This window comes from Lissotriton vulgaris, chromosome 3_1 (genome assembly GCF_964263255.1).
Source record: "Lissotriton vulgaris chromosome 3_1, aLisVul1.2, whole genome shotgun sequence".
NCBI lineage: Eukaryota > Metazoa > Chordata > Amphibia > Caudata > Salamandridae > Lissotriton > Lissotriton vulgaris.
The window spans coordinates 1,014,168,550-1,014,240,638 of record NC_141689.1 but is presented as its reverse complement, the minus strand read 5'-3'; positions in this window follow the sequence as shown (position 1 = coordinate 1,014,240,638).

The following is a 72,089-nucleotide window of genomic DNA, read 5'->3' as shown; positions in this document are numbered from 1 at the left end:
TGTTTTTGCCACCTCTTGTGTCTCGATCCTACGGAGACACAAGATGGTGGCCGCTCCGGACTGTTTGGAATGTTGACAGACACCCGAGAGCCAATCAGCTTTCCGCTCGCGAATTCGCGTTGTGCGCTGGAGCGCGTCCCGGTGCGCGTACCGGGGCGCGCTTATAGATATATATATTTTTTGGAACCTAAATTACTCAAAATCCACTGGAGCACATATCTTGAGACATAGCAAAGGCACATTGGGTTACCAGTCCCTACAATTTTGCCAAGTTTGGTGGAAATCCATTCAGCCGTTCGGGCTAAAAATGAGTTCAACCGCCCTATGGAAATTAACATAGGGAAAACACGTTTTGGGACCCCCCTTTTAACTCGCCCCCCTCTTGACGAATCCCCCCCCCCCCAAACTTTCAGGGAAGGAGCGGAGCATAGCGTGGCAAATTTAAGGAAACTTGCAGGCAGATCCCTCAATCAGCGCCAAAGATATTCCCAATAGAATGTTGCGGATTTCCTATGGAAAACGATCCTAACTATAACTACCTACTGGCGACCGCCAGTATATATATATACGAATATATTGGGAGCACCAAGCTCCCTGTACATCAACGTATTCTCCAGCATATTCGCGCAATCATCAACAGTGATAACAACTATCCTGTAGCTAGGCATTTTCAGGCGGTGCAGGATAAAAAACTCAAAGATTTTGAGTACACTGTTTTGTGTTCGGCACCTCAGCCCGGCCGGGGTGGGGACCGTATGAAGCTATTCAGGCAGAAAGAATCACATTTCATACTGTCCTTAGATACTAAGGCTCCCAATGGCCTTAATTTGACAGAAGACCTCAGTAATTTTCTATAAACTTGCCTTTCTAATTGTCTAATTTACTTAGTCCCTTAGTATCCTGAGTGTGTTTGGCCTGCTGATATACTCTTTTTCACATCTTAGCCTGCAGCTTGGGTACAATTTTTCACATGAGATGTCATCAGTGATGTCCTCAGTGATGTCACTGACCATGTCATGAATGATGTAATATGTGACATGATCAGCAGTGGATTGCGGGTGCGCGATATATAGTTAGTGCAACTAACTATATATGCGAATTTCAATGGTTTTGTGTGAGTAAAATAAGGTTTTGTAAATGCTAATTCCTAACTATATATGGTCTATAACCTATGGTTTTTTCAGTGAATATATATATACACACACACAGAAAAAAACATAGGTTTCAGGGGCGTTATAGTTAGCTGGACATTTCACTCATCAAAACCATTGAAATTCCCCCATTATAGTTAGTTCAGCTAACTATAACTCGCGTGCCCGCAATGCACTGCTGATGACGTCACATATTACATCGCTCATGACATGGTCCGTGACATCACTCATGACATCACTGATGACATCTCAAATGACATTACTGATGACATCACTCATGGCATCATCCAGTTAATGTGTGTCCTTCTAAAATTTTTATATTTATATCTCAATGTTGATGGAAGAATAAATGGATAAATAAGAGTTTAAAAGGATATTTTTTTTTGTAAAATTGATTGTATAACTGACTGATCAAGTGTATCTTAGTGAATACATGGTTCAGTGAGTAATGTTTAAACATGTACATATCTGAATCAGTCTCTCACTTTGTGTATAAGTGGCTGCATGGGTTGGTGAGCAGCTACATGAGTGTCTATATGGGTTATTAGATTTTTTTTTGAGTATCAGTGTGAGTGTCTGAGTGTCTTTATGGTACGGTGGGGGTATTACTTAGCGCATAGATGCATGAATGAGTAACTCACTGTCTGCATGCATGCTCTGAAAAGTAGACCCAGAAACCAGGAGGAAGTTAAGGAATGGCGGGCTTAATACAAACTTAATAGAAGAAATAGAGAGAAGGCATTAAAAGAAACTATATGAGAGGACCTTAGAGAGGCTTTAAAAATGGGAAACAGCTGAGACTTCTGGAGGATAAAAATTGCACTGCATTTTAAAAATCCTGCAGACCCTACAGTAGACAACAATGTAGATGAGGAAGCATGGGTTGCCCATTTTGAGAGTATCTGCGCCTCTACACCCCAAATCCCGGTTCTAAATATGGAAGATGGTCAACAGGCCTCTTCTTATTTTTTCTTCTCACTCAGTGAAGTAAGGAAGAACTTGTTGTCGTGTAGTTCAGGCAGGGCACCAGATCCGAACGGTGTACCAATAGATCTTTTTTAGGGAATACCAGACCTATGGGCACCGTTATTGACGAACGTGATGAACAGCATAATTCGAGCCGGCCCCCCTCAATCTTGGTCTGTTGGGGTTATAGTCCCTATATTTAAAATAGGGGACCGGTCTGACCCTAAAATCTACAGGCCAGTTTCCCTGCTGGACACGACAGCGAAGCTAATGGGACGGCTCCTCCTCTTTAAGCTGAAGGATTGGGCTAAAGAAAAGAATATCGTAATGCAGGCCCAATATGATTTCCAGCAGGGAAGATGCACAGTAGAACAGTGTCTAAATCTGTCACTCATTATAAAAAACAAACCAGGATGAAGGAGGGGAAGATGTACAGGGCTTTGACTGTGTGACCCATGAAAAGCTGTGGACTATCATGAGGGAGATGGGAGTCGATCAATTAATTTTACATTTTTTTAGACAGATGTATTCCAACGCTATGGCCTCGGTGCGTTACACAAAAAATGGAGGTTGTACACGCCCATTTAAAATCGCCAGAGGAGTTAGGCAGGGCTGTGTTCTTGCGTCATTTCTCTTCTCCATTTATACAAATGGAGCCCTTATCAAGTCCAAAAGAGATGTTCCAATATTTAATTCACAACCTCTACCCATCTTGGCATACGCAGACGATGCAGTGTTGATGGCCAGGACTGGGTCAAGCCTTCAGCACCTCATATCTTCGAATGTATTGTTTATGGACTCACTTGATTTGAGGGTGAACCGTACTAAATCCTTTGCTGTGATAGTGGGGGCAAGGAAAAGAGAGAGAACACAGTACCTCCATGTGGAGAATGAGAGGATTGAGGTGGTGGATTCCTTCCTGTATTTGGGGGTTCATATTGATAAGGATTTGGCATGGACAAAATTAGTACAAGGACGCAGAGGGGTAATGGAAAGAACCATGTCGGCAGTAAAGACCTTTGGTAAAAAACTGGGCGATAGGCCATTATTACCAATAAAACATATTTATCAGGTTAAGGTTACAGCAGCAGTGACGTATAGGTCGGGGGTATGGGGCACTGTTGAAACGGGTGCACTGCAGACTATAGAAAACAAGTTTTTCAAATCTATAGCTGGCCTCTCCACCTCGACCCCTAACTACATTTTGCACTTAGAACTGGGACTCCCTTACATCACTGACTCAATACAATTGGCCCCTGTCCATCTGTGATTCAGAAAAGGGGGTGGTGATGAACAGAGTGTCTGAATTAAGCAGACCACTCTTACCCAGTCCAAAGATCAGGGCTTGATCCATCACCGTTATTTATCTCACTGCCCCATCCCAGCTCAGAACCTGGCTATATGCAAATCAGTCTGTCCCTGGCCCAGTGCATCATGGGAACAGGGCAGACTAAACTACCAAGCCAATTCTTTACCAGAAAGGAGACAAGCTACCGGGGACCGGTTTCTGGCATTCCAGCCGTCTTCGGCCCGGCTTGCTTGAATCCTGATGGAGCAGTGAGAAAGGGACTCATGTCTGAGTATACCCTGCCACACCTATAGTGGCCAAAAACGATTCCGAAAAGGGGGTGGTGATGAACAGAGTGTCTGAATTAAGCAGACCACTCTTACCCAGTCCAAAGATCAGGGCTTGATCCATCACCGTTATTTATCTCACTGCCCCATCCCAGCTCAGAACCTGGCTATATGCAAATCAGTCTGTCCCTGGCCCAGTGCATCATGGGAACAGGGCAGACTAAACTACCAAGCCAATTCTTTACCAGAAAGGAGACAAGCTACCGGGGACCGGTTTCTGGCATTCCAACCGTCTTCGGCCCGGCTTGCTTGAATCCTGATGGAGCAGTGAGAAAAGGACTCATGTCTGAGTATACCCTGCCACACCTATAGTGGCCAAAAACGATTCAGAAAAGGGGGTGGTGATGAACAGAGTGTCTGAATTAAGCAGACCACTCTTACCCAGTCCAAAGATCAGGGCTTGATCCATCACCGTTATTTATCTCACTGCCCCATCCCAGCTCAGAACCTGGCTATATGCAAATCAGTCTGTCCCTGGCCCAGTGCATCATGGGAGCAGGGCAGACTAAACTACCAAGCCAATTCTTTACCAGAAAGGAGACAAGCTACCGGGGACCGGTTTCTGGCATTCCAGCCGTCTTCGGCCCGGCTTGCTTGAATCCTGATGGAGCAGTGAGAAAGGGACTCATGTCTGAGTATACTCTGCCACACCTATAGTGGCCAAAAACGATTCAGAAAAGGGGGTGGTGATGAACAGAGTGTCTGAATTAAGCAGACCACTCTTACCCAGTCCAAAGATCAGGGCTTGATCCATCACCGTTATTTATCTCACTGCCCCATCCCAGCTCAGAACCTGGCTATATGCAAATCAGTCTGTCCCTGGCCCAGTGCATCATGGGAACAGGGCAGACTAAACTACCAAGCCAATTCTTTACCAGAAAGGAGACAAGCTACCGGGGACCAGTTTCTGGCATTCCAGCCGTCTTCGGCCCGGCTTGCTTGAATCCTGATGGAGCAGTGAGAAAGGGACTCATGTCTGAGTATACCCTGCCACACCTATAGTGGCCAAAAACGATTCAGAAAAGGGGGTGGTGATGAACAGAGTGTCTGAATTAAGCAGACCACTCTTACCCAGTCCAAAGATCAGGGCTTGATCCATCACCGTTATTTATCTCACTGCCCCATCCCAGCTCAGAACCTGGCTATATGCAAATCAGTCTGTCCCTGGCCCAGTGCATCATGGGAACAGGGCAGACTAAACTACCAAGCCAATTCTTTACCAGAAAGGAGACAAGCTACCGGGGACCGGTTTCTGGCATTCCAGCCGTCTTCGGCCCGGCTTGCTTGAATCCTGATGGAGCAGTGAGAAAGGGACTCATGTCTGAGTATACCCTGCCACACCTATAGTGGCCAAAAACGATTCAGAAAAGGGGGTGGTGATGAACAGAGTGTCTGAATTAAGCAGACCACTCTTACCCAGTCCAAAGATCAGGGCTTGATCCATCACCGTTATTTATCTCACTGCCCCATCCCAGCTCAGAACCTGGCTATATGCAAATCAGTCTGTCCCTGGGCCAGTGCATCATGGGAACAGGGCAGACTAAACTACCAAGCCAATTCTTTACCAGAAAGGAGACAAGCTACCGGGGACCGGTTTCTGGCATTCCAGCCGTCTTCGGCCCGGCTTGCTTGAATCCTGATGGAGCAGTGAGAAAAGGACTCATGTCTGAGTATACCCTGCCACACCTATAGTGGCCAAAAACGATTCAGAAAAGGAGGTGGTGATGAACAGAGTGTCTGAATTAAGCAGACCACTCTTACCCAGTCCAAAGATCAGGGCTTGATCCATCACCGTTATTTATCTCACTGCCCCATCCCAGCTCAGAACCTGGCTATATGCAAATCAGTCTGTCCCTGGCCCAGTGCATCATGGGAACAGGGCAGACTAAACTACCAAGCCAATTCTTTACCAGAAAGGAGACAAGCTACCGGGGACCGGTTTCTGGCATTCCAGCCGTCTTCGGCCCGGCTTGCTTGAATCCTGATGGAGCAGTGAGAAAGGGACTCATGTCTGAGTATACCCTGCCACACCTATAGTGGCCAAAAACGATTCAGAAAAGGGGGTGGTGATGAACAGAGTGTCTGAATTAAGCAGACCACTCTTACCCAGTCCAAAGATCAGGGCTTGATCCATCACCGTTATTTATCTCACTGCCCCATCCCAGCTCAGAACCTGGCTATATGGAAATCAGTCTGTCCCTGGCCCAGTGCATCATGGGAACAGGGCAGACTAAACTACCAAGCCAATTCTTTACCAGAAAGGAGACAAGCTACCGGGGACCAGTTTCTGGCATTCCAGCCGTCTTCGGCCCGGCTTGCTTGAATCCTGATGGAGCAGTGAGAAAGGGACTCATGTCTGAGTATACCCTGCCACACCTATAGTGGCCAAAAACGATTCAGAAAAGGGGGTGGTGATGAACAGAGTGTCTGAATTAAGCAGACCACTCTTACCCAGTCCAAAGATCAGGGCTTGATCCATCACCGTTATTTATCTCACTGCCCCATCCCAGCTCAGAACCTGGCTATATGCAAATCAGTCTGTCCCTGGCCCAGTGCATCATGGGAACAGGGCAGACTAAACTACCAAGCCAATTCTTTACCAGAAAGGAGACAAGCTACCGGGGACCGGTTTCTGGCATTCCAGCCGTCTTCGGCCCGGCTTGCTTGAATCCTGATGGAGCAGTGAGAAAGGGACTCATGTCTGAGTATACCCTGCCACACCTACAGTGGCCAAAAACGATTCAGAAAAGGGGGTGGTGATGAACAGAGTGTCTGAATTAGGCAGACCACTCTTACCCAGTCCAAAGATCAGGGCTTGATCCATCACCGTTATTTATCTCACTGCCCCATCCCAGCTCAGAACCTGGCTATATGCAAATCAGTCTGTCCCTGGCCCAGTGCATCATGGGAACAGGGCAGACTAAACTACCAAGCCAATTCTTTACCAGAAAGGAGACAAGCTACCGGGGACCGGTTTCTGGCATTCCAGCCGTCTTCGGCCCGGCTTGCTTGAATCCTGATGGAGCAGTGAGAAAGGGACTCATGTCTGAGTATACCCTGCCACACCTATAGTGGCCAAAAACGATTCAGAAAAGGGGGTGGTGATGAACAGAGTGTCTGAATTAAGCAGACCACTCTTACCCAGTCCAAAGATCAGGGCTTGATCCATCACCGTTATTTATCTCACTGCCCCATCCCAGCTCAGAACCTGGCTATATGCAAATCAGTCTGTCCCTGGCCCAGTGCATCATGGGAACAGGGCAGACTAAACTACCAAGCCAATTCTTTACCAGAAAGGAGACAAGCTACCGGGGACCGGTTTCTGGCATTCCAGCCGTCTTCGGCCCGGCTTGCTTGAATCCTGATGGAGCAGTGAGAAAGGGACTCATGTCTGAGTATACCCTGCCACACCTATAGTGGCCAAAAACGATTCAGAAAAGGGGGTGGTGATGAACAGAGTGTCTGAATTAAGCAGACCACTCTTACCCAGTCCAAAGATCAGGGCTTGATCCATCACCGTTATTTATCTCACTGCCCCATCCCAGCTCAGAACCTGGCTATATGCAAATCAGTCTGTCCCTGGCCCAGTGCATCATGGGAACAGGGCAGACTAAACTACCAAGCCAATTCTTTACCAGAAAGGAGACAAGCTACCGGGGACCGGTTTCTGGCATTCCAGCCGTCTTCGGCCCGGCTTGCTTGAATCCTGATGGAGCAGTGAGAAAGGGACTCATGTCTGAGTATACCCTGCCACACCTATAGTGGCCAAAAACGATTCAGAAAAGGGGGTGGTGATGAACAGAGTGTCTGAATTAAGCAGACCACTCTTACCCAGTCCAAAGATCAGGGCTTGATCCATCACCGTTATTTATCTCACTGCCCCATCCCAGCTCAGAACCTGGCTATATGCAAATCAGTCTGTCCCTGGCCCAGTGCATCATGGGAACAGGGCAGACTAAACTACCAAGCCAATTCTTTACCAGAAAGGAGACAAGCTACCGGGGACCGGTTTCTGGCATTCCAGCCGTCTTCGGCCCGGTTTGCTTGAATCCTGATGGTGCAATGAGCAAGGGTCTCACATCTGAGAATACCCTGCCACGCTTAGGGTGGACAAAAATATTGACAACAAGGGGTGGTGAGGGACAGAGTCTCTGAATTAAGCCGAAGACGGCTGGAATGCGAGAAACCGGTCCCCGGTAGCTTGTCTCCTTTCTGGTAAAGAATTGGCTTGGTAGTTTAGTCTGCCAGTTCCCATGATGCACTGGGCCAGGGACAGACTGATTTGTATATAGCCAGGTTCTGAGCTGGGATGGGGCAGTGAGATAAATAACGGTGATGGATCAAGCCCTGATCTTTGGACTGGGTAAGAGTGGTCTGCTTAATTCAGACACTCGGTTCATCACCACCCCCTTTTCTGAATCGTTTTTGGCCGCTATAGGTGTGGCAGGGTATACTCAGACATGAGTCCCTTTCTCACTGCTCCATCAGGATTCAAGCAAGCCGGGCCGAAGACGGCTGGAATGCCAGAAACCGGTCCCCGGTAGCTTGTCTCCTTTCTGGTAAAGAATTGGCTTGGTAGTTTAGTCTGCCCTGTTCCCATGATGCACTGGGCCAGGGACAGACTGATTTGCATATAGCCAGGTTCTGAGCTGGGATGGGGCAGTGAGATAAATAACGGTGATGGATCAAGCCCTGATCTTTGGACTGGGTAAGAGTGGTCTGCTTAATTCAGACACTCTGTTCATCACCACCCCCTTTTCTGAATCGTTTTTGGCCACTATAGGTGTGGCAGGGTATACTCAGACATGAGTCCCTTTCCCACTGCTCCATCAGGATTCAAGCAAGCCGGGCCGAAGACGGCTGGAATGCCAGAAACCGGTCCCCGGTAGCTTGTCTCCTTTCTGGTAAAGAATTGGCTTGGTAGTTTATTCTGCCCTGTTCCCATGATGCACTGGGCCAGGGACAGACTGATTTGCATATAGCCAGGTTCTGAGCTGGGATGGGGCAGTGAGATAAATAACGGTGATGGATCAAGCCCTGATGTTTGGACTGGGTAAGAGTGGTCTGCTTAATTCAGACACTCTGTTCATCACCACCCCCTTTTCTGAATCGTTTTATAGGACTGTTGGTGAATGAGTGGATGTGTATGTAGATTTTGGAATTACTGAATAGGTTGTTGTAACTGGTATTGCTATGTCAATTTTTTTGAAAATGTTTGTTCCTATTTTTGAATGTATGTATCAATGCTTATATTAGGGTGAGAGGAAGTCTGCCATTCTATCACAAGGATGATGTCATCAGTGATATCATCAGTGATGTCATTTGAGATGTCATCAGTGATGTCATGAGTGATGTCACTGACCATGTCATAAGTGATGCAATATGTGACGTCATCAGCAGTGCATTGCAGGCGTGCGAGTTATAGTTAGCTGAACTAAATATAACAGGGGAATATCAATGGTTTTGTATGAGTGAAATGTCCAGCTAACCATAACGCCCCTGAAACCTATGTTTTTTTCTGTGAATTCCTAAGATTTTTTTAAATGCTAATTCCTAACTATAACGTGCCTGAATCCTATGTTTTTTTCAGTGAATTTCAAAGGTTTTTTAAATGCTCATTTCTAACTGTAACGTATCTGAAACCTATGGTTTTGTGTGTGAATTTCAAAGCTTTTTTAAATGCTAGTATATATCTAACTATGCCTACAGAGGTAGGACATGTGAGGAAATAAGAAAAAAACACAGAAAGAAGAAAAAGAAATGCAGAAAGAAGCAACAGAAGTCCTCAAAGACAAAGAAAAGTGCAGGAAGAAGGAAGAAGTGCAGAAAGAGCAAACAGAGGAGCAGAAAAAGGCCTTGTTGCAAAATCATCCTGTACTTTTTCAGATGGGTACTGGTGGTAACTGACGATGACTAACCAGTCCTAGAGCCAGTGCTATGCTAAAACACACTTAGAATACAGTTAAAACACCTACATACACTAGGGAACACTATGCGTTGGGGTACCCCTGTTATTAGCATGATTTCCTCTGTAAGCCCCTAGTATATAATAGGGCAGGGAGATTAAAACTACCTCTTAAATCGCGCCAAAGGGTGCATTTGCACACTGGTGAAGGGAGGGGATGGCTGAGCTGAGGTGTGCAAACAAGCCTTGTGGCCATTTCAATTTGGGGGATAAAGTCCCCTTGAATCCTGAGTGTCCCTTGGGTACAACTAGCCCATCAGGTATCTCTAGTTAGCACCACAGAGCTGCGTTGCAGAGAAAATGGGCACGGCCTGGAAAACCTCTCTGCAACGCAGTGCAGTGGCACTTATTGGAAGCACCTGGTGGACTATTTGGCCCCCATGGGCCCTCAGGATTGAGGGGAAATTATTTCCCCATCTTAAAACGTGCCATAGGGCATTTTTGCACACGTCACTGCAGGCCCCGTCTTCTCCCTTCCCTACTGTGTAAACACTCCCTGTGGCCATTTTAAATTGGGAGATTAACTCCCTTTGAATCCTGAGGGTCCCTAGGTGCAAATTAGCCCACTAGGTACATCCAGTAAGCACCATTGCAGAGAGGTGTAAAAAGGGGCACAGCCTGCACCATGTCTTTGCAACACAGCGCAATGGTGCTTGCTGGAAGCAACTGGTGGGCTAGTTGGCCCCCAGGGTCCCTCAGGATTGAAGGAGAATTATTTCCCCAACTTAAAACGTGCCACAGGGCGTTTCTCACCTCAGGCCCCGTCCCCTACCTTCCCCGCTGTGTAAACGCATCCTGTGGCCAATCTAAATTGAGAGATTAAGTCCCCTTGAATCCTAGGGGTCCCTAGGGTCAAACTAGCCCACTAGGTACCTCCAGTAAGCGCCACAGAGCTCTGTTCCAGAGAGGTGTAACAAGGGGCGTGGCCTCTGAACACCTGTCTGCAACGCAGCTCCCTGGCGCATACTTCAGATATCTGTTGGGCTAGTTGGCCCTCAGGGACCCTCAGTATTCAAAGAGTATTAATTCCCCAACTTAAAACGCGCTACGGGACGCGTTTGCACAGTAGTGAAGGAAGGGGGCGTGGCCTGAGGTGCCATGTTTGCAAACACGCCCTGTGGCGCATTTTAAGTTAGAGAATTCCTCCTCAATCCTGCGGGTCCCTGGGGGCCAACTAGCCCACCAGGTACCTCCAGTATGAGCCAGGGGGCTGCATTGCAGAGAGGTGTTCAGAGGCCATGCCCCTTTTCACAACACTCTGCAACGCAGCTTCATGGCGCTTTATGGAGGTACCTGGTGGGCTAGTTGGCCCCCAGAGACCATCAGGATTGAAGAGGAATTAATTTCCCAACTTAAACTGTGCTACAGGATGTGTTTACACACACATGTGAACTCAGGCCACACCCCTCCCTTCACCACTGTGCAAACGCACCCTGTGGCGCATTTTAAGTTGGGGGATTAACTCCCCTTGAATCCTGAGGGTGCCTGGGGTGTAACTAGCCCACCAGCCACCTCCACTAAGCGGCAGAGAGCTGCATTGCAGAGAGGTGTAAAAAGGGGCATGGCCTCAGAACATCTCTCTGCAACGCAGCCCTGTGGCACATACTGGAGGTTCCTGGTGGGCAGGCCCTGGGGGACCCCATCCCCCAGGGCCTGCCTCCTAATTTTTTTTGTTTGAAATTTAAAAAGTGGGAAGGGGGTCACGTGCCCCCCTCCCGAGGCCTTAATCAGCCCCGGGGACCTTATCCCCTGGGACATGGCCTTTTTTTAATGGTTTTTTTTTGGAGGAGGGGGGCAACGCAGCCACTTATGTCCCCCGGGACACCAGCCCCCAGGGCCGGCCTCTCTATTTTTATTGTAATTTTTTGGGGAGGGGGGCCATGTGGCCCCCCTCGCGGGCCACTTGTAGCCCTGGGGACCCCATCCCCCGGGCTGGCCCTCTCTGTTGGGGACCATGGGGGGGTCCCCAATCCCCCACGGTCCCGCCGGCTCCCCGAGTCCCTCGGGAGCTGGCATTGCTTTTCCACATGGGCAGCTCCCCGTGTTGAAAAGCTATTTGGTTTTCCTGCTCTCTCTTTCAAAATTCAAACCAAGTTTGCTATGGCAGGGCGAGAGCCGCGAGGCTCCTGCCATAGCAAACTACAGTGTCCCGGGAGTGGGCATCCCGGTACACTGCAGGAGCCGGCCCTGGAGGGTGGTAGTCCCCAGGGCCATCATTGGCTCCGGGGGGCGCGCTTCCCCCTCCCACCATTTTCCAAAGCCCCGTGGGTGGTGGTCCCCAGGGCTGAGGGGTCGTCACAGACCCCCCAATTTAAATATTTAGAGCCTCGGGGAGGTGGCGGTCCCCGGGGCATGTGGGGGGGCTTGAGCCCCCCCACACAGGTTATTTTTTCTTTTAAAAAAAGCCCCGGGGTGGCTGTCTTCGGGGCTGCGGGAGGCACTGTGCCCCCTGCAATGTCAATTAAGTCGAACCCCGGGGGGTGGCAGTCCCCGGGGCTCGGGGGAACCATGTGCCCCCCGCAAATATTCATACTTTGCCCTGGGGTGGCGGTCTCCAGGGCAGTGTGAGGGGGGATTGGGCCCCCCACACTTTATTGTCAACAAAGTGACTTGGTCCCCCGGGGGCTAATTAGCATCGAAGCGCGGCAGCCCGCGCTTTGTTTTTTTTTTTCATCGGCAGGATCTGCGCACTCTGCGCAGATTTTGCCGATTTAAAAAAACTAAATAATAATTTTTCGCCCTGGGGGTCCTTATGGGACCCTCTAAGCAGGCCTAGCGGGTCAGGGTTTCTACTCTGCCCCCTTTTTGCGTTTTTTGCGTTTTTTTCTGCTTTCTTGTGCCTTGGTTCTACGGAGGAACAAGATGGCTGCCAACACTTCCTGGTTTGGAGTGTTGACAGCCATTTAGCATACACCTCGTGCTCGGTAGGGTGCGTGGATCCTGGGCGGCCATAGATATATATGTGATTTTAATTTAAATTTTCTCAGGAACTACTGAACGGATTTACACTATTTAATCAAAAGGCACAACTCTGAACCAAGGTCTACCTTTCTGCCAAATTTGGTGTAATTCTGTTCAACGGTTCGGGCTGTAGCTGCGACTAAAGGTTCCTATTGGAAATTGCAAGGGGAGAACACATTTGGGACCCCCTTTTTTCTCGGCCCGTACTTGATGAATCACCCCGAGACTTTCAGGATAGGAGCATACCAGAGAGCCCCACCAACTTTGAACATTTCGCGAAGATTCGTAAACCGGCGCCAAAGTTATTGCAAATAGAATGTTGCGGATATCCTATGGATAATAGGTCCTAACTATAACTACCTACTGGCAACCTGCAGTGTCCCGAGGTGCCCATCCCGCCCTCCCATAGCAAGGAAATCTGTTCTCTCTTTCAAAATCTAAACCAGAATGCTTTTCCACATGGGGAGCTGCATGTTAGTAGCTCCCATGTGGAAAAGCAATGCTGGCTCCCAAACGCGTAGAAGTTGTGCATTAAAGAGGAGCTGGAGTCGGGCACCCGACAGATTATGAGTCATGCATCCGGCGCATGCACACCAGGGGGCCGCACTGAGAGCCACGCTGGGTGCGCAACTTTTAATTTTACAGTAAAAAATAGCCCCTATCAGTAATTTCTAATATTCCCTGGGGCCCCATCCCCCGGGTCTTATAAAAAATGTTGGGAAGCGTGGGGGGAGCCAAAATGCCCCCATGGTCCCGCCCGGCTCCCCGCGTGCTTCGGGAGTCAGCATTGCTTTTCCACATGGGGAGATGCTAACTTGCATGTGGAAAAGCAATCTGGTTTGGATTTTGAAAGTGAGAACAGATTTTACTTCTCTGTCTTTCAAAATTCAAACCAATTTTGCTATGGGAGGGCGGAAGCCGCGAGACTCCCAACCTCTCATAGCAAACAGCAGTGTCCCGGGAGTAGGCACCCCGGGACACTGCAGGAGCTGGCCGTGGAGTGTGGAGGTCCCCAGGGCCCTCAAGGGCTCCAGGCGGATCCAGGCGGAGGGCCATGCAGCTTCCCACCCACAATACACAAAGCCCCGGGGGTAGTGGTTCCCGGGGCTTGAGGAGGGTCGTTGCGGCCCCCCCACTTTTAATTTTGCTGGGGGGGGGCCTTGGAGCCCCCCCCAACCATTTATTTTATAGCCCAGGGGGTTGGCTCTCACTCTTGCATAGCAAACAACAATGTTGAGAAAATCTTCCGGTAAGATAACGAAGGATTTTGAAGTCCATTTTCGGTGTTTTTGTTGTAGTTTGCAGCCGTTAAAGCGGCGACAATTTTAACTCCATCTTTGTAAATATGCCACTAAGTTTTGTAATTTCGACAATCTCATCTCCCATTTAAATAGGCACAAAGTACTTATTGAAGCGCATTGTGAATCGTGAAGCAACACTGTCTAATTGTGATCAATAAAGAATTGAATGAGTTGTGTACTTCTTTTGCTCGTAATGTGCATAGGGGCAGATTTACAAGTTCATTCTGTTGTTATTGCATCACTTTTAAGATGGAAAAGTGATGCAAAAGTGGCGCAAGGGGGCTGACATCTGGTACACAGTGTTCTGTTTTACTTTGCTTTCCTTTCTGTCAAGTAGAGGATTCTGGGTAAATATAACGGTTTCTGTACAGCCAATACCTTTCAACCCTACCCCAAACTGCTTACTGCTTGCTACCACAGTAACAGTTCATGGAGCACTTAAGTGAGCACAGAGGTTAGAAGTTCACCACACTATGTTGCTAATCGAAACAGTTACTGTGTTGGAGTTTTAAAGGTTTTCCATTGAAACCGTTAGTTGTAGCTATAGGCTCTAGTAAAGAGCTGGTAAAGAGTTAGCCTCAGTATTATACTTCTAGTTATAAATATCATTTCTATTTTTAAATGTTTCCTAACTGTATTATTATTATACTAAATAATAGTGAAATGTTGTCAGAAAAAGAAGACGTATATACTTTTTTTATTAACTTTTATTGAAAAAACAATAAATAACTGGAAATGTAACTTAAAGATAACAATATAATAAATAACTACAATTTAATTTAATTTAATAAACAAAATGTGATATGGACTCCCATATAAGTAGGGTAGGTAATCTGCAAAACCAAAATGAAAATAATTGTTCAAAATTAGATCGATGTGACTAAATGAGGTCAAACATTACAAGGTAAGGTAATACTTGGCAATATTTTTTAATTTGCACGTCTGCAGTGTGCCTGATACATTCCACCTCTCTTATAGGCCTGCGTTCGAGAGGTGTCAGTAAGCAAGTGCCTACTGCGTCAGATTTACAGTATGGACCAACACGTCTTTAAAATGATTCAGAGATGAGACAAAATTAGGTGAGAGATCACGTCGTTATGCAGGACAATATTCTTTGGGGCTTATTTACAAGCCCCTTGCGCCACTTTTGTGTTACTTTTCTCATGTTAAAAGTGACAGAAAAGTGGCACAAGGGGCTTGTAAATAAGCCCCTTTATTTCTAACGCATTTAATCAGAGGCATTGTGTATCTAGGCCGCTCTGCTTACCTTGTGTAAACACTGTGACCAACAGAGTTCACAACTTGAACTCAGCTTTGGGTCTACACTGAAGAGTAATAAATTCAGCCTTGATTTTTATAACGGCAGAGTGTACAGCACCGTCCATAACATTAAAAGAGAAAGAGAAACAATGTGAGAGAGAGTGAGAGAGAGAAAGAGAGAAAAAAATAACATTAAAACATGAGAGAGAGAAAGTTATAGATGGAGCAGTTAATACTGGAGAAAATCTTCGTAGCTCACCTCTTGCTTTTTTTGTGTGTCCAATCACGTGCTGGTTCATAGTGCACCCTCTAGTTTAGTGATCTGAAAGATAGTATATAGAGTTAGTAATAGCATAGTACATACAACTGCACAAGTATATTTTTGCTTTATTCATTTGTACACTCAGGATAATGTATTTCATCAACTTCCACTATAAGGAGGTGTCTGTGCACTGTTTTTCTTCCAAAGTAGTATATCCCATGCGCTCCCACTGCATAGCGGTGAGTTCTCAATATTGCGTAACTAGACTGTTGCACCCCATTGACTTGAAGAGTCTGGAGGTGAGTGCTTTTTCTTGCTACCTCAGAGGCAGATTTACAAGCTCCTTGCACCACTTTTCCCATGTTAAAAGTGACACAAAAGTGGCGCAAGGGGCTTGTAAATCTGCCCCTCAGACTGTTGTAACCTATCTATTCTCACAGCTCGGAGGTAATTGTACATTCCTAAGCAGTGAAGCTGCTGCACACTATCCACTCTCTCCGTGCATAGATGACTTGTTGTTGTTTCGAAAACAAGCTTCTTGGCTCACCTTGTGCCATTGGAATGATTCAAAGAGGGTGCAACACGTGTCGAAGCAGCCTTCTCAGACGTGGTTACGATGGCTACGCATTATCGCAGAATGCACAAACGTAGAGCTTTGGAGGTATTGGGGGGGATGACGCCAATTTTTGAAACACAACCTGTAGGATAAAAAGGAAGTTAACATTGTGCGTCATTTCTTTATCAAAGGAGAGAGTAAGTGAGACAGTGACTGCAAAGAGAATTTTCAGCTCACCTTTCTGTCACTGGTGTGTTTTTCACCACGTGCCCGGACATAATGCACCCTGAAGCTCTACATCTAAAAGATAGTACGATTGGTATTTGTTACTATATTAATGTGGAGTAGAATTATATCGCCTTTTCAGACACCTTCCCTCCCGCATTTAAAAACAACTATTTGTACAGTTCCAACTTATTTAATAGGCTTCGATTTTTGAAAAAATTACTGTAGTAGTAATGTTTTTATGTGGTTGTGAAAGCAAGAGGTGCGAAGTGAAGCACGTGGTTTCGATCATCACGACCGTCGGACATTTAATGATTATAAAAATGCTCCTCCTAGTGGAAAAAAATATATAAATGCAGTAAGAAACAGTGTATAGGACTGTGTCCGCCTAATTCGCTGCGTCGCCTTTTTGTATCAGTGTGCTGCACCCCATTGACTCCCTCCGCTGCGCACCTAGGCCTCATTGCTCACCTTTTCGTGGACAGGACACCTTCTACATCATGCAGTTCCACTCTGCCACGAAGAAGTCTGACATATGGTGCTGAGTCTTGATATTGCTATGGCTAATGACATACTTGTGCTCCCATCATCATCGCAAGTTACTCACCTGCTCAGTCCTTGAGGTACCACCAACTCAGTGACCAAAGAGGCCAACGCACGTATTAGTGGGCCCTTGTACATGGTGGTTCGGGCCTACATGAGGCATCCGAACTACTAGGAAGGGCCATCACAGCACTTGGGATGGGAGCAACTCTAAAATGGCATAGAGCACGTGCGCCCCATATTTTTTATTGGTAGGGTCACGTGTGTAGTGCCGCATGTGCTGGATGTGTGTGGTGTGGGTGTATACCAGCCATGAGGGAGTGTGTGTCTGCCGTTCTGACAACTAGAACTGGAAGTAAGAAATCAGTGCAATGGAAATCTGGGCAAATTTTTGGTTTTTCCTGGAAGCGTAAGCGGAGTGGGCTGGACTGACGTAGGGCAGTGCTGTGCGAGGCTCTGAACCATGATTCCGGAGCTATGGGCGTGATTCTGTCGTTAGCTATATGAAAAATCAAGTGATTCGGGTGTTCGTTTTGTAGTGCTGATGTCACCCGGGTCTTAAACGCAAATATTTCATTATATCTTTAAAGTTCAACAACTTGGCCAGCATGGAAGGTACGGGGTATCACTGACTCTATATTCATTCATAGTTGCATACATAAAAGATGGTTGACATGACGCATTTCTGTGATTATGAATGTTTGTTGTACATTCAGTGGAGTGTTGTAGCTGTAGTAATACAGAGCTTTGAAAGGTTTAAGTTGCAGTTGTTGGCACATGATGGGCAGCTAATATATATACGTATGTGGTTATTCAGGTACACTGTAGAACTTGGTGCTGGAAATCAGTGTTTGAGGCTCGGACTTGCGTCCGCATCCTGTTATTGTAGAGTAATGACGTAATGTATGTGTGCCTGAAAATGCACTGTAAATACGGTGCTCATGTAAATTGCTGATATAGTTTTTGATTGCGTTTGCGCTATATAAATATGCAAAAAAAAAGGAGGAATAGCCCACACTTACTATCACAGGCGAGATGGTTGCATATGCTGTTTATAGCACAATATAATGTGGTAGGGTGCAGGAGCAGCGTTTTACAAACATAATAAATACACAATAAATCAATCAATCATTTGTAAAGCGCACTACATAGCCGCGAGGGTCTCAAGGCATGGGGGGTGCTACTGATCAAACAGCCAGGTCTTGAGTATCCTCCTGAAGGTCAGCAGGTCTTGGGTGTCTCGTAGGCTCAGTGGGAGGGTGTTCCATGTCTTGGCGGTGAGGTGGGAGAAGGATCTCCCACCAGTCGTTGTTCTTCGGATACGCGGGACGGTGGAGAGTGAGAAGTCGGCGGAGCGGAGCTGGCATTTGGGGATGTAGAAGGAGAGCCGTCTGTTGAGGTAGGCTGGGCCAGTCTTGTGGAGTGCCTTGTGTGCATGAGTAAGGAGCTTGAAGGATATCCTCTTGTTGATGGGGAGCCAGTGCAGGATTCTCAGGTGGGGGGTGATGTGGCCATGGTGTGGTATGTCGAGGATCAGTCGTGCTGTGGTGTTTTGGATGCGTTGTTGTCGTTTGATGATCTTGGTCGGGGCTCCCGCATAGAGGGTGTTTCCGTAGTCGAGTCTGCTGCTGATGAGGGCCTGGGTGACTGTCTTTGTTGTATCTGTTGGGATCCATCTGTAGACCTTGCGGGGCATGCAGTGGGTGTTGAAGCAGGAGGAGGAGACAGCGTTGACTTGCTTGGTCATTGAGAGCATTGAGTCGAGGATGATTCCCAGGTTGCGTGCGTCGACGATGGGTGGCGGGGCTGCCCCCAGTGCCGTTGGTCGGCCACCAGGAGTCGTCCCAGGCTAAAAGTTTGGAGCCGAAGAGGAGGACCTCTGTCTTGTCCGAGTACAGCTTCAGACTGCTGGTCTTCACAGACACACAGACACAGATAGATAGTTGAAGTGGGTACGGGCATGTGTGCTTGACTCCATTTTATAACGTTGTTTTTGGTAACAAGTAGAATAGTAATCATGATATCACACACAGATATTTAAGCATAAACGGTTTATGACTTCTGTTGCACAAAGGTAGGAGCACTGTATGTGAAATAATACACAGAAGATTCTATCGTAACAAGTTCATGAGTTGGATGTGCACTGGGGTAGGGGCGGTTTGTGTGGAGCCTGCGATGATGCGTGGTTCAGGCAGACCGCGCTGGTAAAAATGTGTTTTGACTATTGAATTTTGCCTTAACAAGGGCATGTGGCGATTATTTACGGTGTACTGAGTTATTAGTACGTCTGGTGTTTAGCGTGTGCTCATCCTGCAATGATGAGTGGTCTGAAAGGGCTGCACTCAAAGCATTGACTGTTGCATACTGGACTGCATGTACTTTGAGGTGAAAAAAAAAGTACCATTGATGGTTATCAATTCTCCAGCGACAAAATGATCTGAATAAGATGATTCTTCCAGTGGTGTAGCCATTTTTGTCTCCAAAATAGAAATTCAGGTTTCCAATGAACAAAAGTTAGGTTTATATTGTGACCTATACTATCCACAGCGTAGACTTTCATTAAGTGTACCTTTGCACTTGCAGCATGAATTTTATTATTCAACTAAATCTATGAGTGATATAAAAGAAGTTCTTAAAGGAAGCATAATAAATGGATATTGTATAGGGTTTGATAAATGTTATACTTAGTTTGCTATTGTACTCCGCAAATAATAAATCAACAGTGTAATTAATTGTGAGCTCTGATGACCGCAGTGTAGGCAAGAGGCAGCAGTTAGGAAGAGCGCACGACCACGTGGCATTGAGTAGAGCTGCACAGTATTGATAATTTAGTGTGTGTGCAGCCAGCGATGATAAGTGGTGCACTGAGTTAGTGGCACCTGAAACAACAAGGTTCTGTGGAGCTTGCGATGATGCGTGGTCCGGGTAAGCTGTATTGATAGTAATGTTTTTGTCTTTTGAATTCTGCCTTAGTAAGGCCACATGCCGATGATTTTTGGTGCACTGAGTTAGCAGTAACTTTGGCGCTTAGCTTGTTCGTACCCTGCGATGATGCGTGGTCGGGGTGAGGCACAGTAATTGAAGTAATGTCTTTTGTCCATTCAATTCTGCATGAATTCCATTTAAAATTGATGGTATGCCTCATTGCTGACATAAAACTGTTCACTCTTCTTTGCGATGATTTATGGTGCACTGAGTTAGTAGTATGTTTGGCGCTGAGCTTGTACATACCCTGCGATAATGAGTGGTAAAGGGGGGGCCGCATTTGGACCAATCTCTATTCTCTATTGAATTCTGCCTAAATACGGCAACGTGGCGATTAATTATGGTGCAGTGAGTTACTGGTACCTTTGGCACTGAGCGTGTACGTAACCTGCGATGATGCGTGGTCCGGGCAGGCAGCACTGAGAGCAATGTTTTTTGCCTAGTGAATTCTACTTTAACAAGGCCACGTGGAGATGACTTGTGGTCCGGGAGGGTGGCACTGGTACAATGTCTCTTGGCTATTGGAATGCGTCTTGTGCAATCGCCATTCCACCTGAATCGTGAGCCCCCACAATGTCAATCGAAGGCAGTTGTCAGCACAGATATCAACGAATGATTTTTGTGACTTATGTAAAAAAAAAACTGAATACATACAGTAGAATTGTCTCTGCATTACATAAATCAAGGCTGAATTCCCTACTGTCCGTAGTGTAGATGGAAAGCTGAATTCAAGTTGTGAACCCTGCTGTCCGCAGAGTACATTTATGGCAGTAGTCCACAGAAACATCAACAAATGCTTTTTTGTCACAGTTAACAAAATCTGATGACATAGTAGAATTGTCTCTGCCTTAAATAAATCGAGAATGAATTCAATGTTGTCTGTAGTGCAATTCCGCTTCTCGTTCGTTACCAAGACAGCGGAGGCTGTCGAAACGCGTTGGTTGTTGCCTTGTTTTTTGACACCCCATGGATTGAGAAAATAAATGAATTGAAATCAACTTCCCTGTGGATTATGATTGGGTTATTTGCGACTCCAAGATATCCTTTCGAGAGAGGAATCGTTGTGTTGATATATTTCATCAACTTCCACTATAAGGAGGTGTCGCAGCCACATTCAGCAGCGCCCACGGGAAAGAAAGGGAGCCATATGGAATTAGCCCCAGATGAAAATGGGGTTATCATCCTGAATTTTCCCTTATTCTTGTCATCTTTGCTCTTGGAAGGTTTTACACATAAGAGTTCCTTCCTCGGGATTCTCCTCACCTTCTTTAGAGCGCTTTGCAGCAACCTCTCACCATACCCTCTCTGGATGAATCGTGCAAGGCATTCCGAGGCAGCCGCCTCAAAATCCTGATCCCTCGAGCTGTTTCTACGGAGTCTCAATAATTCCCTGTAGGGTATGCTTTTCACCAACTGTGGCGAATAACTACTGCTGGCAAAAAGAATGGAGTTGCCTGTATATATATATATATATATATATATTTGCACAATCTCTCTCCCATCAAGGTAAGAATATGGAGTCGCTTTAGAAATCAATTCCAGCACTTCACTGCGTTCTGGGTTTCATGGTGATTTATTATCCATGGGGTCAAAAAAACAACAAACACCAACGCGTTTCGACAGCGTCCGCTGTCTTGCTCACGGTCAGTTTGTGTGTGAGGCTCACACTGTTTTGAAACCTTCCCCAAACATTACAGGTACCTCCCATCTGGGTGTGTATTTACAAGCATTGTGGGATTTGTAGTTTTCAGTGTAATTGTTAAACATAACTTCACCACTTGTGTTTTAGACAGTTCTCAATCATTTTTGACAAAAATTGTCACAATGTATCACATTAACTGTAACTTAAAAACTAAAATGTCGATTTTAAACTCAAAAGTCCAGCCCTCCAGTGGGCATTTTAGTCTTCCACAATTAACAGCATTATGGGATTTGTAGTTCGCATTTATATTCCATATCTCCAATTACTGGGTACCTGCAGGTTATCACAATTTACATTAACAAATGTGGTTGATTACCATTTCATGGGAACAAACAAAGGTACTGCCCTCTGGTGGGCATGGTATATGTTGGGTGAGCCTGTGTGCCAAAGAGTGAGGGAAAGTGATGTGCAGGGGTAGAAATAAAAATTAAAATAATGGCATTCAATAGGATTATAAAATTAGGAACGAGCGGGAGGAGGCAAAACAGTTATAGCATGAAGGTTGTTACATGTTTTAGAGTCCGTTATAAGTGAATATAAAGTTCTTCTGACTGGTTGAGGCCAAATGGGGTCATTGTTCGGAAAGATAGGATATGTCTGGATTCCTTGCGTCTCAAAAGCTTTTCCATGTGGCCTCCCCTGTCAGAGAGAGCCATTGTTTCCAGACCCCAGAAGCGTAATTGCTTCCAGTCCCCATTGTGTTGTGCCTCCATGTGCTTGGCAACAGCATTGCTCCTGTCTTTGTGGATTGTTGCCCGCACATGCTCCAGAATTCTTTTCTTTAATTCACAAATAGTGCTACCGATGTACCTTTTGTTGCAGGGGCACTCAATCATATAAATAGTATACTTGCTATTGCAGGTTATGCATTCCTGAATTTTCCAAACTTTCTTATTTGGCATTGTTTGTTCTGTGGTAGGTTTCGCAATTTCGCATACCTTGCAATTGTAGCACTTGATGAAGCCCCGTGTTTGTAGCCAGTTAGTCTTTTTCTTAGTTGTTTGGAAATGGCTGTGGACCAGCTGGTCCTGCAGGTTTTTGGCCCTCCTGTAGGTTACAACTGGGTGGTTGCCCATTCTGTGACCAATTGTTTGGTCCAATTGGAGAATTTTCCAGTTCTTTCTCAGAATGCGGTTTACTTGCTTTGCCTCTATACTGTAATCTAGTATGAGCCTGATGGGTTCTTCCTCCACATTTGTCCGTTTTTGTTTCTTTTGTAGACACTCCGTTCTTGTAGCTGTGTTGGCCTTTTCCCAGCATCTTTGTACAATTTTTCTATTGTATTTTCTCTTTTGGAAGCGGTTTATGCATTTGGCACTTTGGTCCTGCCATTCCTTATTTTCACTACAGATTCTTCTTAATCTGAGGAATTCTCCGTACGGAATGCTTGAGATTAAAGACTGCTGGTGGAAGCTGGTCGCTTCCAGTGTGGCATTTGTTGCTGTCTTTTTGCGGTGGAGTGTGGTGTGTATTTGATTGTTATTTATATACACCTCCGTGTCCAAGAATACAGCTCTGTTGTGATTTATGGTGTGTGTAAACTTTATGCAGGAAGTACTGTTATTGAGGATGGTGAAATATTCCATGAATTTTTCTTCTCCTCCGTCCCATACGATGAACAAGTCGTCGATGAAACGTTTCCAGGTGATAATATGCTTGGTGTAAGTTCCATATTTCTCCTGCCAGGCTGTTTTCTCCTCCCACCACCCCATGGCAGTGCAGGCATAGTTTGGGCTGAAGGAGAAACCCATCGCGGCTCCATTTTTTTGTCTGTATAGTTTGTCTCCAAACATGAAGATATTGTTAGTTAGCACACATTTTATCATTGTTAGAAGCATTTCATTGTGCTTCTGATAGTGGATATTGCGTTCTTGGAGAAAGTGGTCACATGCCTGTAGCCCCAGGTCATTGTCTATATTAGTATACAGGGCAACCACATCCATGGTGATCATGATGTAATGAGGTTGCCAAGCCAGTTGTTCCAAAACACTGAGAAAATCAGTTGTGTCCTGAATGTATGATCGTAGCATTTTAACATGCGGACTCAAAAAGTAATCAATAAAGTTAGACAATGGTTCCAATAAGGACCCATTGGCTGACACAATGGGTCTCCCTGGAGGTTTAGTGGCATCTTTGTGTACTTTTGGCAGGAAGTATAGGGTTGATGTTTTTGGAAAGTCTACTGTGAGGTATTTTCTTTCATCAGTATCCAGTAAGCCCTCGTTCTCCCATTGAATTAGATTTTTGTCCAAATCCCTTTTTATTTGGTCTTGCGGATTCGAGTGAAGGTTTTCGTAAAAGTTGGTGTTATTCAATTGTCCCATGGCTTCTTCCACATATAGGTTTTTATTCCATAGGACTATGTTTCCTCCTTTATCTGCTGCTTTTATTTCAAAGGATTGGTCATTTTTGAGGGATGTTAGGGCTTCTCTTTCCTCTTTAGATAAGTTGTCTTTGCCGAATGTTTTGGTCAGTTTATACAAGTCATGAATGACCGCTTCCTGAAAGATGTCTATCTTATTACCCGGGGTTAGCTGGGGGTAAAATTTAGATTTTGGTTTTAAATTGCTTGTTCCAGCTCCCAGTTGGGTTATGGCATTGTCCAGACTGATTTCCTGGCCCTCCTCTGCGTTCAGATTTAATACTGTTACAAACGCCTCTGCTTGTTTTACTTGCAGGGTTGAGGTCGGTTTTGTCTGTATCTTGGGTATTTTTGGTTTGTTTTTTCTTTCCTCGAAGAATTTGGCCAATTTGATTTTCCTTATGTAGAGATACAGGTCAATCCGGGTTTGTGCCATATCCATCCGTTGAGTAGGGCAATAATTTATTCCCTTCTTAAGTAATGATATCTCCGCTGGGGTGATTGGTCTTCCCGAGAGATTAACTATTTGTAAATCTTCATTTATTTCCCCTTCTTTTGCTTCATCAATCTTGTCTCTGTGCCTAATTTTTCGGATGTGTTTCCTCCTGCGGCTTCTTCTTGTTGTTGGCTTGTAAATTTCGGTCTGGGTTGCCAAGCTCTTCCCCTTCCTCTTGCTCTGCCACGTTAATTTCTTTGCGCCCCATGGTTGTGTTCTCACTGCCTTTGAGAAAGAACAAGGCGCATGTCCCCTAAAAAAATCTTCTGTTGTGGATCCAAGTTTGAGTCATCTTCACTAAATTCTAATGATGTCAATGATGTCATACTTGACGAGGAGCTTGCTGCATTCGCCTTGGGTGGCTTGAAGGGATCATATTTTCTTGCGAATGTAAAAATGCGCCCTTGCGCGTAGTCATTTGCATCCCTTTCAAATTTAGTTTGTTTTCTTATCCTCACCTCCTCCTATATATATATATATATATATATATATATATATATATATATATATATATATATATATATATATATATATATATATATATATATATATATATATATCGTTCAAAGCTTTCCAAATGTTTACACGCTCTCAGTAATGGGCCAATTCCAGAAAATATCTTCAAGGGTGTTTATTTCTAAGGCAACATGTTTCGGCACAAAGCAATGCTCACGTCAAAGAAATGTGTACAAACAGCAATTGATAAAGCTTTTCATAATTGCGTAATAGTAAGCAACAAAAAGGGGACATTATTCCTCAATGCAAAGCTTGCCCACAATTCAGTGGTGGCCATCTTATATTGTCCTTATTGATTCATAATATACACGGTAAACAGAATTTGCTTTTACCTAAATGCAAAGTAAAATCTATAGCAATATAATCATCCTTATTATTGACATATGGTCTCATTCAAATGCCAGAAATGCAAACGTGTGATTTCCCGCCTATCACCGTCACCTCACACAGAGCACCTCACACAGAGCACAACGTGGCAGGCACCGCGTGGTGCCTGCCACGTTGTGCATGTAAATGCCGACGTTCAACCCCCACCCCCAAACACAGCAGGGGCCCACAACAGGCCCCCACATGCAGAAACTGCATGCCTTTCCATGGCATCAACGCGGCCATGGAAAGACACATCTCCGCCTGCATAATAATTTGGATGGCGGTGTTTGCAGATACCGCCACCATATTCAACCCCTTTCCTCCCAGTCGACTCGTAGATGGCCTTTCCGTCCGCCGGGGTCCCCCCGCAATAGTAATATGGTGGGGGAATGAGAGGTGGGTGGTGGGAATTAGCAGGCGGATCACCACCGCCATATGGGTGGTGCCGATCTGCCCGATATACTAATAGACCCCTAAGTTAGGTAATGCTAGAGAGACTCTAATCCTTCCTTTGTCCTCCTGCCACTAAGAAGAGATAGTGGTTGATTAATAGGTTTAGTTACTTATTAGTGTTAGTTGGTAATTTTAAGTGGTCTGCATGACGCATCCTCTGACACGTCACCGGCTGCTGACTGCTGCCTACCCAAGTCCTTAGTAGAACCTTTTGTCGTTTGTTTAGTGAGTGTTAATAGCATTATCATCACTAGCAGACCATTAGCAGCAACCAACCAACAATTTGGTGTATGCAAAAATGTATGCATTTTCCCAAAAAAGAAATGCAGACTTAGTGAACAATTGGGCCATCTGGAATAGGAGGGCTAGGTCAGGTGGTGCTTAGGCTTACTAGGCGGTCCGAAATCCTACAATACTACTAGTCGATCAGATTGGATAGGTCAATTTTATTGCCATTGTTGTTCACAAAAATGTTTTTGGAGCGTATTTTAAAATATTGTATTTGTTTCACACCAAAGATTAATGTTTGTCTCTTTCTTTATTAAATCTTACATGATCAGCACACAGGGGCAAGAAGAATGGTTCGAGTCGGTGGAACCAGACCAACATGCCTCCCAGGGCATGGACCACTCCTCTACCGAGGGCTCTGCTGCTGGCCCCAGTAAGTCCTACAGTAGTTAATATTAATAATTATATTTCCCTAACTTTTCCTGCACCTTATTGTTTCCGAACTATTATTTCGGTTTCCTAATTCTACATTTTACAAATTCTTCATCGATCTAGACTATCTGTTTCTAAATTCTTGTTATCCCTGCGTCTAACTGCCTCTGCTATGACTCTCTGTACTACTACTATTAGCCTGTCTGTAGCTAAGCTTGCCTAGTTAACCACTCTTTATTTAAAAGGTTTTAAATAAACCTCAGATTCACCAATAGCTCTAGCCATTGAGTCCAGTCCTTTGGGTTGTCCTCTTCTACAACTTCTAGTCTTCTAAATCATGAGGCTTTTCGACAATTCCCACCAACAAAATGCCAACCAAATGTTACCATGTTTGATAGGATAGGACATATTACTACTGTTGTAGGGATTCTGCACATACAGAACTTTGCACAAAAAATAGGACATTGGTGATGGGAGGTTGGACCTTCCTCACACCTCAATCAGAACCCACCGCAATCCCCTGGCCGACTAGTTATACTGTCTCATTACTATTAGCTCTCCAAACCCCCCAAAGATACCCAATGAGTAGGAAACCCAGAACATAACACTCGCGTCCAATCAGTCGCGGAAGCAATGCACACCCTTTCACTCACTCACTCATGTAAGTCCACACCAAATACCACCGAGTCTATGTAAGTTCAAACCGTTTATTTTCAACTGAAAAGCTCTGTACGTTCTATAATGCAGCACCAACAGCAAAATACATAAGATTAAAACAATAAACATTGTTAAACTTAGTGACACTTACAACTACAAGTCCATAGAAACCAAAAGGCGAAATCATGATAACTGAACAGTGGTGGAAGAACCACCCTTCCCTCAGTAGGAATAAAGTTTATATAAAATTACAAATGAAGATATCTGAGCGAATTCTGGGGACCCCTCACCTTAGAAGAACCTAGTACTGGTTACATCATAAGATCTGCAAAGCTCTGGTTCGTAGAAGGGAATCTTCCATCTGTTATGAGAAAAATGGTGCGTGTTAGTATATTGCAAGCATTTCTAAGTCATGCCATAAAGTGTAGCATTTTTATGGATAAGCAATATAGACTAACACTAGAACTCCATAACAAAGTGGCTTGTTTTTCGACCTTGTATGCAGTGCTCGGGCAGTAGCAGTATGAGCTCATGTGGGCTCAAAGGCGTCAAGCAAGCCCGGTTGAAGACGGCTGTAATGCCAGAAACTGGTCCTGGGAAGCTTGATTCCGGTCCAGGGAAGACATGGCTTGGCAGTTCGGGCTGGACTGTTCCCATGAGGCACAGGGTCACACTGATTTGCATATGGCCATGTCTGAACTGGGGTGGCGGAGTGAGCTAAAGAACGGTGATGGATTAAACCCAGATCAGTTGACTGGGGGTGACTGTTTGTATTGTCAACGCTCCGTCCATCACCCTTTTGGTTTTTCTTTGTTCGCCCTAAATTGGCAGGGTATGCTAAGACGTGAGTCCCTTGCTCACTTTGCCACTGGTTTCAAGCAAGCCCGGTTGAAGACTGCTGTAATGCCAGAAACCGGTCCTGGGAAGCTTGATTCCGGTCCAGGGAAGACATGGCTTGGCAGTTCGGGCTGGACTGTTCCCATGAGGCACAGGGTCAGACTGATTTGCATATGGCCATGTCTGAACTGGGGTGGCGGAGTGAGCTGATCAACGGTGATGGATTAAACCCAGATCAGTTGACTGGGGGTGAGTGTTTGTATTTTTAACGCTCCGTCCATCACCCCTTTTGGTTTTTCTCTGACTTTGTAAGACACAAACAGATAGATGCAGTACCCCTCACTGAGTGAGTTGTCTAACTAGTACTGCCAGTCTCTCCTCCTAGTCTATGCATTCTGCAACTGGACTCAAAGGGGTGTGTAAAATTAAATTAATGAAACATTTCCATTATTAATGATGCCTCCCTCAAACATCTTCTCTTACCTGTGCTTGATGTTTAACTTAGGCACAGCGATGGCTGCATGGTGATGATGGTTTTCTTTCCCAACATGCCATGGTTGTGGTGGTAGTAGTAGTAGACACTGGCAGTAGCATTTGCAAAAAAACGAAAATGAGACAGTCAGTCGCCTGAGAGGGACTGTTGGAGGAGTAGTAGAACGAAGTACAGTACATAACTTACTGCCAAACAATAATATGCCCAAATACAATATAACATAATGGTGGAGGGGATATCTTAGTACATAGAGTTACAAACTCTAGTTGTGTCGAGTCACTCGAGTAAGCCTACAATACACTCGACACAAGCGTAACCGTTAGTGCTGTGTAGGAGAATGACAACAAATCCAATCAATGCCGGCAATTAATGCTGGTGGATTAGGTTCCTTTGGTAAAAAAATTACCTCACAAATAGGGTGGGCAAGCAGAAGAAGATCCTCGCCCTGCCTTGAAATTGAATTAGTGTTGCTTTTGCCACATCCGCCACAGCAAGCGTATGATGAATTATTGGTGTCCATTTAATTTAGTCACACCTCAATAAGTCACACAGCCCAGGGAAAGAGGGTTAGGGTTTGATGAATGGTTGGGAAGTGGGGTTTAGGGAAAGGTTTGACAAAGAAAAACAGTACGCATGGACAACAACCAAAGAAAACACAATCCTTGGCAGATGATCATATTCATAAATCTGTTAAGGGAGATAAAGGAAATGCATGCACGATGATGATAACTTGATGGTTAATGAAGTACTTACTAACTACTACTAGACAATTAGACAGTACTGGCAGCAGTATAGAATGCAATTTACCTTGCCTGCCTGCCCTCTGAGAGACTCGAATTACATACAGTTTCTGTTCTGTTGTAACAGCCCGGGCTTACTATTAAAGATAGCAAAGAAAATTCAAAAATAGCTGTAGGGATGAATTGAAACATAAGCAGAGAGCAACAACACACAGTAGTAATGACTGAAGACAAAAAATGAATCAAAATATTTAAAAGATGATGAAAGTTGATACTGTTACTGTATGTTATCCTGGTCAAAATGGGGAGTTTCATCTTGGCATTCCTCTTGGTCCTACCTTCCATGGACATTCCGGCCATCAATATTGGATGGCACCACTGCCTGCCTGGCAGATGTAGATTTATTGGTAAGGTAAGTGTGAGTTGTTTTTCCCAGTATAGCACAGGGTAAGGGCCGGCCTGTAATTGTAGATGGAAAAACAAAAGGGATATTGAAAAATCAAGTAGCAAAAAAATACAAAAATTACGGTGGAGTGCAACAAGAACACTTCCATAGGCGGCTTGGATACATCATGTCTACTCTAGTCTGTTTCCAGCCTTAACGTCCAACAACAACAGGACAGAGCAGGCCCACAGCCCCGCCATGACCCATCCTCCACTTAGCAAAAAAAAATTTGGGACAGAGGAAGACAAAGCACATATACAGCACCATAGCATTTTACAAATTAAGTGACTAAATCAATGCACCGCTCTCAGTCATACCAACACACTCGACTCAACCACTACACAGACATGTAGGTCCGCAGTGGTTGTTGTTGACTTGTTTACCTTTTATGCCACTCATGAAATGCCCTGAGTTATTCCATCAATCATCTTAGATCCTGCTGAGTGACTGCGAAGATATTATGTCACTGTGGTCAACATCATGGTGTTGTCCAACTCAGTGTGCATTGTACAGATTGAGTCCCCTTTCCATATCCAAAATGCAATGGATCGGCCTGCAGTAGAAGTACAAATTTGTTATTAAAAAACAAGAAAGGAGGCAAACATTGCCTTGAGTTACTTTTAGTGTGTAGATTAGATAATAGTACACAATGAATTAACTTCATGCAATACAAACAACAACAACACAAATCACTCAGTCAGCGTTCAATACATGGAATCATTCATTACCTGTTCCTTCTCATCTTCAGTTAATGGGCAGTCTCTCTCTCGGCTCGGAAAGGAGGATAGCTATAGTAGTCATCATCATGTTCCACTTCTTTTGGAGGGGCTCAACAAGGCAAGATTTTCTTTTTTCTTCTATTATGCTAATCATCTGGCTTGAGATTTGGCAATAGATTTAGGGCAATTCAGGAGGATGGAGGAGCAGGACTCGGAGGAGTGGACTGAAATGCAGAAACTGAAACTCATATATGGCAATAAAAGACTAGCAGACGGTGGTGATGTATTTGATGTTATCGAAGTTTCCAACCAGAAAGACAGACACACAAATAAAAGTAAATAAGGGAGGGAGACAGTAAGAGGTTGAAGTCTAGTTGTCAGGGAAGTATAGCTCATCTTCAAACTCTGAGGTTTCAACCAGAAGCAGGTAATCATCATCTAAAACGCTACTTCTGTCACCTGAGCCACTGTCCTCATCTTCATGCGTTGATTCATATATTGTGTAATTCGGTGGTATAAAGTGCTGATTCATTTTGATCATGGTTATTCCACGTTTTGGGCAAGGGACTGGTTCTTCTCACTGTTACAATGGAACCAGCAGCACTAAAAAATAAAATTCAGAAGAGACACTTGCGACAGGGCAAGCCAGATATTTTATCGCCAGCCTGCTGAGCAGTGGCCATTGGCCCCTTTTCCCATACCAATACCGCAATGGGTTTTGATCAATGCATACCTCTTTGGGTCATACAGATAGGCCTGGACCATCCGCTCAATGTTCTGGGGTGCTACACTTTGTTCTGCCTCTTTTGTCTTTGCATCAGCACTGGACCTAGCAAGTCCTTGCTGAAAATACCAATACTTTAATACGTTTACTGGGGCTGATGATCCGGGTCTTGCTGTTGTGGATAGTGTTGGTGAGTGTTCTGTGCCAAACGCACTGCCCTCAGGCTCCGAAGTTGAACTTGACGCTGGATGCCCTGCTGCAGTACTTATTGTGGGCTCATGTAGCAGGCTTTTAATTAACGTTCACTTTCCAAATTACCTTCTGCTTCAGCTATCCATGTTTTGTACCGGGCAACATCCACTTCTGAAAAAGGAATTAATGTCTTACTGTTCAGTGCCGATTTGGACCGTGGATACAGAATTGTGGCACAAATGTAATGTTCTTCTGACAAAATCTTATTTTGCACCCTTGTATTGTCATCTAAGCGATGGAATAATCTCTCCACCAACTCATATGCTTCTTTGTTTTCTTCTACATCTTTGTACGCTTCAGACACCTCCTTCAGCTGTTGCTCTAGCATGTGCAACAATGGGATAGCTTGGCCCATAGTACAGTACTTCTTGGTGACTTCACGTGTCAAGACCTCAAAAGGAAGAAGCATCTCAGTCAGGCATTTAACTAGGCACCATTGGTCCATCTGAAGGGTCATGCCTTTCACAGTAGCATCCCCTCTTCGCATGACATATTGATGGATTGGTCTGTACTGCTCAAACAAACGATCAAGCATGTAATATGTTGAGTTCCAATGTGTTGCCACCTCCTGGATGAGTGCTTTGACTGGCATTCTATAGTCATGTTGAATGATCCTCAGCTGCTTTCGAGCTTTAAAAGAAAGGCTGAAATTAGTGCATATTATTTGGCAGGTGGTCAGTAAGTTGCTGACTATGGCTTCTTTTTTCAGAAAGTCTTGAACCATAATGTTAATGCAGTGCGCCAAACATGGGACCCTGAAATAGGAACAAAGCTCCATGGCCTTAAGTACATTACTGCCATTATCTGTGGAAACAAAACCAATCTTAAGCCCTCTTGGGCGCAGCCATTCAAAGACCTTGCTGTGAAAATATTCCAAAATGTTTACAACAGTATGAGATTTCTCCATGGCGAACATGTCTACAGTTGCATGTTTCCGAGTAGCATTAAAAATCTCAGCTGTGTCAACAGATCCTACTTCAGATAGCTTATCTCTAACCCCCACAAAAGACAACCCAGTGTCCAGTGATGAACATGTAATCAGTGGTTTGACAACTGGTCCACATGTCTATTGTCAGGTTGATATTGTGAACAGCACTCTGCTGCAAAGCTTGTCCAACCAATTCCAGCACATCGTGATGTAGTGCTGGAACAGCAACTCTGGCGAAATAGGACCAGCTGGGAACATTCCATATAGGGCAGATGGCTGACACAAATTTAAGGAAACCCATTCCTTACACAAATGAAAGAGGGAGAAGGTTCAGAACTAACATTTTAGCTAGCTTCGCATTGTACAACCGTGCCGTTGGGTAGTTGCGTTGGTACTCCCCCTCCAACCTAAGCATGCTCTCAGTGGTAGGCTGGATTGTTTTCCTTTGTGGTGCAGCTGTTTTCTTGAACCCAGTTAGGCTCAACAACGCACTTTGTTTCATTGCAGTACTCGGTCGCCTTGGTGTCTCAGTCTGACTCTGAGTATAGCTCTTACTGCGGTGCCACTGAGATGTTGCTGAGGATGTGGGTGGTACCACTACACTGCTGGGGACAGGGCTAGAAATGTCTCCCTCTTGTTCACCTTCCACGGGATCATATCTTCCCCTAATTCTTTATCCCCAACAACAGCAATGGGTTCAGTTTTACTTTTTTCTAAGTGAAGTAGGTTAAACTCCCACTGGATACTGTGGTATATTTTGAGATGACTTGTTTGGCCTCAGTACCATACTTAGGGGTCGATTAGGATCGCGGACGGACTTGCGTCCGTCCGCGACCCCAGAGCAGGAGGGAACCTCCGCATTGCATGCGGAGTTCCCTCCTGTGCAATTAGGATGTGACCGCCACCCTGGCGGTCACATCCTCTATTTTTAACATTGCGGCGGTGCAGCTTCAAGCTGCACCCGCGGCAATGTTAAAAATGCACGCATTGCATTTGCATGCAGAAAGAGGCAGGCACCGCGCGGTGCCTGCCGCTTTCTGCATGCAAATGCAGGGGGGTACCATAGGTACCCCCCATGTGCACCCCCCACCCCCCCTTCACCTAGGGGGACCGCAACGGGCCCCCGCAGGGAAGTTCCGTATGCTTTTCCACGGCGGAAAACCCGCCGCGGACAAGCATAACTCACTGGCCATCCTAATATGGTGGACGGTGTCTGGAAGACACCGTCCACCATATTAGAGCTTTTCCGCCGCGGTTGTAATCCAACCGCGGCGGAAAAGCTGCGGACGGAAACCAGGACCCACCAGCCATCCTAATGTGGCGGTGGGTCTTTGGTCAGTCCGCTGTGGTTTTTCCGCATCCTCGGGGCTGGCGGTGGCTTCCGCCGGCCCCGAGGATGCGGAAAAACCGCAATCGTAATGACCCCCTTTGTACCAAGCTTACCCGGCCTACTAGAGTGTCAACTAATTGAGCATATAGCAATGTTCTCCTCCTTACTGCTAACTGAAAAGAAGTCCCAAGCTGGGGAGGAAAACATTCTGGTGCTGCTGGATGTGCCAATTTCAATACCAGATGAACTAGAGGGTGGGTTTGAAATGTGACTCTGTGCAGCTACACTACCACTACTTACTGAGGTGGTGGTTGAGCTGGATGATGGTCCCTGCCAGGCCTTTGCATATGCAAATATGGAAGCTGGAGGTTGTGTTGGTGTTACCTGTGTTGGTGGTATCTGTGCTACATTCCTCGCAGCCATTTTGGATAGGGCAATAATGTTGGTCTCTATCTATTTTGGGCCGGGAGTGATGTTTGTGATGACTGGCTCGTCATCATCATCATCCCCCTCTTGCACATCTTTCCAGAACCTTCCTTTTCACTAGCCTTGTCTTGTGGCATGCATCACTCTAATACTGAGATGGCGGCTTCCAAGAGGCATCTTGATCATCAGAAGCGGGGCTTGAAGAAGAAGATGATGGACTAACCCTCCTTTATTTTGCTGGGGGTCCGGAAGACAATGGAACTTCTGAAACAGTACCTTGGTCCACTTTGTCTGTTGGAAGCTTGATTTCCTGAAATGCCCCTACTTCAGGAGGAACAACTACTATTGTGGGCTGTTGTTGTGGCTGTTTTTGCTGCTGTTCTTGTGGCTGCAGCTGTTCTTGCAGCTGCTGCTGTACTTGCGGCTGCTGCTGTTCATGCGGCTGCTGCTGGTTTTGCAGCTGCTGCTGGTTTTGCGGCTGCTACTGTTCTTGCAGCTGCTGCTGCTGCGCCTACTGCTGTGCCTGCTGCTGCCCACTTATCTGCTGAGTTTTTACCTGTGTTGATTGCGTACTACTTTGCAATAATGACATTTCAACATCACTGCTCGTTAGTAGACTGGCTACCTCTGCGACACTCATGGGCTTGGGCCTAGGATGGAGGGGCTGGCCCGCTGATGGGGAGGTGCTCCTCCCAGCTTGGTACCCGGACAACGCTGCTGCCAGCCTATTTTTTCCCCCAAAAAAACACCTGGGATGGCACAACAGTTTTGGTAAGTGCAACTTCCTTTTTTTCTTCCTTCTTCTCACTGACAACTTCTTGGTACTGGAGGACCTGTTACCTTTCTTTGGCCCATCTTCTTCAGATGTCAGCAGGACACAGGTCTTCAAGTTGCAGAGATGTCTGTGGTCACACGTGGACATGACGTGGTGCACATCAGGACTTCTGCCTGGCAGTACAACGGCTGGTGGTGATGACACCTCCTCCTCTGTCTTTTTTGTGCACCTAAAAGCAAAGAAGCCAGGAGAAGAACATCAGTGAAATGTTGCATTTGTAGTTGTGGTTCAATTACTACTAGTACAAACAAACAAATAAAAGATATAGGTCCAGATGTAGGTGGCTAAATACCGGGCGGTAACGCCGAAATTCTTTACATTTCTGCGTTACCGGCCGGTATTTGGCTGGGTGCAATGTAGGTGACTTTAAACCTACATGCAAAATAAGGAATCGCAAAATAGCGATTCCTTATTTTGCTCTTGCATTTAAGGAATCTGAAATACTTAAATGCATTGCAAGTAGCACTAGAAACCATGCACTTCAGACTTAAGGAATCACTATTTACGTAGCGATTTCCTTTCAAAAAGCACTTTTTTGCTTATTGAAAGTTGCCATGTGTCCCACATCCATGCCCTTAGGCATGTATGTGCGCTACATGTGCACACATGCATCATTAAGGGGTGCAACAGGGTGTCCTTTGGACAGCCTGGCACCCTTGAAATAGCTCCCGCTAATACCAAATCGCTTATAGTGAATCTCTTCCCATTCATTCCTATGGGCCTCCTAGTCCATAGGAATGAATGGCTAGGTATGCCTTAATAACGAATCTCAATTACAGATTCGTTATTAAGGAATGTTAAGGAATCGCTATTATTTTAGCGATTCCTACCTACATTCCATTTAGCGAGTCCTTAATAGCAATTCGGTAAAAATCGCTATTAAGGACTCGCTCAATGGAAGTTACCTACATCTGGCCCATAGTGCAGCCATTTGTGAGGCTTTGTCAACAAGGGCTTTCATGACCGTGTACACTACATTCTCAGGAAGGCTAAGAAAGAAGAAGAACAACAACAAAAATACAAATGTAATGGAAGTGGACCCTGTTTGGCATTAAATTATTTGCTCATCATATCATTCAGGGAGCTGCTGCTGGCAAAGGGCATGGATGGAAGCAGTAAGTCAAGAGGAAAACCATGAAGGTCTATATGGCAAAAGCAGCATTCTAATAACTTCCACCAGAAATGGCCACCAGCCACATGGACACTCACAAATCACAAGCAACAAGCAGGAGGCCTGGAAAACAATGTACTGACAATAGGCCTATAATAGCCAGGCAAAGGATTCATGCTAAACCACACTGCTTTGCTTTTAATGCAATAACATGCAAAAACGAAAATCCACAGGGCTAAACACGGTTTGCAAGGTACACAACAACACACCACACACAACAAAGGCATTCACTTAACACACACCCAAAAACAGAAATAACCCAAAAAATACACATTTTGCAATTCAATCCAATGCCATACATGCCCTAAATGATGTTTAAATTCAACAGAACACACAAAAACAGTTGTTTCATGCACCTGTGACTACCTCTGAGCCTATTGGATGAAAGGCCTGTGGCAGACTAGGCCACAAGCTTGCAGGCCTATTGCAAAAAGCACACTGCATGGCTTCAAAATGGCCGCCAGCATCATGGTCAGGCCCACAACAACAAGAAGCCTAGGCCACAAAGGAATAACATGCAGGCCTATATGGCAAAAGCAGCACACTAATAACTCTCACCAGAAATGGCCACCAGCCACATGGACACTCACACACCACAAGCAACAAGCAGGAGGCCTGAAAACAATGTACTGACGAAAGGCCTATAATAGCCAGGCAAAGGATGCATGCTAAACCACAATGCTTTGCCTCTAATGCAATAAAATGCAAAAATGAAATTCCACAGGGCTAAACTGGGTGTGCAAGGTACACAACAACACAACACACACAACAAAGACATTTATTTAACACCCACCCAAAAACAGAAATACCCCCAAACACATTTTGCAATTCAATCCAATGCCATCCATGCCCTAAATGATGTTTGAAATAAATTCAACACACACCAAAGGATCAGTTGCTTCATCAAACATCCACCCATGACTAGTTCTGGGCCTACTGGCTAACCAAAACAATTAAAAATTAATGATAATTATAAGTACCAAAATTGTAGTTGCAGAAACTGCAATGCCCCAATCAAACAAACAACAACACCAGCTTACTTATAAAATATCAAATTAAAAAGTCCTCCAATCCAATGATAATGATGCAGCAGACACAAATAGTGATCTTTCCAGCTCAAAATCCAAAGGAAGAATGAACAGGAGATGGACAAAGCACTGGGAGAAGCCTGCTTGACAGGTACAGGAAGTTGGAGACTCTGTGACACTTCCTCCCTCCCCACAAAAAAAGGACTCCTTGCACAAAAAGGACAGCCAAATGTCAATCTGAGGAGTTTTTTCATACAAATCATCATTTACAGAAAGTTTTATGCTGCTTGAGATATAATTCTTCTGCAGATTGAAAATTGTGCATGTTCGGGATCGCAAACTTCACCAAACTTCCGCCGGATGTCCGATGGCGCCTCTAAATGACGTGTTCGCGATCGCACGCTCTCTCTCATGGTGGTGAATGACATGTTCGCGATCGCAGACTCTCATGGTGTTCGATGGCGTGGCGAATGGCGTGTTCTCGATCGCAAACTCTCGCAGGATAACGCTACCGGCTACCAATATCTCGTGGCGCACAGGAACGGATAGGAAAACTCGTTGGCTAACGCAGGGATCCTGGTAAGATGACCGCGCACGCAAGTACTCATATTTTAAGCGCAAACATGAAAAAAATCTCCGCTACGCAAGGGATCGCGGAAATTTTGACATTTCCGCATTCTCCGCGGAATGCGAAAATGCCTACATTTTGAAAATTCCACGAGCGGAACGGAATTTGCCGCCCACCCTTAATAATAACCCACAAGGCCCAAAAAGCACCGGATCTCCTTTTTTGTCGTAGGATGGGGAATGACATCCAGTTTATTGATTTGTGTTTTTATTGTCCTTGAGTCAATGGTATAACCTAGATACTCAATATTGTTGGTGGCAAGGGTTGTTTTTTTAGGGTTGAGCGGCAGTTCAGATCGGTATCTAGAACCTGGTGCAAGTGTGTGACGGGGTAGTGGGGCCAATAGGAGGCAGACGGACATCACCCTCTCATAGGACTGGTCTCACTCCCTCCCCGTCTGTCTCTTCACAGTGTCCCCCACCCATCCATGCTCTGTGCATAGTTGCGACGCCTTATCCTGAGCCCTGTTACTTTAATTGGGCGGAGCTGGCGGGTGTTCCCGCCCGTTCACCAACGTCACAGGGGGAGACTTACATGAAAGGCAGGACGTCCATTGGAGGGGTGTGCGAGACACTGGAAAGGAGCGAAGCGGTATCAGGGGAGGAGACAGAGTACGCGGAGGCGAGAGAACCAGAGCAAGTGTCCCTGCGGAGCCCGACCGCCGCGAGCCTGAGCGGGAGAGGAGAGGAGCCTGGAGGCCAACGTACCCACGCGCCGCCCAGCCACTCTTCAGGAGAAGAGTGGCTCAACCAGGTACGAGCGCGAATTGCGGGCTGGGCAGGGAGGAGAGTGTGAAACGACCCCTTCACAAGAACCCTTCATCCAAACACCCACTTCCCCTCCTGAACACTGCCCTCACTGTGTGCCTCCCTCACTCCCTTCCCTCTACACAGTAGGAAAGAGAACATTTCCTGACTGCTTCTTTCGTTTTTCTTTTGGGGGCATAGCAGTGTGAGGAGTCATCCTGGAGAGGAGACGTCGGACACCAAAGAGCTGCCCGTTGCCAGACGACGAACCTGAGTCCTCACTTCCCTATTATCGCCCCAGTCCTAGAAGGAGAAAGCTTTTTTTGAGTCTAAATAAATCACCTGAACCTAAAGAAACTGTGTCTTTGAGTTCATCTAGCCCGCTCACAAAGTGGTATAAGTTGGTTTCCTAATCAGAACTATAGACAACTATGTTGTCTAAGTATGCAACAGCATAATCTTGGTGCTCCTTAGTATGATATCCATAAGCTTTTGAAAGGTGGCGGGAGCACTTTGAAGACCAAAGTGCAATACTTTGATGTGATACAACTCTGAGGGTGTGGAGAAAGCGGTTATTTCCCTGATGATTCTGAAAGTGGTATTTGCCAATATCCTTTGGTTAGGTCAGTTGTTGATATAACTCCCCTCCATCCTTTCATTTAGCATGCCTACCCTTGGTATTGGTTTTGTGTTGAACTTAGAACAGGCATTTAATTGCCAAAAGTCGATACAAAAACATATACTCCCATCTGGTTTTGGGACAAGTACCACGGGTGCACACTAGGCACTCTGGGATGCCTCTATTATGTCGGCCATCACCATTGTTTCTATTTCTTGTTTTACAGCGTGTTGTCAGGCAGCATAAATTCTGCATGGTTTTAGTATGATAACCTGTCCCCTTTCTGTGACAATGTTGTGTGTGATCAGAGACATATTCCCAGGATTACTAGAAACCAAGCCAGGAAAATGGTCTAATAGGTGGAGTATCTGTTGTCTTTGTACAGAAGTTACTTTGGGCCCCAGTTTTGGCACCTCTCCGGGTGAAGTCGGGAGGTTGTAAGAACATTTCTAAGAGTTACCTGATTTATTTGTGTGGTATCTGGGACGTCTGGTTTTTTTTGTTCCCCCAATTATTTTACAAGCTAATATGGTAGATTTGACCCACCCCGCGTTTTTGGGAATGGCTAGCCTGTATGTCCTGGTGTCACTTTTTCCATTACTTGGTATGGTCCTGACCAAGTGGCTAAAAACTTCTTTTCAAAATTGGATAGGAGGATGGGCACTTTGTCTCCGATAGCCAATTCTATTAGTTTACTTCCCCTATCATAAAGGTCTTTTTGTTTATGCTGAGCTTTTTCTAGGTTGTTGTGTGCCTCCTCCCATAGAGAGGCTAAGGATTCATTTATGGCTTCACTATAGGCTAGAAGGAGCTTTCCCTCTTTCTCCCCCTCAGACCATTGCTCGTCTGCCATAACAAACAGAGTTCTGGGTTTTCTGCCAACCAACAGTTCGAAGGGAGTGAAACCAGTTGACTTCTCTTTGTGCGTTCTAATATCAAACAGGACAAGGGGTAATTTCTGGAGGCCAATCCCGTTTTCGGTAACTAGCTTTCTTAACATCATCTTGATAGTTTTATTGTACCTTTCCAGCAGTCCATCTGTTTGTGGGAGGTATACAGTGGTATGGATATGGTGCACCCCAAAGGTTTACATACCTTCTTCATCAGTCGGGACATAAACAGGGTACCCTGGTCAGTTAGAATTTCATGAGGGAACCCCACCCGTGAAAAAAATGGGTTTATGGCATGTGCCACTGAAGATGTTGTCATGCTGGCAAGGAGTATAGCTATATCCATCCAGTCCCTCTGAAAGGGAAACTCAATGACAGGAAGTGGACATAAATGAGCTTTCTTTATACCAGAAGGATTTATGAGTTGAAATCTGGTAAAAGCAACACTAAATCTGGTGACCCTCCTGTAGACTCCTGGCCAATAGAAGCGTTCAAGGAGGTATTTAAGGATGTGTTCTTGCCCATAGTGACCCCCCCTGCTTTACTATGGGCAAGCAGTAGTTCTTGGGGATGGAATGCAAGGGGTACCAACAGCGGTTTTGTTCTATGCGGCGTACCCCTGTTACTCTATTCAGTAGCCCCCTTTCAACACACAAAAAAAGGCCTACCTTGCCAGGATCTTCCTGTTGAACTTGCTCCCAGGCATGAAGCAGCGTGCTCTCATCCTTCTGGGCGGTTCCGAAACTCCTTCAAGGAGTTGATGTCTCGTCTGATGAGATAAAACAGGTAAAAGGGTTTTGTGACAATAACTAATACTGCTCTTTGTCTCTCTTCTTTAGTTTTTTGCTTCTTTCCTATGGAAGTGACTATTTCGACTGTAGAGAAAGGGGATTCTTTCAATCACCCAGTTAATCTATTCTCTTTGGCCGTCCCAACTAAATAATCATTAAAGCGGGGAAGGTCTGTCCCTAATACCACCTTTTCTGTGGAGAGAAAGAGAGGTGTGGCTCACTGGTTAGAGGCGGCAGACCCGAGTGCAGAGAACGGCCCGGGACCAGGGTTCGATTCCCGACGCGGCAGGGTCTTGGACCAGGATCAGCGGACTGATAATTCTCGCATCGGTGCCTACTCCGACCAGGGAGCACACTCGGCAACTCTGGGCATTAGCTTGCCTCATCTCCACAACGGCCCCACACAAACGCCGGGGATGCCTGGTTTCACCTTGGAGACCCCCAGGAGGGACTATCTCACAGGGAAAGCCAGGACGGGTTCCCCAGCGGTCTATAGCGCTACGAGGCCTCCGGGTAGCAGTGCGCTTTACAAGACACAACAAATTTACAATTTTCTTCCAGGAAGAAAACCACAACAACTTTGCATACCTGGGGTTCTCCTTCTGTCACTTTTCACATTTTCGCTTCTCAGTCTCCTCTTTCCTTTGTTTTTCCACTGCCGCTACTGCCTCTGCAGCCCCTCCCTCTCCAGTGTTCCTTCCTGTTCCCGCCTCCCAGCTGACCCACCCTCCCCCTGATCCCTACTTTATGGTGGCCGCTGTGCGGCCGCGTAACTGATCTGCTCAGCGGGCCCACCGCTGGCATGCCTCTGGTGTGCCAAAGGCAAGCCCGTCCGCGCCTGGCGGCAACCTGTCCACAACCAGTGGCAGAGACCCTGGTCCTCTGACCTGCCACTGCTACAACTCCAGCACCGTCTACAATCTCAACCCCGAACATGGTGCAGAGACAGAATATGGATTCAAAAATATAGATGTATACAATTATCGAGGTAAAAATATATTGTGGCTCAGAAGTATCGACAGACAAAATACCATGGTCAAGATTATCGATTTTATGTAAGTAATATTGATGTTTAAAATATCAAAGTGTTTAATATCGTTTGCAAAAATATCGTTAAAAACTTTGATTATTCTAATAATGTTATCTATTTTAGTACATATTTTATATATATGTGATGTATGTTTTTTTGTATAAGAATTGTTTGTATATATGTGTTAAAATGTTACTAGTTATTAATTCATTTTAATTAGAATTTTGCGTTTTTAGTTCCGTTGTGGGTTTATAGGAGAACAGGGTGGGAAGTAATTTATTTATATAACATTTATTGATTATTTATAGTAGTTATTTTTAAAATATTTTATTGAAACGTGCGTTTTTAGTTCCGTAGCAGGATGTGGGTTTGTAGGGGAATAGGGTGGGAAGTGATTTAATTATATAAATGTATTGAGTCATTTTTATTTATTAATATTTGGTTAAATGTGATGTTATAGTGATAAATGTGTAAATTAATTTATTATTAATTGTTTAATAATTCGTTGTCAACTAATGTAAGTTAATTTATGGATAATTAGTGATGGTAATTGTGTATTTAAATTTAGGTGTGTTTTGTGGTGTTTATAGTTGTAAATGGAGGGAAGGGTGGGCAGTAACTTATTTTTTATTGATGAATTATTAATTAGTTGTTTACTAATTTAAATTAATTAATTAGTAAATAATTATGGGAATTGTGTAATTATTTTAGGTGTGTGTTGCGGTGTTTATAGGTGTAAATGGTTGGAAGGAATTAATTTTGCATTAATCAAGTATTAATTAGTTGCTAATTAATATAAATTAATTAATTAGTAATTAGTTATCAGAATTGTATAATTAATTCTAGGAGTGTGTTGTTGATATTATAGTGTTAAATAATGTGTACTCAATGAATGTTTATTATCTTTTTTTATTATTAATATGTTTAATTCATTATTAATTATGTTACTTATTGAAATAAATGTAAATAAAAATCTAGATGTGTTTTTATTGGTGTGGTGTTATAGGGTAAGAAATAAAATATATACATTTATGTTTTAAATAATTTGTTTGTTTGTTAATATTTGTTCCTTTTAAATAAATATTGTTTATAAGTATATTTATTCATTTATTATATATAATATTTGTACCTTTTTGTTTTATGTAAATAACATTATAATATGTGTTGTTTTTATACGTTTAATACATTTAATCATATATTTTTAAAGTATTGTTTATTTGTTTTTGAGATTATTTAATTTTTTTCAGTTGTTCAAAATGTAATTTTTGTTTCTCTGCTATTCAATTCTTTTCCTACTGTTGCACTCACAGGAGGGGGAATAGTAATTTTAACCCCTACGTTATCCAGTACTTTCCCTACTGTTGCACTCATTGGAGTGGGAATAGTAAATTTTACCCCTCCGCTATCCAGCATTTTCCCTACTGTTGCACTCACTGGACAGGGAATAGTAATTTTTACCCCTCCGCTATCCAATATTTACCCTACTATTGCACTCACTGGAGTGGGAATAGTAATTTTTACCCCTCTGCTATCAAACATTTTCCTCACTGTTGCACTCATTGGAGTGGGAATAGTAATGTTTACCCCTCCGTTATCCAACACTGTCCCTACTGTTGCACTCACTGGAGATGGAATAGTAAAATAATTATTTCCCTATCCAACATTTTCCCTACTGTTCTATTTATTGTTTTGCGAAATGTACATTTTAATTTGTTTTAATAGTTTAATGTTTTATTTAATTATAGTATTTTTTTATTTTAAATTATTGATTTATGTAAATATTTTATTTTTATATCATTTAAAAGTTTAAAAATTAAATAAAGATAATAGTTAATTAATTATTTAAAAGTAATATATATCTATATGTATAAATTATTATTTTTGCGTGTTTATATTTTTTCAATTAAGTTTATTTTTTATATTCAGTAAAAATGTATATTTAATTAATTGTGTTAAAGATAATAATAATATTTTATATATTTAAGATATATTATTTTATTTATTTATATTTTTAAATCGATATTTTTTACATCTATGTTTTTAACGTTGATATTTTTGATTCAATATTTTTGAACTTACCTATTTAAGTATAGGGAGTAGATGTTTTTGCATTCTATACTTTTTAAAATATTTTTTACATCAATGTTTTTAGCATCAATAGTTTATCAGTAAAACCCCGGATGCATCAACAACTGCCAGCTCACAACCCTGAACAACACCCATGGCCCTCTCTCCTGTCTACACTGCCGCCATACATTCACCCACCTCCATACCCCAGCAGAGTCTCCCAACCTACCGGACATCACCTCTCACAATCCACTCAACTGCATCCTCCTCAATGTACATTCCCTACACAAGCACACCGTAGAAATCTGGGACCTCCACAAACACCTGCTCGCCTGACGTCGCCTTCCTCAAGAAAACCTGGACCAACGTCAACTCTGCAGCCGACATCGCCACTGCCATTCCCAACAGAGACACGATCTTGTACAAGAATGGCCCCAACCATCCAGAAGGGGGCATCACCATCGTTCACAAAGGCACCCTCTACATAACCACCCTCCTGGGTGACACAATGACCCTCGTGGAGCACCTGCACTTCCAGATCCAGACCAACCCCAAACCACTCTCCGCATAACCCAGATCTACATGCTGCCCAGCCCTGCGCTCCCTTTACCAACGCCATCACGACCTCCTCGCACCCGCGCCCTAGCATCCGCAGATTACATCCTAATTGGAGACCTAAACTTCTACCTGGAGAACAACGATGACTCAAACACCGCCTCCCTCCTAGAGAACCGTTCAAACATAGGACTGAAACAATTATTCACTGCACCCGCGCACACAGTGAGACACACACTCTACGCCATTTTCACCAGAGGAAACAGCATCTCCTACAGCCATTCCACGGAACTCCTCTGGACAGATTACCACTGCATCCACTTCTCCTTCAAAAAAACCACCATACACAAGCCCGATGTAAACACCGCAGCACACAACCTCCACCCACAGACCTCTGCCCACAACACATCTTCTACAGAGCCACCTCTGCAATCACACCCGAACTGTGTTGGACAGTCAACTGCTCCTTCGAGACCAAAACCTTTCCCGATGACTGGAAATACGCCAGAGTCAACTCCTCCTGAAGAAACACTCTGCAGACCCAACGGACCTCAAGAACTTCAGTCCCATCTCCCTGCTTCTATATGCAATCAAGGTAATCAAAAAGCCTGTCAACACCCAGCTAGCAAACTTCATTGAAGCTAATAATGTCCCAATCGTATTCTGAAGCAGTCACAGCACCGAGACTGCCCTATTCGCCGGCACTGACTCCTCCGCAAACTCCAGACTGTTCAGAACGCCGCAGTCAGATTAATCCTCGACATCCCCCATCGCAATCACATCAACCAACACCTCTGTGATCTCCGTTGGCTTCCAGTCGAAAGAAGAATAACCTTCAGACTCCTCACCCAAGCATACAAGGCCCTTCACAACACCGGACCCACATACCTGAACAGCCGCCTCTCCTACCACGCACCCAAAAGACACCTCTGATCATCCCAGCTCTCATTGGCCACCGTCCCACATATCAGCAAGACTTGGATGGGAAGAAAGTCCTTCTCCTACCTCTCAGCAAAAGACTGGAACACCCTCCCCCTCCCCCTCCACCTACGGCAATCTCCCACATTGCCCCAGTTCAGGAAGGACCTTAAGACCTGGCTTTTTGGATGACCCCGCCCTCCCCTCCCCCAGTGCCTTGAGACCCTCACGCTTGAGTAGTTACGCTTTACCAACCCTGACTGATTGATTGGGTTTCAGATGGCGTTAACTTGTGGCGCTATGCCCTGTCTCCAATTGTTTGTAGATAGGGTTTTATGTCAAAAAGCATGGGTGGTTGCATGGGAAACCTCATGTAAACCACCCATATAACGCCGCTTTGCGCTAAGTAACTTAAAGCAATGCTTTGCGCTGCTTTGCATTACTTGTAGGGTACTTTCCAATGGAAAATAAGTTTTGCACTGGAAAGTTAATTGGAAAAAAACGCATTTTGTTGTGGTTAACGTCACTTTTGTGTTGCTAACCCAGCACAAAATCATTGAAAATCTATTCGCGAGTCTGCAAATCAGATAAACTGAAACATTCTCATAAACTCATGAAGCATTTTACTCACCTGTTATTTAACATACAAAGTCACAGGCAAAACCACTGATACATTACCTCATATAGTTACAATATTTTCTGAAAAATATGTTATACTCTCTCATAACATTCTCACATACACATGTACCTTACAATAATTTTTTTCTCCAAATTAAATGTAAGCACATACTTGCAAATTGAGTTTGGTGATCAAATATAAATGTTTTGGCCTTATCAGATAGATACAATACTGTCAGGAAATGTAAAAACTAAGCATAAGAATGGCACAACACTCTCACACTAAGCAAACTTAAATGATAGCATTTTCAACTTTACACCCTCTGATAGTGGGGAAGGCAGCAAATAAAAACATCTTTCATTTTTTTATTTTGTCACTCCATACCTGACTGATTAGTATGCGTTAACATTTTCATGCACTTTTATAAAGAAGCCCAATATGTGTGAGTGTTTTGCACACTTCTGGCATCGGGCTATACTTGTGCTACATTTGGGTTATATTTGTGCTACATTTGGGCTATTTTATCTCTGGTGGCCATCTTCGGAGACTTATTTGTTATGAAGCTCCCTAATATCCTCATTTACTGCAGTTTCTCAGTAGAAAATGCTTTCAGTTTTCTATGTTGATTCCATCAAGACGGCGGTCAGATGTACCACACTTTTGGCAGAAATTCAGAATGTTAGCACTTTAGTTGCTCATCAGAACACTGTAGTAAACTGCAGATCACCAGGAAGTTAACTGGCAGTCTGCTGCTCATGTTGAAAGTGCATGTTTCAGTCTACATGTAAGAATGTCCTAATGAAATAGAAGAGGAAGATATTTGAGAACTCACTTAAAACGTGTCCTCATTTTTCTTTCTAGAGCACTAACCATAATTTCTATGACAAAATGAAACTCTCTCACTTTGTTCCTTTCTAAATTAAATGTTTTGATTTTTACCAGTTTGATTCAATCAAGATGGCTTCAGGTGTGCCATACTTCTGTCATAAGTAAGACTGTTAGTGCTCTGGTTGTTCATTAGAACACTCTGGGAGGCTACAGTAGGACACATGGAAATCAACTTACATGCTGCTCCTGTTGAAGTACAACAAGAAGATGTTTGAGCTCTCACTTAAAATGTTTCCTCATTTTTATTACTACAGTTCTAACCATAATTTCTGACAAAATTAACCCCCTCATTGTGTTTCTTTCTAAATTAAATGTTTTAAGTTTTACCAGTTTGATTCAATCAAGATGGCTTCAGGTGTGCCATACTTTTGTCATTAGTAAGACTCTTAGTGCTCTATAGTTGTTCTTTAGAACACTTTGGGAGGCTGCAGTAGATGCATTAGATAGCACTGCAAAGGGTGTATATTGGTCCCAAGTTGGCTGCCAGCAATTTCTGGTTGAAGTGATGACAGCCACTCAGATCTCACCATGAGATCTGTGCTTCGGCTCCGCCCAGATATCCTCATTTTGCATTCCCTTACATTTCCCAGCAACTACTGAGCATGTTTACTCCAAATCCCTGCCAACGTGATCTGTGAACCAAAAACTACCTTCACGCCTAATTTAGTGTAATTCCGTCCAGCGGTTCGGGCCATAGTCCTGTTCAGAGCTCCTATAGGAATTAGCATGGGAAATCATATTTTTTTACCACCCTTTTTCTCAACCCGCGCTTGACGGGTCACCCCGAAACTTTCCTTGCGAAAGACTCACTATAACACTTTATTTGGAACATATTGTGAAGATTTGTCAAACAATGCCAAATATATAGGCAAGTTAAAAAACACATTTTCTATAGAAACATGGTGGCCCCCCTCCCTTATTGAATTATGGGAAGGCCTTGGGGGATGGGGTCCCCGGTGCCTTAATTGGCCCAGGGAGGAGGGCTGCATGCCCCGCTCCCTTATTGAATAATGGCCAGGCCCTGAGGGATGGGGACCGAAGGACCAAAATTCAACTGGGAAGGGGTGTGTTGCAGCCCCTCTCCCCATTCAAATGTATGACCATGTGGGATAGGGTCCCTGGAGCCAAAATCTACCTGGGGAGGGGGATGTGTGGCCCCCTCACCCTTTCAATTATGGAGGGCCCCAGCCAATGGGGTCCCAGGGGCCCAAATCAGCCTCTCGTTCCCATTCAAAGGCCACTCATACACCCACTTACTGACCCACATACCGACTCACAGACCCACTCACAGACCCATACTTACACACTGTCAGGGCACGATAAAGCAGCACTTACCTTAGAGCCTGCACTGCTTGATTCCGCAGGAAGGATATGCCCAACTCTGTGTACCCTACCTTACTCCCTGAGATGTGGGTATCAACAAGGGAGCTTGATAAGGGCGAGGGAATACGGTCAGATATTGGGCATCATCTCAAACACCAGCGCGTACATGATCAGAGGATTCAAGCTAGCCTGTCTGGATTCAAGCTAACCGATAAATCCGGAGTGCGCACTCCAGATTTATCGGACCGGGGCGCGGGACAGGAAAGCCACATGGAATACTTTGGATGAGTTTACCCTTAATAACATATAAGGACTTGGTTGCTCTGAACAGAAGAGGAATCATGTATTCAACTTAGGCGGATTCTATTAAAAAGAAGAGTGGCGATTAGTTGAATTGATTACAGATTGGAAAACATGATAACTGATTTGGTTGTGATATTTTGATCAAATTTAGAACAGTTAATGAGCCGTTAACAGGGAACTTTGATACGATTTTGGGATGGAACAGTAACATTTTGAGTCATCTTCTGAAAACTGGTGAATTGAACTTGAATATATTTTCAAGCCATACTGGTGATTTTGGACTTGATTATATCCGTAAAGCTCACCGGCAGACTTTTTGTGAAAGCCCTGATGATGTCCCAGGATGGGACGAAACGCGTTGGCTGTTGATTATATATTGATGCAAGCTGACTTACAGCAATACATGGTCCAAAATAAAGAACAATTGTGATACAAGATTCACCTGGAATACTGTTATTGAGAATTTATGTATTATTGTGACATTGTGTAATTATAAATAGATTTATTGAATAGCACGCTCCTCCCCAGTTGGGGTTGATCAAGACTGATTAGCATATGGCTGGTTGCAAACTGGGGTGGTTCGGTGAGCAAAAGAATGATGGATTAAAACCAGATCTTTGTGACTGGGGGTGAATGTTTGCATTGTTCAGCATTCCGTCCATCATTTTTTTCTTTTGCTTTTGTCACCCTAAGTGGGAAGAGTATGCCCAGACGTGGGTCCTGTACTCACTGCGCCACTGGATTCAAGCTAGCCTAGCTGATGAAAGGTGATGCCCTGAAACCAGTCCCAGGATGCTTGTTCAGGAGGGACTGTTCCCATTGGAGCAGGGTCAAGACTGATTTGCATATGGCTGGGTGCAAACTGGGGTGGCTTGAAGAACAAAAGAACAATGGATTAAAACTAGATCTTTGTGACTGGGGGTGAATGTTTGCATTGTTCAGCATTCCGTCCATCATTTGTTTCTTTTGCCTTTGTCCCCCTAAGTGGGAAGGGTATGCCCAGTCATGGGTCCCATGCTCTCTGCACCACTGGATTCAAGTTAGCCTGGCTGATGAAGGGTGATGCCCCGAAACCGATCCTAGGATGCTTGTTTCCGGTCCAGGGAGGACCTGGCTTGGCAGTTCAGCCTGGACTGTTCCCATTGGATCTGATTTGCATACAGCTGGGTGCAAACTGGGGTGACTAGGTGAGCAAAAGAACAATGGATTAAAACCCGCCCTAAGTGGGAAGGGTATGGCTTGCAGTTCAGGGTGAACTGTTCCCATTGGAGCAGGGTTAAGACTGCTTTGCATATGGCTGGGTGCAAACTAGGGTGGTTCGGTGAGCAAAAGAATGATGGATTAAAACCAGAGCTTTGTGACTGGGGGTGAATATTTGCATTGTTGAGCACTCCGTCCATCATTTAACACTGAACACTCCATGAAAAGAGCTCCTACTTTGCACACCCTCATCAAATGCCTCCCTGTTACCTACACCTATCCAACGTAGGTGTCAAAGAGCAGACAGATTCTGGCATGTGAAATGGGCTAGTCAGTACCTTGAATGCAAATAAACTACACCACTGAGTGCCTGAAAAGGCAGAAAGTCACACAAAGGTACATGTGTTGCAATGCATTGATGGCTTAGAGGCACAATACAGTTCACTCTTTTAAGAAACAGAAAGGCAAAATAAACATGTATCCAGGAAGGCTGCACTAGCCACTGACCTAACCAGGTGGTCACTGCGCATCACATCAATCGAATATACATGAAATGAAAGCAATCTCAACCATTCATTGAATGTTTCCACTACTTCAGAACCAATCTAAATGTAACAGCAATGGCGCTGTTGAGGATGCATTATTTTCAACATGTGATACTTTTATTGTGATGGGGTGGATGGCGGAGCCTGCATCACCCACTGCCTTCTGCCATGCCATTTCTGCAATTGTCAAAATACTTGCTGCAATCCATTTCCTAGTTGCTTGCTCCTTTTAAAGGACCAGTGGCAGGTCTCATGCAGGCCCTTAAGGGCAGATTTACTAAGTTATCTTGCAATGCAGCAACTTAGGTTTATGAACTGCAATTGCGTGAAAGGGAGAGAGTACAACAGTGTCAAATCTGCTAAGATATGGCGCTGTTCCTCTCTCCCCATATGCACATACCGTTGCTGCATAGTGCAAGGATGCATGTGTGAGGTCAAGCATAGGATTTGTACTGAGGGTACAATGATGAGGCCTTGTTGGTCTCTTATGTGTGCTGTACTCCACAGCACAAGTGCAAAGTAGGATTGCTTTCTCACACGATGCCAAGGAGCAAACCATGTGCATGGTTGTTAATTCCCATCATTCAATACACCTTAGCTATGTCTGCTAGTTGTCAGGGGCTGCTGCACATTTGCTGGAAACAGATAGCGGCAGCAAGTCAATGTTGCGTAAATCCCATAAAACATAAATGTGTGTAATCTCTGTGAGCCCATTACAGCACTTTCAGCCCATAAATCATTATGGTTGTCAAGCCCACTACAATGTATATTGAATCTGTCAGATGCATGTTTGTGGTATTATCCCTTGCACTAATGCATATCTTTTATACACTGGCATAATCCCCATCATCCATATCTGTATCTCGTAACACGTTTTGGTGGCCTTTCACATAACTTCAACAGGAGCATAACACAAATACGCATACAACACCTATAGAATCAGTGAACACACTTTCAAAATGAAGTCCTACTTGTTAGAGTGTGCAGAATGCTGTTGGCCTGTTGTGTGCTGCACCACAGTCGTGTACAGTTCAGTATTTCAATACTCTGACTTAGGAACTGCTCCCAAGGAGGGGCAAAGGGACCAGGGGATAGATGGTTGGAGTTTTTCCTTTTCACAGGACGCTAGAACTTATATGTCTCTAATTAGAAATGGTCTCTGCCACTTGACCAGCTACAGCTTCCTGGGACACCATGTCAGTATATTACAGGATCCCACAAAAAAACTCAAATGCTGCCATATATGCCCCTCATGCTATATGTACTACTGGACAATGGTGTTCCCCAACACCCAAAACAAGAAGCGTATTACCTAGTTGACATGTGTTTCTGCTCCTCTGTGCCTGCCATGCACTCGCTCACTTCATCAATCATTGGCTGGTCGGTGAGTGTACACTGCCTAGCTGCCCCCTGACATGTTCACGTGCAACTTCCTTATCGCCAGTACATTGCATCCTTAACTTTTCTTCCCAATAAGGATGAATTATCCACTTTGCCCATCTTCACCAATGCCACCTCTGCCCCTATGGACATACTATATTTAAGCCCTCAATCATTTCGCTTCCGTCCCTTCGGTTATATCCCTCATCACCATTAACCTCTGAAATTACCTGAAATCTAGCTTGATCAGCTTAAACGCTAATGAAACAACACTCACCTCCTGCCTTATTTTCCAGGAATCATGTGAATACATGAATAACTTTGTTAATCAGGTTCATGTACAGGAATGTTCAGATTCTCAATACAAGCCCAAAAATGTCTGAACAATGTATTAAATTACATTAGGTCTTTTAACTAACACCGTTTATAAAAATTGAGTCCATGTGTCCAAATTGAAGATAACCCACACATCAAGTTGAAGTGGTGATTTCAATAATTAATGACCTATTTAATTTGCTGTTAATTTGGTCAATATTTCTGGCCTAGTTGAACAGTGGTAACACAATTTGCACTGAACCCTCTCATGCAGTCCCATGGTTAGCTGCCAGTCTGCGCCTCAATTTCAAAATAAGGGTCCACTTTTAACAGACACGCAAAGATTATACTAAACCGTATTTTTTTCACAAATGTTTTTTCTAAGATAAATTGGCATGGTAGATGGAATCGCAGAATTCTGCACACATTAAAAGAGGAAAAAAGAAGGAGAAATAAAGATATTTGTCCTCGTTACACTTCACCTGGGAGGCTTAGCATTTTGACGCATTCCCAGGTCTACCAGTAATTTTAAATCTGGGAATGAACCAAAATCCACTAGTGGATGAGTGGGAACACCCACACTCCACCCATTAAACACCTCTCTAGTGCAGAGAAATGAAACATGGTGACTTGCCCTGCGTTGCTTTACTCTACGTTTATCAAGACACGCAGGGCCAAACAAGGGGGTCTTTCATGGCTTGATGAATCTAACTATGCATGGTGACGTAAAACCTAAATGAGATTTATTAAGCTATGCAAGCCCACTTTGCATGGCGCTGGTTGGCTTGACAAATCTAGAGTAACACAAGGCAGCACAAATCACTGCCTTGCAGTCCTCTGCAGCGGGAAGGCTTGCAATGGTTGAAGTGCAGGTGTTCTCGGGCAACCACCCATGGATTCTGACACATTAATTGATTTACCCATATCAGTAGGCCTGGTACTGCGTCAGAATTGTACGCCTCCCCACCAGAGGCATAATGAGAAGAAATGTCTTTATTTCACCTAATTGATTCCTCTTTCTAAGTGAGCTGCATTCCACGTGCAACGCAGGCACTCTTTCAACATGACGTCAAAAGTGCCCCAGTGCTAGGAAAGGACTAGAATGCTCAATATAATAGTATTCACGCAGCGCAGCAGAGCTAGGGGGCTTGCTGCGCTGCGGGAATGTTTGATAAACATTGCCCTTTGTGTCTAGTAGCCTTTGTCAACTTAAACCAACCCAATTCACAACCCAAACACAAAGTCACTTAAATCAGCCCTCCTCCTGCACACACTACCGCAGTCTCAGCTCCACACACTACAACTCACCACAACATATCACACCAACTTTTGGAATAGCATCCTTCACCTTCATTACCTCCCTCCTTTACCAGCACCTAATGCCACTACAGATGCCTTCACTGGTACTCTATTTATGTCTGTGAGGGAACCACCTCTTACACCACCTACTTCTTCATGGATGCCCCATAACCCAGCAACGGGAAAAGATGTGGCCACAGAACCCATAATTGGAGTACTTTACCCAGAGGAAGGGAGTACCTGGTGGTAGTTACTTTACATAATCTCCAGTAAGATATGACAAATAACCAGAAAGATTCAAGGAATTGCCTGGCTGCAGCAACAATGACTCGCTTCATAACAGTTTCGAAGAAGGGCACAACCTGGTGGCAAACAAAATAAGACAGGCTTTGGGCTGAGTAATTCCTCAGTCTAAGTCCAGGTGGGCTCGTCTCCCTTAAAACAACATTTTAGGTGGGTGTGAATGTGATCAAGCAGGATCATAGACATGGTCCATCTGTGCTAAGTGAAGCAGAATTTGGTCAAATTCATGCAGATCAAGGGCAGTTCACAAGAGATCATGCAGGACCATGATGATGGCTGCAAATCAAAAAGACAGTGGAGAATGAGTTAATGGAGGATGACCATTAGGTTTAGGCAGACTAAGGAGTCATAATGAATTCAAGAGGGCCTTTTTGAGCACCATGCAGACCAAGGCGTGTGCGAACGAGGTTCAGAAAGATACACAATATGGGTCATATAGATTGAGGGTAGTATGAATGAAGCCACGAAGAACAGCCATGATGTCATCACAGATGGAGGGGAGTGTGGCTGAATGGAGCGATGGACGGTGGTGTAAGATTGATGCAGACCCCGGGTAGTGTATGCTGACGCCATGCAGGGACAACCAAATTTGATTTGAGATCAACAAAAGCCCTAATTGAAGTCAAGCAGGGCCACCAAGATGTTGATGCACACCAAAAAGAGGGAACAATGAGGTTACACAAGTTAGAATGCTAGAAGTGTAAGAGAGGGTTACTGTGGTCACTGGTGATCACTACCGCGTGACGACCACTGCATTCTGTTGACACACATCTATTGAAAGCTCCAGAAAAGAGAAAAAACATCATAATGTTTCATAACAAGTTAAACCTTGGCAACCCTTCTAAAGTACATAAAATATTTGCTGCAAGACATATTATCTTATCTAAGCTATTTCACATATCTTCCTGGAATACATGATTCCGGCAGCCAAGCGTGTCTTTTAAATGAAGTCGGACAAACAGTGAAACATGTTAGATAAATAGATTCATTTTGGGAGTGAAACTAATAACAAAATTAGAATTAAATCTAGGAACTTACAAAGTAAATAGGATTTCGAAATAAAAAACTCTAAAGCACACAATCTAAAACGTGCACACGGTACTCACACATACATAGACGCATGAGAGAATGCTGACAACAGCAAAAGTAGGGCAACAGGCCTTGTAGTAATAATAATAATATTCATAGAAATAATAATAACAATAACAAGAATAAGAATTGAGATACGTGTTGCACCTAATAGGAACGGAAAAGTGGTGGGTGAGTTTCTTGACCTAATCACATTCACTGGTAATTTCTCAGGCCGCATTCCATGTCCTTGTTTCTTTCCCAGCATGCCACTTTAGACAGGAACCAGCTGTGTGCAAACCATCCTTGCTTGCACTTCAATAGGAACAGCCCGCCCAAACTGCCAGAACAGGTGCCCTCTGAACAAGACACCAAACAACAACAGACTGTCTCCAGCTTATTTACGCCTCGTCGGTTCAGGGAATCCTGAGGCCCATGGAATAGTGTTAAGGCATTGCTGACACACTTTGTCCGTCACACTGAGGAAAACAGAAAAGTAAAGGGTGGTTGGTATGTTCGAATCTCAGCTACTGGTACTTAATGTGGACTGAATTCCAGTCAAACTTTGTTTTTGTCCACCACCCTACCTCGGAGAGTAACAAGTCATATGCAAATCAGTTGCTGTCTTGCTCCAATAGGAACATGAACTTTGGGACCTCTCAAAGTGAGATTTTATATGTCTGTTTTGAGTCTTCAATATCTCTTCAAATTTATGATCATAAAACCATTAAATTCTTCAATTTATATTTCTTTCTGATGTAGATAAACAACCATTGTCATAATTCCACAGTGCAAAAGATCCTTTTCTTGGAGACAGTCAACCCATGTTTTGCAAAATGTCTTCAGGGCTGTGAATTAAAAAAAGATATTCCCAATGAAACAATAACACATGTTGTTACTCTTGTTATGCAATTATAATCAACTTTATTTCACAGCTGCTGAATAAGCTCATAAACTGAGCCAGCTATTCAAAAATTTCAGTGATCTCAATTAAACAAATACAGTTGTAGTTAATTTTGAATATAGCACGTTACAACGCGTACCTTCACAACGCAGTAGTTTACAACATGGTCGTTACAACGACCGTGTTGTTACCACACATGCGATTACATCGCAAGTCGTATTAACGACTTGCTGTAGGGGCGCTATGGACTTAGGAATAGTATTCATTACTATTCTTACTCTAGTTTGTGCAACAGCAGGGAAGGTGTTGGATTTCAAATCCAACACATTCCCTGCTGTTGCGCACCCCCCGCAGCAAGTCGTTGATACGACTTGTGATGTAATGGCACGCATGGTAACAACGCGGTCGTTGTAGCGACCACGTCGTAAACTACTGAGTTGTGTTTAGAGCTGTTAGAACTGGGGGTCTCTAGTTGGCAGAGATAGGTACCACTGTCCAAATAGGGGCCCTTGCTTCTAGTCAGGGTAAGGAGGAAACCCTCCGGGATAACCCCTACTCACCCTCTAGGCAGCTTGGCACGAGCAGTCAAGGCTAATCAAAAGGCAATGTGTAAAGTATTTGTACCAACACTCACAATAACACAGTGAAAACACCACAAACTGACCACAACAGTTTAGAAAAATAAAGGTATTTAATCTAAACTACACAAGACCAAAACGACAAAAATACAACATACACAGTTCAAGAAAATGGTTGCGAAAGAGTTCTTTAGGTTGCGATAAAATAATCCACAGTTGCGTGAAAAGTTCACAGTTGCGTCACACTTAGTCGACAGTACCTTTAGTTGCGACAAAGTTCCAAAAGCATAAGCTGGTGCAGTGGAAAACAAGCGATGCGTTGCTCCTGAGACCTTGGGGAGGCGATGCGACAACCCCGCTGCAGCAGCGGGCGTGTTGCGACGAATCCGGTCTGTATGGGGAGGAAGGCCACTTGTATGGATTCCGGTGCGTAGGTTCCGTAGGAAGTTTGTTCTCGCAAAGGCACGATGCGACGATCTCATAGGGGCTGCGGCGATCTCGGGGAGACGATGTGCAATACAGCGGCGATCTCTCTCTCGCAGCTCCTCGATGCGATGATCTGCAACGATGTTCGCAGCAACGTGATGCGGTCCGCAAGCAAGCAGTGCGCAGGCTCAACCAGCGGGACACAGGCTCTGCGACGACACTCGCAGCGATGGTGATCTCTCCGCAATTGAAGGATGCGTCATCTTAGGCAGCAGCAACAGGCGCTGCGACGATCTCGACCTCCGTAGCAGCGGGAATTTCCTCGCACTGTCGGGGATGCACTCCACCGCGAGCGATGCAACAACTTTTCACTTGCAAAAGTCTCTCACTCTTAGTTTCCAGCTTCCCAGCACGGGTACAACTTCCAGAGGCACCACAACTGGCCCAAGCACTCTAGGAAGGACAGAACTCTCTCAGCAGAGTTCCGGGAAGCTGGAGGTGAAATCCTTTTGTTCCTGGGACTTCAAAAACAGGGAGCCAGCTCTTCTCAGGCCCTTGGAGATTCCTTCAAGACAGGGGGACACAGCACAACAGCAAAGTCCTTCCCCTCTCATTGGCAGCAAAGCAACAGCAGGTCAGTCTTCCTTCTTCAGATTCAGCTTTCTCCTTGGCAGAGGTTCCTTCTTGATTCCAGGATGATCTAATTTTCTGTTGTCAGGGGTCCTGTACTTATACCCCTAAAAGTCTTTGTTCTCTTTGTGCAAGTGGGCCCTGAGCCCGGTCTGAACCACTTCTGGGTGTTCCTTGAGCACTTTGTTTTTCTGGCTTCTCCTTTCCTTTCAGAGTGAGGGGCAGGCTCGTCAGCCGCCCAGCAGGAGGTGGAGCCAGCATTGTGGAAGGCAGGCACAGCCCTATTCAAGCCCAGGTGCTGGTGCACAGACAAAATATCGACTCCAAAATATCGAATGGACAAAATATCGAGTTAAAAATATCGACAACAATAAAATATCGATAACAAAAATATCGTTGGTCAAAATATCGTATAAAATAATGATAAAAAAATATCGAGTACAAAAATATCGACTCAAAAAAATCGATAATATGTAGAAAAAAGGTTAATTTTTTTTTTTTTATTAATAGTAATATAAATTGTAGTTAATGTTTAGAAGCGGGATGTTGGGTTAATAGGGGATAAGGGTGGGGAGTAATTTAATAATAATTAATTAATTAATATATGTTTGTAAATATTTTTAATTAATAATTAATTGGTAATTAATTAATATTAATTAGTTAATTAATGAATATAATTTTGTACATATTTTTAATTAGTAATTAATTGGTAATTAAATAATATTAATTAGTTAATTACATTAATTAGAGTAATTTATTTATATATATAATTTTTAGTTATTGTTAATTAATTAATTGGGAAAAATTATATTAATTATTAAATTAAATTAATTACAGCTAATGTGCTAATATAATTACTTTATTGTTATTGTTAATAATTATTTGGCAATTAAATAATATTAATTAATTTTGGGTAAAGGAGTATTTTTAGGGTTCAGGGTCAGTTTTGGGTTTTTGGGTGAAGGGGTATTTTTAGGGTTCATGGTCAGTTTTCAGTTTTTGGGTAAAGGGGTATTTTTAGGGTTCAGGGTCAGTTTTCAGTTTTTGGGTAAAGGGGTATTTTTAGGGTTCAGGGTCAGTTTTCAGTTTTTGGGTAAAGAGGTATTTTTAGGGTTCAGGGTCAGTTTTCAGTTTTTGGGTAAAGGGGTATTTTTAGGGTTCAGGGTCAGTTTTCAGTTTTTGGGTAAAGGGGTATTTTTAGGGTTCTGGGTCAGTTTTCAGTTTTTGACTAAAGGGGTATTTTTAGGGTTCAGGGTCAGTTTTCAGTTTTTGGGTAAAGGGGTATTTTTAGAGTTCAGGGTCAGTTTTCAGTTCTTGGGTAAAGGGGTATTTTTTGGGTTCAGGGTCAGTTTTCAGTTTTTGGGTAAAGGGGTATTTTTAGGGTTCAGGGTTAGTTTTGGGTTTTTGGGTAAAGGGGTATTTTTAGGGTTCAGGGTCATTTTTCAGTTCTTGGGTAAAGGGGTATTTTTTGGGTTCAGGGTCAGTTTTCCCTACTGTTGCACCCACTGGAGTGGGAATAGTAATTTTAACCCCTACGCTATCCAACGCTTTCCCTACGCTTGCACTCTTTGGAGTGGGAATAGTATTTTTTACACTTCTGGTATCGTACGGTAATATAATAGTATCTTATTTAATTATAGTATGTTACTATATATATATGTTTTAACAAAGAAGATTGTAAAAAATTATTTTTATTATTTTCATTTATTATTTAATTATTATAAGTTAATTTAAGTATTTTTAAGTATATTTTAGTAATTAAATTTGAATATTAATTTAATTTAACACTGTTTTTAATATAGTCGATATTTTTTACAACTATATTATTGTAAACGATATTTTGTACTCGATATTTTTGTACTTACCTGTTTGTAGATACAAACTTGATATTTTGACTGTCGATATTTTGTCCACGATATTTTTGCAAATCGATATTTTGTCCCTCGATATTATTTCAGTGATCCCCAGGTGCTATCTCCTCCCACCACTCAGGTTGCAAATGCAGTAATTCAGCCTAGGGCTGACTCAGCCAGCCTCCTGGGGAATCCCCAGCCCCTGTCACTCTCAAACCAGACAGTCAATACACAAACAGGCCAAGGCACACAGAAGGGTCAGACAAGAGAACAGCAACTTTCTAAAAGTGCTGTTTTCAAACACAGGATTTAAAAACAACCTTTCCTAAAAGATGTGTTATTAAATTCTGAGTTCAGGGATACCAGAGGTTTATGTCCTATCTTGTTTCTATGGGAAGATCTGCTGGTAACCACTGTAGCCAGCATCCCCCATGATAGCCTACGGATCAAGATAGCCCTGCAGCAGTGAAAAATGAAAATGGCTGTAATTCACCACCAGAGCATGTCACCTGCAGCAGTACATGCTCACCCTTTCACATACACTGCACCCTGCCCAAGGGGGTATCGTGGACGATCCATAGGGGTGACCAATGTGCACAAAAAGGGAAGGGTTAGGCCTGGTCAGTGGGGACATTGACCAGGAGGACATGGCAGTTCACAGACTGCACACAGGCACTGCGGTGGCAGGCCTGAGACTTCATTTTAGGGCTATTCATCTGGGTGGCACAATCAGTGCTGCAGGCCCACTAATAGTATTTGTCATCACCAGCCCTGACACACCCAGTGCACTTTACTAGGGACTTCATGGTGATACAAATATGCCAATCATTTATATCCAATCATTTTTTTTTTTTTTGTAAATATCTTTTTATTGCAGCAATGTCATCAATGCTTACAGTATATTCGAGCCATTTCCCTTGGCGCTCAATTGAAGCGCAACTCCCCCACCCCCGTATCACACAGACATTCAGCTCACAACCCGGAGGTTGAGCGGCAATACCATGGGGGAAAAAACTGCGCTGGAGCATTCTGTATCGGTCCATAACTACCAGGTGGTTGGGAAATGGCAGAGCTGCTTTTCGACCCTCTTCCGTGCCCCAAGTCCAGTTGAACCAAGAGTCGCTTTTTACCCTTACTGAACATCCATCCCCCTCTCCCCCCTCAACACTCCCATCCCCGCCTACCCCTCTACCCTCGCCCAGAACCACCCAGAACCGCCCCCGCCCAGACCCCCCACCCCTCCAGGCGTGCCAGAGTACCACCGAACCAAGTTCTAAACCCTCCCAACTAGACCAGATCTGAAGCAGAGCACCAGGATTTATCAGCAACTATTCGTAAGTCACCACATTGGAATGCAAGTAGGGGATCAGCAGAGTGGGCCTAAGTCATCCCCCCGTCAGGCGGGCGCACCGCCGGAGCCGGACTATGCACCGGGGTGTCCTCCTCTTCCATGTCCAGGAGCGTGAGATCCAGGACCAGCCCCTCCCACGCCCTGGCCCTCTCCAGTGCCATGTCATTGCCTGCCCTGAGCGCGGCTTGCAGACGAAGCTCACCCTCACATTATGTAGCTCAGCCTTCCAGCGCTCTACCGTGGGGCCCCTGGTCGCCTTCCATTGGGACGTAATGGCCCGTTTCGCCAGGAGGAGCCCCAAATCCAGAAACTTGCTAGTAACCTTGTTTTTAGATGTGTGTGGGAACCAGTGTAGTATGCAGTGTGCCATTGTGAGTTGCAGGTCCCTCTCCGTTACCTCCCTCAGAACCTCCACTACCTCCCTCAAAAAGGACCCCAGCTCAGGACAGGACCAGAACATGTGTTGGAAATCGGCGAGATCCGCCGGGCAACGTGGGCAGGACGCCGAGTGGGCCGGGAAGTATTTATGTAGTTTGTCAGGGGTCAGGTAGGCCCTGTGTAGGACATAAAAGTGCACCAGCTGGAACCTCGCGTTGCGTGTCCCGTTTCGGGCCCCTTCCAGTATGCCATTCCATGCCTCCTCGGGGATCTCAGTCGCCAAGTCAGCCTCCCATTTCGCCTTCAAGGCCAGCAGTGGAGCGACGGACTCCGAGACCATGCGTCGATATAGGCACGTGACAGCCTTGACCGTCCCCGCCATCATCCCCGCCATCATCACGACGTACTGGCAGCCCAGGGACAGCGGTGGCTCCAACATGCCCGCCCTCCAGTGTTTGCGGATCGCCGCCGTTAATACCGCGTGAAGGAGGAAGTCCCCTCCCGCCAGCTCAAAGCGGTCCTTCAGGAGGTCGAAGGGCAACATCGCCCCGTTTTCGTACAGGTCGCCCATGGATGACAGCCCTTGCTGGTCCCAACCGTCTAGCCCGCGCCACGAGCCCCCGTGCGGAAGTGCGCCGCAGAGTTTAAGTGGGATCTCAGGTGCGTACGGAACCGTAATACCGCTCCTTCGGCGATATCTGTTCCAGCATTTTCGGGTCGTCGCAAACTTCTGAGTAAGGTGGAAATCTCCCATCGGAAGTCCCAGGACAATCCGGGACAACACCTGGACCGGGCCCGCCGGTTCTCCTGATCCGTCCTCCCCTTTTCTGGCTCTTGCTACCCACTGTGTTAGCCATTGCAGTTGCGCCGCCAGGTAGTAGAGCTCGTAGTCCGGCACTGCCAGTCCTCCATCCGCCCGAGGGCGGAGAAGTGTGGCATGCGCCACCCTGCGCCTGCCCGCCCCCCACAGAACGCCGATAACCATCGATCTCAGCCGCCAAAAGTAGCTCGCCGGGATCCAGATCGGGAGGGTCCTGAAGAAGTAAAGCAGCCGCGGTAAGGTCACCATCTTGAGTAGCGCCACTCTCCCCATGAGTGACAATGGGAGCGTGCTCCAAAAGTCAAAGTTCCCTTTAGTGTGCCTGATCGCCGATCCGATATTTCCCTCAAGGATATCGGCCCTGTCATGGAAGATCGAGGTGCCAAGGTATCGCAGGCTCCTCTCTTCCCACGTCACGCCCTCCGTAGTTTGTGGGCATGCTCTCTGTGGGCGGGCTGGGAATAGGTGGGACTTCGCCCAGTTCACTCGGAGGCCCCATACTCTGCTCAGCGATTGCAGGAGGGTCTTAGCTCCACGCAGGGAGTCCGCCGAGTTCGCCAGGAACATCAGCAGATCATCTGCACATAATGCGATGTGGTGTACCTGTCCATAGACGTCCAGGCCCTGATACGCCTGGCCCAGCCGGGCTCGCGCTGCAAGGGGTTCGACAGCCAGGGCAAACAGCAGGGGGGAGAGAGGACATCCCTGGCGGGTGCCCCTGCCCACCCTGCACATCTCAGAGATAACCCTCCCAGTTCTGACTCTCGCCGTCGCGTTCTGGTAGAGCAGCATCGTCCAATTTACGAAGCCTTCGCCGAGGCCCAGCGTGCGCAGAAAGTGGAAGAGATAAGGCCATTCCAGGCTGTCAAAGGCCTTCTCCATATCGACAGCAAACACCACTGCCTCGTCGCCGTCATAGGTGTCAGCCTCCAGTACATGCAGGAGTCGCCGCACATTAAGCGCCGTATTGCGGGCCGGGATGAAACCCGACTGGTCCGCGTGAACCAGCATGGGCATGTGGGGGAGCAATCGCGTCGCCAAGATCTTGCTTAAAATCTCGTAGTCCAGGTTGAGCATGGACAGTGGGCGGTACGCTGTTCTGTCCCACGGTTGCTTGCCCGGCTTCAGCAGGGGGACGATCAGCGCCTCCCTCGTGGTCGCAGGAAGACAACCCAGCCGCTTCGACTCGTTGTACAGCCACGTCAGCCGGGGCGCAAGGAGATCCGCGTAGGTGAGATAGAATTCCGTAGGGAATCCATCGGTGCCCGGCATCTTGTTCCTCGCCATGCTCTTGATGGCGACCCGCACCTCTCTCTCCTCGATCTTGTCCCCGAGCCGCTTCGCGTCCTCCTCTCCCAGTTCCGGCAGGTCAAGACCCTCCATAAAGGCCTGGAATTCCTCCAGCGAAGGGAGGACCCTGCTGCGGTAGAGTTCCGTGTAGTAGTCGTAGAACAACGCGTTGATCCCCTGTTGATCAAATCGCGCCGCCCCCGCGTGGTCACTGAGCTCAAGGATGACCGAGCTCCGACGAGCCGGATTGGCCAGCCAGGCCAGAAGAGCTCCTGACTTGTCGCGTTCTGAGTGCGCTCGCGTGAGGTAGGCCTTGTAGTCAAAGCACCGGAGGCGCTCCACCGTCGCCGCCACCGCCTCTCGCGCCTCCAGCAGGGCCTCGTGGGTGTCCGGCCGTTCAGGCCTTGCCCTCTCCAGCCCCCGCAGCGTCTCGTCCTCTTTCTCAATTTCCTCCAGTAACGTTCTCCACACCCCCGTGCGTCGCAATGCACTGGCCCCGTATCACAGTATTGAAGGCGTCCCATTCCGTCGCAGCCAAGCCCGCCGTGCCCGCGTTCACCTGGAAGTACGCTTCGATGCCCGAGGCAATTGTGGTACGGAAGAGCTGATCATCTGGTGCCTCAGGGCGGAGTTTCCAAGCCGGGATCCTCGGGCGGATTTGCGACCAGCGCATCCGCCCGAGAAGCGGGTTATGGTCAGAGATCGAGCGCGTGAGATACTCACTGTGGCACACTTCTGCGTGCACGTCCTGGGAGCACAGGAAGGCATCTATGCGGACGTGCAACTCATGGAGAGCGGAGAAGAACGAGTAGTCCCTGTCCGACGGGTGGTTAGCCCTCCAGGAGTCGAACAGTCCCCACTGGCGTTGCCAGGCGGAGCGCGCGAGTGCAAGTCTACCAGCTGGTGCATTCGGTAGGGGGGGGGTGAGATCTGTCCAGGGCAACGTCAGCCACACTGTTAAAGTCGCCGCCCAGGAGCAAGGGTTCCACTAAGAACGGGGCTAGTTTATTGGACAGTAGAGAGAGAAATGCAGGCTGGTCCACATTCGGGGCGTACAAGCAACCCAGGTTAAGGTCCCTCCCATCCAGCTTGCCTCGCACCATTATGTATCTCCCCTCCGGGTCAATTACCTGTTGTGTACACTGAAAGGGTACCCCCGCCCGTATCCAAATGGCCACCCCCCTAGCATAAGCAGAGTAGCCAGTCTGATAGACCTGCCCCCTCCAGCGTCGCTGCAGTGCCTTCCCTTCCTTAGCTAGCAGATGCGTTTCCTGAAGGAAGGCGATGTGTATGCCCCGCCTGACCAGATAGGAGTGGATCTTGTGTCACCTATGCATCGAGTGCATCCCCCTTACGTTCCATGTGAGACATTTGTAGCCTAAGTCGGATCCCATGGTAGAGTCCACCGTGTCCTATTCTCCCTCTCAGCGACCCCCCCAGCACGCCCAGGTCCCACCCTCGTCCCCCCCCAACTTGCGTAATCAAACTACCCCAACTCCCACACCCCAGGACAGACAACCAACGTGGAAACCCCATCCAAACTCAAGTGTCAAAAGCGTATCACTACAGAATAGGGCTGGAGTGGCAGTGATGCCGGCCCCAGACAGGCCCGAAGCCCCCCGCCCCCGCCCCACCTCCCCCAACAACACTCAGGAGAGGTCCCCCGGCTCTCCCCTCCCCCAAGATCTCAGTGATAAGTCCCGGGGGGTATCCGCACCTCACTGCATAGCGTCCGGAAGCGGCCCCCCTCCATACCCCAGTACCTTACATATGCGGCCAGTGTCCCACGATCCAGATCAGCCAAGGATACCATCCGCTGTTTGGGGAGTCACCACCGGCAGGTCTGTCTCTGATAGCTCGTGCCCACTGCTGGAGCCAGGGCTGGGAGCACTGGTCTTCGATTGCTCCGATGCGCTACTGGAGGGGCTGGCGTCTCCCTGGCTGATGGCCGCCACTGCCTGCACCGCCTTGGCTCGTTCCTGCTGCTATCCCGATGGGGAGCCAGATCGTCGCGTCGGCGTCGTTTCCGTGGAGCGTCTCCTGGGTGGGGTCTGCGGCGTGGGATCCGTGCCCGGCTCCCCCCTGGCATCCAACCAGCTCCAAGCCTCCTGTGGTGTTAGGAAAAAGTGGGTGCGCTCCCCAGCGACCACCCGCAGCCGCGCCGGGAACAGCATAGCGTAGGGCAGCTGCAGCGATCTCAGTTTCCGCTTGACCGCCGGGAAGGAGGCCCGTTGTTTTTGCACATCCCTGGTGAAGTCCGGGAAGACCATGACCCTGCTGTTGTCGATTCTCAGGTCCGGGATGTCCCTCACCCTCCGCAGTATATGGTCTCTGTCTCTAAAGTGCAGGAGACGCAGTACAATTGGACGCGGCGGCCCCCCCGGCTTGGGGGGGCGTGCAGGGACTCTGTGTGCTCGTTCAATGGCAAAGAACGGTGAAAGTCCTTCTGGGGCAACCTCAGACCGCAGCCAGCCCTCCAGGTAGGAGACCGCGTCCTGCCCCTCCACTTTTTCGGGGACTCCACGAGGCGGAGGTTATTGCGCCGAGAGCGCCCTTCACTGTCCTCAGCTCGGAGCTCCAGCACTCGTACCTTCTGCGCCATCTCTGCTAGTGTTGTCTTTAGCGCCGCTACGTCCCCAGGCAGACTTTTCAGGGTGACCTCCGAGGTCACCACCCGCTCCTTTAGCTTCCTATGGTCATCCTTCAGTAGGGTCAGGTCCGATCCGATGATATCTATGCGCTTTTCGAGAGCTTCCCGCGACGCCACAATCGCCTGCATGATGTCCCCCAGGGAGGGGTCCCACGGGTGGGTCGAGCTCCCCGCCCCCGGCCCCGGTGGGTCGTCTTCTACGAGGTGTCCCGGGTCATCCAGCTTCAGGGCTTCGAAGCCCTTCTTCCTGCCACCTCGTACCATGCTGGTGGGAAGCTAGCTTCGTGTGCCCCTGCAGCGGCCGCCGGCGCTCCCGCTCTCCGCACCAGTTCCGTTGCAGGCCCTTCGCTCTCGCGTTTCTCTGGGCCCGCGCCACGCGGGGTCTGGATTGAGAAGCAGCCCAAGGGCCAGGTCCCGCTCCACCAGGGTCGTGGGGCACCAGCGCTCCGGGTCTGGTCGCCCGGCGAGGCCCCCTTCGTCCGGGAGTCTCAGGCTGAGTTCGCGCCTGCAAGCACCAGTCCCGATGCGGCGCACTGTACGAGTGCGTCTCTAGCCAGGTAGGCGCCCCTTCCCGCCTTCAGATCCATTACCTCGTGGGGGCGGGTAGCCAGTGCCTCCTCCCCTGCTCTCCTCGCTGTCGCCGTCCGAGCGCCACCAGCCCGCCGGCGGCGTGGGCTCCGCGGCGATTCCACCACCAGGAGGGCGGACCCAGTGCCCCACAAGGCCCCAGGGGCTCCGCAAACGGCCGCCAAGGCAGTCACAGGCTCTCGGGCGGCGCCATCTTAGGGTCAGGCAAACCGGCCGTCACTCGTCCTCCGGTCCCGCTTGCTAAGGTGCCAGCCAGTGCCCCTCACATCTGACGGCTGTCAGGGGGTCCCCGCCGGCAAACGGCCAGCCACCACAGCGTCCCAGGGCTCCTCGTCACCTCCCGGGCTCCGCCGCCAGTCGTTTCAGGCCGGGACGGCGGCCACCATTTTGGGCGCTCGCTTCCCCGGGTGCCTCGCTCTCCGCCGAAAGTTCAGTGGGGGCAGATACAGGGGCCCCCAGTCCTCCGGATTCCCCCTACGCGCTCCTGATGCCCTCCTGGGCACTTTTGTGGGCTCAGGATTCGAGTCGGGGCGCAGGATATGTGGTGGTGCGAGGCGGGCGCGGAGGAGCTCCGGAGTCCCGCTTCCACCTACATCGTCGCCTTAGCCACGCCCCCCATCATGTATATCCAATCATGATAACAATTTACACAGTGAGCACTTACACTCTGGCACTGATCAGCAGTGGCAGAGTGTCCAAAGCATCTAAACCAGCAAAAACGAAATCCAGCACAGTATCAAAAATACAGGAGATAGAGGCAAAAAGATAGGGGTAACCACGCCAAAGATGCCAGGTCTAACAACAGCGTTGTAAACGCTGTTTCCAGTTAATTTTTAATGAACAGTTGTTTTGAATGTGATAATTCAATTATGTCTATTAAAACATATGGGCATTATCTACTGATTAATATGTAAGTCCTTGTTTATGAAATGTCATTGTTAATTCCTCAACCAAAGGTATATATCTGACAACAGGGAGACATGTTATAAGAAATACCAGGCACTCCACTATTATAGCTGGAAACATGGCAGTCAATATAGAGTGTAGACATTGCACTGTCTGTACTGCACCAGGGATATCATGGTTTCTAAAAGTAGATTATTGAAAGCAAAGCAAGGATGAGGAGCTTTTTACCACCTGATTACAACTTTTAGTTCTAGGTAGTTGGATTATAAATTACAATTTATTAGAGCGTTTTTAACAAAAACAGCAATGGAGAGCAACACATTTCAAAAGTAAGCCAGGCCATGATACACCGGAAAGGTTCTGTCTAATAGATATATTTAGGAGGCACATTGTGGTATGGTCCTCCAGAAATAAGAGATCCAAACTTCCTTGGTGGTAGGAAACAAAGAAGGTTTTATTCCAGAGAAAGGGCATCAGCCTCCAAAAACAATCTTTTCCTCCTCAGCTCCAACCGCCAGTTCTCCATAGAATACAGAACATATATTCATAGGTTCAACACAGACATCAATGATGAAAGGAGACAACTTAGAGCTGCAGAAAGGCTCTGGCGAGCAACCCCTCCAAAATCCTCCACGACCAACTCAAATAAGTTCGTGCAAAGTATAAAAATCACATTAAGATCGAAAATTCTGCTTTCTTCTGCAACTCCCTGAACAAAGCAAATAACAGACCAAAAGAACTCTTCAACCCCATTAGGCAGCAAACTTCAAAGCCCCCTGCTTCCTCAGGACAGGCCTCCAAAGAGCTTTGTGACAACTTTGCCAACTTCTTCAGTGACAAAATCACCAAGATCGAGCTTTCACTGGAAAACAACCTCTGTCCCCCTCACAAGATCCCTCTTCGAGGGACAGAAGAACTCATACGCAAACACCCCCAGCGCAGCAGAGCTAGGGAGCTTGCTGCGCTGCATGAATGTTTGATAAACATTGCCCTATGTGTCTAGTAGCCTTTGTCTACTTAAACCAACCCAATTCACAACCCAAACACAAAGTCACTTAAATCAGCCCTCCTCCTGCACACACTAACGCAGTCTCAGCTCCACACACTACAACTCACCACAACATATCACACCAACTTTTGGAATAGCATCCTTCTCCTTAATTACCTCCCTCCTTTACCAGCACCTAATGCCACTACAGATGCCTTCACTGGTACTCTATTTATGTCTGTGAGGGAACCACCTCTTACTCCACCTACTTCTTCATGGATGCCCCATAACCCAGCAACGGGAAAAGATGTGGCCACAGAACCCATAATTGGAGTACTTTACCCAGAGGAAGGGAGTACCTGGTGGCAGTTACTTTACATAATCTCCAGTAAGATATGACAAATAACCAGAAAGATTCAAGGAATTGCCTGGCTGCAGCAACAATGACTCGCTTCATAACAGTTTCGAAGAAGGGCACAACATGGTGGCAAACAAAATAAGACAGGCTTTGGGCTGAGTAATTCCTCAGTCTAAGTCCAGGTGGGCTCGTCTCCCTTAAAACTACATTTTAGGTGGGTGTGAATGTGATCAAGCAGGATCATAGACATGGTCCATCTGTACTAAGTGAAGCAGAATATGGTCAGGTTCATGCAGATCAAGGGCAGTTCACAAGAGATCATGCAGAACCATGATGGTGGCTGCAAAGCAAAAACACAGTGGAGAATTAGTTAATGGAGGATGGCCATTAGGTTTAGGCAGACTAAGGGGAGTCATAATGGATTCAAGAGGGCCTTTTTGAGGACCATGCAGACCAAGGCGTGTGCGAACAAGGTTGAGAAAGATACACAATATGGGTCATATAGATTGAGGGTAGTATGAATGAAGCCACGAAGAACAGCCATGATGTCATCACAGATGGAGGGGAGTGTGGCTGAATGGAGCGATGGACGGTGGGGTAAGATTGATGCAGACCCCGGGTAGTGTATGCTGACGCCATGCAGGGACAACCGAATTTGATTTGAGATCAACAAAAGCCCTAATTGAAGTCGAGCAGGGCCACCAAGATGTTGATGCACACCAAAAAGAGGGAACAATGAGGTTACACAAGCTAGAATGCTAGAAGTTGTAAGAGAGGGTTAATGTCGTCACTGGTGATCACTAGCGCGTGACGACCACTGCATTCTGTTAACACACATCGATTGAAAGCTCCAGAAAAGAGAAAAATCATCATAATGTTTCATAACAAGTTAAACCTTGGCAACCCTTCTAAAGTACATAAAATATTTGTTGCAATACATATTATTATCTTATCTAAGCTATTTCACATATCTTCCTGGAATACATGATTCCTGCAGCCAAGCGTGTCTTTTTAATGAAGGCGGACAAACAGTAAAACATGTTAGATAAATAGATTCATTTTGGGAGTGAAACTGATAACAAAATTAGAATTAAATCGAGGGACTTACAAAGTAAATAGGCTTTCGAAATAAAAAATCTAAAGCACACAATCTAAAACGTGCACACGGTATTCGCACATACATAGACACATGAGAGAATGCTGACAACAGCAAAAGTAGGGCAACAGGCCTTGTAGTAATAATAATAATATTCATAGAAATAATAATAACAATAACAACAAGAATAAGAATTGACATACGTGTTGCACCCAATAGGAAAGGAAAAGTGGCGGGTGAGTTTCTTGATCTAATCAAATTCACTGGAAATTTCTCAGGCCGCATTCCATGTCCTTGTTTCTTTCCCAGTACAAAAGGGGGGGGGTGATGGACGGAGCATGTGAAACAATCAAACACTCACACCCAGTCAAAAGATCTGGGTTTAATCCATCACCGTTCTTTAGCCCACTCTGCCACCCCAGTTCAGACATGGCTATATGCAAATCAGTCTGACCCTGTGCCTCATGGGAACAGTCCAGCCCGAACTGCCAAGCCATGTCTTCCCTGGACCGGAAACAAGCTTCCGAGGACCGGTTTCTGGCATTCCAGCCATCTTCAGCCCGGCTTGCTTGAATCCAGTGGCAAAGTGACCAAGGGACTCACGTCTGAGCATACCCTGCCACACTTATGGCGGCCAAAAGCGGTACATAAGGGGGTGGTGATGGACGGAGCATCTGAATCAATCAAACACTCACACCCAGTCAAAAGATCAGGGTTTAATCCATCACCGTTCTTTATCCCACTCTGCCACCCCAGTTCAGACATGGCTATATGCAAATCAGTCTGACCCTGTGCCTCATGGGAACCGGTCCTCAGAAGCTTGTTTCCAGTCCAGGGAAGACATGGCTTGGCAGTTCGGGCTGGACTGTTCCCATGAGGCTCAGGGTCAGACTGATTTGCATATAGCCATGTCTGAACTGGGGTGGCTGAGTGGGCTAAAGAACGGTGATGGATTAAAACCCAGATCTTTTGACTGGGTGTGAGTGTTTGATTGATTTAGATGCTCTGTCCATCACCACCCCCTTTTGTACCACTTTTGGCCGCCATAAGTGTGGCAGGGTATGCTCAGACGTGAGTCCCTTGCTCACTTTGCCACTGGATTCAAGCAAGCCGGGCTGAAGACGGCTGGAATGCCTGAAACCGGTCCTCGGAAACTTGTTTCCGGTCCAGGGAAGACATGGCTTGGCAGTTCGGGCTGGACTGTTCCCATGAGGCACAGGGTCAGACTGATTTGCATATAACCCCATTAGGCAGCAAACTTCAAAGCCCCCTGCTTCCTCAGGACAGGCCTCCAAAGAGCTTTGTGACAACTTTGCCAACTTCTTCAGTGACAAAATCACCAAGATCGAGCTTTCACTGGAAAACAACCTCTGTCCCCTCAAAAGATCCCTCTTCGAGGGACAGAAGAACTCATACGCAAACACCCCTAAACCCTGGAAATCCTTCAACCCCATCCCGGAAGAGGAGATAGTCAAACTAATTTCTTCAGCCAAACCTTCTTCTCATGTCCTCAATCCTATACCCGTCCAAATGGCCAAAAAAACGTAAACTCAGCCTAGCCCCGCTCTGGAGCTTGATCATAAACAACTCTCTAAGAACTGGAGACATTCAAGACTGTCTGAAAGTCAGCGAAGTCACACCATTACTAAAAAACACAGCACTGGACAGCAATGACCGGAACAACTTCAGACCCGTCTCCAACCTTCCTCTCATATCCAAAATCCTAGAAAGGTGCATCCTACTACAACTGACTCAACACTTGGACAACATCAACCTTCTACACCCCCACCAATCAGGTTTCAGAAAAGGCTACAGCACTGAGACCACAATCCTCAATGTCATAGACAATATTCACTAATCACTCAATACGGACCAATGCTGCTGACTCATTCTCCTTGATTTATCGGCAGCCTTTGACACTGTTGACCACAATCGACTCATTAAGGTCCATCAAGAAAGGGCAGGTTTGGGGGAGGTGGTTCTACAGTGGTTCTCCTCTTTCCTCCACAACCGCACCTAAAGAATAAAAATTAAAAACGTCAGCAGGCGTGTCCCCCAAGGATCCGTACTTTCACCGCAACTCTTCAACATCTACATGGAACCCCTCACCAGCATGCTCAAAAAAGCCAACATCCCCTTCCACCTATATGCAGACGACACTCAGATCTATTTTGAAACCTCCTCCATTGCCGACATCCAGAGACTCAACGACACTCTAAGAGAAGTCTAACACTGGCTAACTACAAATCATCTAAAACTCAACCAAGACAAAACGGAAATCCTCCTTATTTCCAACAAAGATGAGAACCCCAAATCTTGTAATGGCTAAAAGCTATTGATGCTCTCAATGGAAATCTCACCCTGGCTGACTCTGTAAAATCGCTGGGAATCACCCTAGACCCAAGACTCGACATGGCAAAACACATCAAGAACTCTGCAAAAAAATGCCTTCCTCAACATGAAACTACTCAACAAAATAAAGCCCTTCATTCCGCACAGAGACCTCAAATATGTGACTCAATCGCTAGTGGTGTCCAGACTCCATTATGGGAACGCAGCCCTTACTGGGACAGCGAAATCCCACTTAGCTCCCCTCAGAACAACTCTCAATGCAGCAGCTAGAATGGTCACTGGAGTTAAGAATTTGACCACATCTCACCCGCGCTCAGAGAACTAAAATGGCTCCCTGCCAAAATGCGGGCCAGCTTCAGATCCCCCTGCCTTACGCACAAAGCCCTGCACAGAGAGAAACCTTAATACCTGGCCTCAAACTCAAAAAAGACTGCCAGGCAAGGAACCTGAGAAGCACCAACACCCTACTCCTCATTCCTTT